General features: G+C 34.2%; 4 protein-coding genes across 9 annotated transcripts; 3 read left to right on the top strand and 1 right to left on the bottom strand.

Annotated features, from left to right (window-relative positions):
• Nucleotides 1-6,173: 6,173 nt before the first annotated feature.
• Nucleotides 6,174-9,127, top strand: LOC127871585 (uncharacterized). The gene is made up of 2 exons (XM_052414660.1): nucleotides 6,174-6,336; nucleotides 7,282-9,127. The coding sequence occupies exons 1-2, from the start codon at nucleotides 6,215-6,217 to the stop codon at nucleotides 8,249-8,251; spliced, it is 1,092 nt and encodes a 363-aa protein (XP_052270620.1). The 5' UTR covers nucleotides 6,174-6,214; the 3' UTR covers nucleotides 8,252-9,127.
• A 16,110-nt stretch (nucleotides 9,128-25,237) lies between these two features.
• On the bottom strand, nucleotides 25,238-29,063 carry LOC127873790 (uncharacterized). The gene is made up of 2 exons (XM_052417781.1): nucleotides 28,788-29,063; nucleotides 25,238-28,588 (listed from the first exon to the last, which is right to left on the bottom strand). The coding sequence occupies exons 1-2, from the start codon at nucleotides 28,907-28,909 to the stop codon at nucleotides 26,776-26,778; spliced, it is 1,935 nt and encodes a 644-aa protein (XP_052273741.1). The 5' UTR covers nucleotides 28,910-29,063; the 3' UTR covers nucleotides 25,238-26,775.
• Nucleotides 29,064-46,203: 17,140 nt separating this feature from the next.
• LOC127872617 (uncharacterized) lies at nucleotides 46,204-47,734 on the top strand. Its single transcript, XM_052415946.1, has 3 exons — nucleotides 46,204-46,261; nucleotides 46,917-47,174; nucleotides 47,430-47,734. The coding sequence occupies exons 1-3, from the start codon at nucleotides 46,204-46,206 to the stop codon at nucleotides 47,705-47,707; spliced, it is 594 nt and encodes a 197-aa protein (XP_052271906.1). The 3' UTR covers nucleotides 47,708-47,734.
• A 7,889-nt stretch (nucleotides 47,735-55,623) lies between these two features.
• On the top strand, nucleotides 55,624-61,773 carry LOC127871583 (uncharacterized). 6 transcript variants are annotated; one of them, XR_008045461.1, is made up of 2 exons: nucleotides 55,624-55,713; nucleotides 57,611-58,195. XR_008045461.1 is itself a non-coding variant. In XM_052414654.1 (2 exons), exons 1-2 carry the CDS (start codon nucleotides 55,782-55,784, stop codon nucleotides 61,541-61,543), a joined length of 477 nt encoding a protein of 158 aa, XP_052270614.1. In that variant the 5' UTR covers nucleotides 55,637-55,781; the 3' UTR covers nucleotides 61,544-61,773. The 6 variants fall into 6 exon arrangements, 5 of the variants coding, with proteins under 5 accessions (XP_052270614.1, XP_052270613.1, XP_052270617.1 ...); XM_052414654.1 differs by lacking the exon at nucleotides 57,611-58,195 and adding an exon at nucleotides 61,189-61,773 and having other exon boundaries at nucleotides 55,637-55,903; XM_052414653.1 differs by having other exon boundaries at nucleotides 55,649-55,903.
• Nucleotides 61,774-72,089: the final 10,316 nt, after the last annotated feature.

The following is a 72,089-nucleotide window of genomic DNA, read 5'->3' as shown; positions in this document are numbered from 1 at the left end:
TAATTGCTTGTATGAAACCATCTATTTATCAATTGTCTAAAAGATAATTAAATTATTTGTGTAACTCAATTTCTGGATCTACCTTTGGCGGCTGCCGTCATTGAATTTCATAATATCGATGCCGCAACTAATTAAAAACAGTTTTCACGCCTAACATAGGAACGTCGGCTAATTAAAGAATCAAATTATAAACCGAATTTAATTATTTGTGTAACTCAATTTCTGTGAACTTCCTTTGACGGCTGCCGTCATTGAATTTCATAATATCGATGCCGCAACTCATTAAAACAGTTGTTCACACCTTACTTAGGAACGTCGGCTAATTAGAGGATCAAATAAGCAACCGTATTACACGAAAGAAAGCCGTTACAGATGAAGAATTTTTTAACTTTTATGAGCTTAAACAAACGTATTACTGATTAAAAGCACTGAATGACAATTCTATACTTTATAAGCCGTTCGGCTAGACAATCTCCATAGGAAAGGCTATACGAACAGAGCCGTACGGCTAGCCTCTTGTCTACCCGTACGGGGCCGTACGGCTAGCCTCTTGTCTACCCGCACGGGGCCGTACGACTAGCCACTGCCTATTAAGTAACTATGGCCTTATTTTGTTTTCATGTTCTTATCATTTTCAATTCTCTTTTCAGCAATGAAAGTCAGTTTGGGTAGGCCGGTGAAGGTAAATAACTTCCTAACCACTCTAAACATAACGCTTATTGAAAATAGAAATCTTAAGAAGATGGAGGCTCGTGCTGGGGAGGCCATCAAGAAAAACTGCATCGTCTAACAAGGCTGCCATTGATGCTTATGAGAAAGAAATGGAGTAAGTGTAAAAACTTACTTTTAATACAATGTTATTGACTATTCTGGTGCCAAATTTTAGTATTTTTTCTAATCAACTGTCTTCTTATTTCCTATTCCGAATGAACATGAAACATATTAATAATAATTGTTTTATTAAAGGCACTGTGTTCATAGTTTGGTAAAATTACATTATTTTTTTTTAAAGATTTTTGGTTAGAACCCCAAGGCAGGCACATTATTAAAAATATTTGTGGTTGTTATTATAAATATTAAAAGCTATTCCAAATATTACAATTTTTTTAAATAGATTTATTACTTTTAGTAATAAATTTTATGAAGGAGCAGAGGTATATTAAAATTCTGAGCTATTCATATAAATGGTGAATTCTTTTCACAAGCGATAATTTGAGTTCAACAACTTGTCAATATGTAATGTGCTTGTTATGCTGAAAATTGATTTTTCTCATAGCCAACGATCATATAAGGCGTCAAAATATAACTTAAAGGGGAATTATAAAATTCATAAAATAAGCCTTGTGTGAATTTAATTTTGTATTTCAGTTTGAGGTACAGTTATGCCTGATATTACTAAGATTGCCGCTGTGCATTTGAAGACGGGTTTTACGTTCTCGACATATGTTAAGACAACAGTGCCAATTTCTTCCAAACCTCAGAAAGTGATTGGCATCTCTGTTGATGATCATGGCATAATGCGTGTAAATGGTGGAAGTGTTGATAGTGTATCAATTAAAACTTCTCTACATGATTGTATGATGTGGCTTGCAAAGTTTCCCAGAGCCATTTTTGTTGCTCATAATGGACGCAGGTTTGATTTTCCGGTTTTGGTTAGTGCATTGCTGAGCACACATTGTTTTGAAACGTTTTGTAATTGTGTAAGCAGTTTTGTTGACTCTTTGCCGGTTTTCAAAAATCGTATCCTGGACAGTCACACAAACAGGAAGATCTAGTGAACGTGTTCTCCAGGCAACCTGCAACACCCACAGTGCTCCTGATGATGTTGAAGCACTGGGATCTTTGCTTAAAACATGTAAAATTACTGACAATATGGCCCACATCTTTACTGTTTCTGCAATCCATAATTCAGTTTGTTTAAGTCATGAAAAGCCTTTAAGGCAAAGAACATTAGATTGTTAGACGTGCTGTTGCATAGAGGAACTCTAAAGCGACCAACAGCTGAAAACATTGCGGGATATGGACTGGTTTTGTGTCATTTGAAAGTCATATTTTCTAAATCCGGAGAGGATGACTTTAGAGATACTTTCATTGCTAAAAACAATGAGGGACTACCAAAAGTCACAAACGCAAAAAAATATTTTATCTGAAGTGGTCCCTATAATCGGTCAGTTTTTCAGTGACGAAAAGTGACGGAACGAGATAATATGGCTTTCAAATGACACGCGGCCAGTCAAAATCACGCAATGGCTGTATACTGATACTAAATTATGTACATCTAGTTGTCATTAATCTAGCTGTTTTTATTAAAATATCAGTTGTATATTATTGTGCTACATGTTTAAAGAAACATGATAACTTATGCATCTTTATGCTACGTAATATTGGGACAACTTTGACATTTTGTGGTGAACTGCGCTTGTATTCATATGCTGCCTTTTGACTTTAGGTGACCTTAAGATTGTATTAGCTCGGCTGTTTTCGGAGAAAACTCCGAGGTATTGTCATAGTCTCTTCGTCGTCCGCCGTCCGACGTCCGCCGTCGTGCTAAAACCTTTACATTGGCTCTAAAATTAAAGTGCTTCCACCTTCAACTTTGAAACTTCATATGTACATGCACCTTGATGAGTTCTACATGCCACACCCATTTATGGGTCACTAGGTCAAAGGTCAAGGTCACTGTGACCTCTAATATAAAACTTTAACTTTGCCTCTAACATCACAGTGCTTCCACCTACAACTTTGAAACTTCATGAGTACATGCACCTTGATGAGTTCTACACGCCACACCCATTTTTGGGTCACTAGGTCAAAGGTCAAGGTCACTGTGACCTCTAATATAAAACTTTAACTTTGCCTCTAACATCATAGTGATTCCACCTACAACTTTGAAACTTCATATGTACATGCACCTTGATGAGTTCTACACACCACACCCATTTTTTTGGTCACTAGGTCAAAGGTCAAGCTCACTGTGACCTCTAAAAAAAAATTTTTAATCTGACAAGCTTTCGAAGCCGAGCGTGGCACACGTTATGCGATGCTCTTGTTAATGTATTGTTATATCAATATTAATTCAAAGTTAGCTAAATTTCTTCACATGTCATGGTTTATAACTGTAGCTTTTAATAAGCAACTAGAAAACCCCCAAAAAGAAGTGATATAAAAATTTATACTTAAATTCATTGCGTGAAAATGAATTGGGGTAGGAAAACTCAAAGTAAAATTTCTTGAGATAGGAACGGTAAAACATATGCATTTCATCACACCTCAAGTGACATAAAACGTAATTAAAGTTTCTTGTCACTGAACCATTTCTTGTCGTTTTTCCCATTTTATCCAGATAAGTGCATATATTATTTGACATCAAAGGCACAATTCTCTTTCAATGACACTTTTTATACGCCCGTATAAAATACGGGACGTATTATGTGAAACCCCTTGGCGGGCGGGCGGGAGGCGGGCGGGCGGCGGGCGGCGGGCGGAAGGCATCACTTTGTCCGGACTCTAATTCAAATTGTATTCATCCGATCTTCACCAAACTTGGTCAGCAGTTGCATCTAGTTGATATCTAGGCCAAGTTCGAATATGGGTCATGCCGGGTCAAAAACTAGGTCATAGGGTCAATAAGTGCATTTTCAAAGGGGCCACTTTGTCCGGACTCTATTTCAAATTGTATTCATCCGATCTTCACCAAACTTGGTCAGCAGTTGCATCTAGTTGATATATAGGCCAAGTTCGAATATGGGTCATGCCGGGTCAAAAACTAGGTCATAGGGTCAATTAGTGCATTTTCAACGGCGCCACTTTGTCCGGACTCTAATTCAAAAAGTTTTCATCCGATCTTCACCAAACTTGCTCAGAAGTTGAGTCTAGACAATATCTAGGCCAAGTTGGAATATGGGTCATGCCGGGTCAAAAACTAGGTCATGGGGTCACTTAGTGCATTTCAAGGATTTCATGGTGTCCGCTCTCTAAATGAAGTAGTTTTCACCCGATCTTCACCAAATTTGGTCAAAAGTTGTGTCTATATGATATGTAGGTCAGGTTTAAATATGGGTCATGCCGGGTCAAAAACTAGGTCACGAGGTTACTTAGTGCATTTCAAGCATTTAGCATGGCGTCCGCTCTCTAATTGAAGTAGTTTTCATCTGATCTTCACCTAATTTGGTTACAAGTTGTGTCTAGATGATATGTAGGTCAAGTTCGAATATGGGTCATGCCCGGTCAAAAACGAGGTCACATGGTGCATTTAAAGCATTTAGCATGGTGTCCGCTCTCTAATTGAAGTAGTTTTCATCTGATCTTCACCAAATTTAGTCAGATGTTACATCTAAATGATATCTAGGTCAAGTTCAAATATGGGTCATGCCAAGTCAATAACTAGGTCTTGAGGTCACTTAGTGCATTTCAAGCATTGAGCATGGTGTCCAAAACCTTCGAACGGGCGTATCTTGTGACAGTTTGGCACTCTTGTTTAATTGTGTATCTACTAACAAAATCCAGTCGAGTACGTTTTTTAAGTTAATTGTCAAAATATATGTATATCCCATCACAAAAAACTATATATTTTGGATATAGGGTAAATCCATATAAAACGCCCAACCGAGTCAAGGGGTATGTGTATTCAACCAAGTATAAAAAGTTAACCGGCTGGTAAAAAGTTTTAAAATTTTGCAATTAGTTGTGATATACAATTTACTATGTGGAAATAATAACAAAGAGTGTTTCTGGAAAAGTACCCATTAGGCTCCCACTACCTTAACATCTTAGTTAGAAGGTAATTTTTCAAGCTGTTCCGTAGTGTAGTGGTTACACGCTCGCTTCACATGTGAGAGGTCCAAGGTTCGAGCCCCAGTAGAATCAAATTATTTTATTTGTGTTTTATTTTAACTTTTTGTTTTGATGTAGACATTTTAGTTTAAATAAATATGCTGTTTTATTGTAGCCATTTTTTTGTTTTTATTATGCCCATGAAATATATGTGTGAGAGGGTGGGGGGGGTTCGTAAACACATTAAAACCTTTACAGTGTTTTCATATCAATGAGTACTCAACCCCTATCGTAAATGAGCAACGTAAGAATAAGTTCAGAATCAGCTCCCCTTGAAGTTGAGAAAAATATAAAATTACGTTTACAAGATGAAGCAGATTTTTTAAAACATAATATGATTAGATATTAATCGAAAACCTTAGTTGTTACAACAATAGATTCTTTTTGCATGAATGTTTGAACATCAATTTAAACTATGCTTATAATTAACTTTGATTCCGTTGTTTACAACTTGACAGGTACCAATCTTCCATTAAAATACTATTAACTCTTTTATCAAATAGTCACAGTGATTTGTAGTTAGGACAGAAGTATTAAACTTTTAAATGGTTCATTTAATTGAACACTCAGTCATAATATATATGCAAATATATTCCTTTTTTGCGCAGTATATGAACTAATTATTGAGTAAGGCATGAGTTTGCGCTATTTATACGTGAGTGCACCTTCCATTGTCGATAAGCGTGTTATAAACTAAAAACGGCGAGTAACCGTTTAAGAAATAACACAAACTATATGTGTGAACTTGTTAAAGAGAGCATTGATGTTATCATACAATAGAGGTTACCCAAAACGTATTGTCCATTTTTTGATGGTTGATTGATTGAATGATTTTACTTAGTCATCATTAGTCATACGTATTAACATGACCTTGGAATCCCAAGAATGGCAAAACAAACAGTTGCATAACCAATAGCAACAGCATACCACAAATAAAACTTACATGTGGGGATATGACCCTCTGAAAGTCGAAACTAAGATTGTGTGGGGTGTTTTAATATGTAAGGTGGCGGATGCGTATGCTTGGCTGTAGCAACGCAGGCAGCATAATGCAAAAGACTCACTTCCGCATGACGCGGGTCTTTAACAATCTCATCGCGTCATGCAAATGACACATAAAAAAACAATAATTTCTGAATGAAAATTGAAGCGACACTAAGTTATTTATAAAAACATATTATTAATTGCAGTGCCAATTTACCTATTAGCTTAATACTTGGCAAAATTTTAAAATTAGATGTTTATATCATAAATCGTTTTCAGAAAATCTATTTTTACTACTTGAATCACACGGTCGAGTAAATAAGGAAGATTATGAATGTAGATTGGAGCATGTTAGGACGGGGTAAACTTGTATGGGCAGTAAATATTTAATTTCAAAATGGATCTTAAACCATCACACATTTTTTATTCGCAAGATTCTATCAATAATTTCTTTGGTAAGCGACCATCGCACAACAGAACAAAAAATGGAGAAACCTTGGATAACATCTGTGAAGGAAGGTTATTACGAGTGTTCATTCATATAATTGTTGCTTTTTGACATGATGCTGGAAGTTAAATTTGAAACTAAGAAGTATACTTTCTAATGTTATAGCTTACGTATTTGTTTTCATAATGAATGCATTTATTAAACTTATTTCTATTTATTGTTTTCATAAAAATGCGCTTCCAAAATATTACTTTGATCAAAGATTGTATTTGAAAAAGCTTAGGTACGCAAAAGACCAACATACATAGCTGGTAAATAAAAGACGCACATAATTTAATGTATAACGTGAAAAGTTCACTAACAGTTCCCCTTGCCATGTTAAAAAAGAACGGATTTTTGCCCGATATGACACGGTACGATTTTCACTGCTTATCGAAACTACACATTTCTATATAGGATCTTGCACGAATTGTCATATCATATATTATAAACACGAGTTCAGGAATTTTGTAAGTAAGCGAGACTTTGGCGAGCTTACTAACGAATTTCCTGGACGAATTTAATAACTTTATGGTATGAAATGACAACGAGTGTCAAATCTTTTTTATCACATGAGCAAATTAAATAAATATTTACGCAAACATAATGATAAATCCCGAATGTTGTTTACATTTCGTGGCGTCATTTGACGTTGCAACGTCATTTCAGCAAAATATCAAAAGGCGATTGGTGAATCGAACGAAAACTAAGCCAATGAAAACTCTTAAAAAGTATATTACAAAGGTGTAAGATAAAAATATTTGTAATGGTTATATAACATGGGAAACATGGTATGGCATGTGATAAAAATTGTCTATTTCACAGCCGGCTTCAGATTTTAGACTTTAATATACTGAACTCCTAATCTTTATCGTATATCTTAAAGTTTATTATAGTGTACTTTTCTATTTATTTATATTTGCATAGTTATAGAGGTGTATTATAAAACTAATTCGATAATAATTTCCAATTTTTAGATGTCATGTCTCGTCAATTCCAACCATAACGGTGGTAAAACGCGATAGAAAATGGGTTACCGCAGACAATCGACGCCTATGGGTTTTTCATCAGTTTGAAAGGCTTGAAAAATGCGACACAATACTGGTGCGCATTTCAACATATATACCCGCAGCAAAGCTGACATCGAATAACGGGCTGACGTCCGTTCGCGTTTGTGGACCTGCAGGAGGGTATTGGCATAACAAACCAAAACAACAAGAATATCCAGTTCAATCGACAATGCAAATAACAAACCAAGCCTCCGTGCATCTCTCGGGATACAAAGTAAATGAATCGATTGCAAGTCAAACTCTTTTCGCGTCCAACGCACCATCCGAATACAAGGCTACAAAACTAAAACCGCAATATGATATTCACATGAATTATTCGCCTCCGACTTGTTTTGGATATTCGTCTGTACCAACGCGGATGACATCTGCGCCGAAATCCATCGTTGATCATCCTTCTCTACTGACAAAATGTTCGACTTCAGAAAGTTTCCAAACCAACCCTATAAGAAGTGGTTTGCACTCGACCTACAAAGCCAAAGTCCCAGCTACTCCGATAAGGTATTCGTTATCCAAATACCCGACCTTTTCCGATATCAGTAAGGCACAAAATGATCATAGTCATCGATATACACGCACTTCAGTATCGCAAAACAGTGATCAGAGAAGTTATTCGAAGCAAGGTGGGCTTTCCGTATCGCAGGACCTTGATCAGCATGACAATTATTCAAAGCAAGGTGCTTGTTCAGTGTCACAATACCGTAATCATTTGAGTGCTTGTACAAAGCAAGGTAATTCTTCAATATCAACGGTCAAAGACTCTTCTGTTTACCACAGCTTCGTTCGTGCTACAGAACCTAACCCGTACGCATCAGAACCACACTACATCTTGCCAACAAGCCGGCATTATCCATTCACGACTGAGAATGATTATGATTGATTAATTTACAATGAAGATTATGATGATTTCAATGAAGAGGAACAATATAATAGTTTAACAATGAATGAAGATTGTGATCAATTAACGACTGAGGACGACAATGATCAAGTAACGGCTGAGGACCACTATGATAATTTTCCGACCGATTATGATCAATTTACCACTGACGACGATTTTGATCAATTTACGACTGAAGACGATTATGATCAATTTACGCCTGAGTACGATTATGATCAATATACCACTGAGGACGATTATGATTTATACACGTGTGAGGGTGACCAAATTGAATATGATTATTATGACTATGACCTTTGAATCAAATTCTTAATAAAAAAAGGTAACTGTGAATGTATTTCGATATTGCCGTACGAGATTTCAAAATATGTATGCATAAAAGTATGGAACATGCTAAAACACTTAATTAGATTCAGTGAATATAGTATTTTATAAAAAATAAAATGTATATATTAATTTTGATATAAGGTATTTTTAATAGTACAATATAAGGTATTAAATTTTTAAGTTCCTTAATACTGTATAAATACATTACATAATCTGTTTTAAAAGACCACTACCGATTAAGACATTCTGTTTTAAGAGTATTGCTTTTAATTGAAGTGGTTGTATAAAGCCTGTTACAGACATTTACATGTACTTTCATAACCCATACATCTTACATACATTGATATTAGCATGACAGAATAATAACTGAATTGCTACATTCATCAACTTTATTATATTAAATAGTTGCACAAATATTAATTTGGTCAGATTATCTTAAATTGCTTTTTAAAATTTAAACATAACATAACACCCCTTTTAATAGGGAAGTGGACAACGACAACGAGCGAGGCATGGTATAGGGGAGATAACCCTGGGTTATGTTTAGGGTTAGGGTTAAGGTTAGGGGTCGGGTTAGGGTTAAGGTTAGGGTTAGGCTAACCCTAACCCAAACCCGACCCATAACCCTACCCCTTACCTTAACCCTCTAACCTCCCCCCCCCCCCCCAATGCGCACTAAAATACCATGCCTCGCTCGTTGTCGTTGTCCTCTTCCCCTTTTAATATGCGTATCGCATACTTAGTCCCTGAAATTTGTACTTGTTGTATTATATCAATAACCATTCACGTTTCGATACAGCACACTTAATGCTTTGTCCTGCATGTCAACATTAAGTATTTTGAATAGCAGCTAAGCGTTTACAGAAAAATTAACATCATCATATACCGTAAATGGAAAGTGTTGTATTTATATTGCCGAATAAAATAGAAATGCTGTTTTCAGCCAATACTCTTCGTTTACAGACATTTGTTATCTTATTTTGACATCGATGTTCATCAAAATTTTGCAACAAAGATCGAAAAGTTAAGCATTTGGGAATCCATATATAAAACATATCACATTTGTGTTTTGAATATCAATTATGTAGTTTTCATGAAAATATTAATTCCAATGTGTTATCAGAAATTAGCAAGTACTTATCAGAAGCGAATTGCTACTTATAAGCAGGAAATATTTTGTTTTATTGATAGTAAATATCATACATTCAAATAATTTAGTATAAAAGTTGTCTTTCTGACACTTAACTAACGCCACGGTATAAATAAAGTTGCAGTTTTCAAAATATATATATTTCTAACGATAGAATCAATGATATCACACATTCGTTTTAGGAAGAGGAGATTATTTACTTTTTATTTGTAGCTCGATACACAGTACAAACTTACGGATGTTTAGTTGACACTGTTATATTTTTTCAAAATGTATATTTTGACAATTCGCAAACAAAACTGCTTACTATTTGTTTTTATATAATTTCAAAATTCACAACACCTGATACAATCTCATTTTACTAACTAATATTTAAAATCTTAAACATACTCAAAATCATTAGATTTTGTTAGCATTTATATCAAGTTAAGTATCATAATTCCTGCATAGTGTTTATTTATTCACTTGTTTACTTATTGAATACGTCAATATTAATACAATACAATTCAATTAGATAGACGTAGCAGGACGCTAATGATCTGCGCGGTTGACGAATACGGCGTTTGAACAAATCCCGAAACGTGCTAGATTGAGCGTTTTGAAAAACAGCAAAAAACAATAGACCAATTAGAAAACACGTTTCATTGTAGGCACTTTGTACGAGGGTTTTCGAAAGTTCTTTCATATATAATATACAATAAATTAAAATGGGAAGACGATCATTTAATTTTCTTAAGCTAATTATATTACAAAGATAAAATAGTGCATGAGTTTTCGAAATATTCCTGTGACTTTAAACCAATTTGTTGCAATGTAACTGTTCAAAGTGTTTTCGTTCGTGCGGACTCCAGGTAGAACATTTTCAGCATATCGACTGCCGTCCATGTCTAACAAAAGCAAAGGAAACATGGCGAAATCTAAAGCAGCGTGATTAAGGCTATATTTGTTGACGACAAAAAAAAACAAATCAAAATCCAAATCGTGTATTTAAGCAGGGTCTGTGCGCGCCTATTAGCAGGCGCGTTTTCCTGGTGGAAAAGGATCTTAGTCTGAGCTGTACCTCGCCCTATTAATTACAAGAATCAGATGGCAAGGTATTGACTACAACACATTCTATAAGCAACACAATGATATATTATGTTATTATTATATTATATGATTTTGTTATGTAATGGTATTATGTTAAAACATGGTATATAATGATAAGAAAACCTCTGTATGTAACGCTAAATAAAATATGCAGCTTAAATAACCAATGTTAACCATTTAAAGAGAATACCGGTAAATAACGTATAATTAACAATAATACTTATATAGAAGCGATATATATTACTCAAAATGTATAACAATATGCGTTCACGGGGCTATGATTGGTGATATGAATATGTCGACTTTATGTCGATATTGGCGTACAAACCACCGAAAAACGTTGACACGTGTCTCTTTATCATTGAAAAATGTAGAAATCGCAACAACCACCGTATAAACCGTAATTCATAATAATTCATTGACGATAAACGTATATTATAACGGTCGATAGTTTCTGTTTTTAATTGCCTACTTATTTTTCCTGCGCGTGTATCATTAATGCTACTTCGTTACCAAACACCGAAAAAACGCTTTCACATTTTTTCGTTTTCGTTTGTTTTTGTTAGCCGATTATACATGATACTATTGTACACCAAACGTGGTATCAAGATGTGTTTTGTTTTCTTAATTTACGATGACCATTTAAACATTGATGTTATCATGTTTATGTTTGATATCGTTCTCAATGTATCGCCGAGTATTGTGTAAGCAATCTTATACTTTCCTTTAATAATAGACCCGCGAGTGTTTCATTATTCTTATATATGAATGTGTTGATGGCTGAAATGTCCATTATAATGTCAATTATATATCTTATAATTACAAAAGGATTGAAAACTGAACAGCGATCACAACAATTAGATGAGACCTTTAAAAAAATCGATATAGTATATTCTATATGTTTTACGCAAGTATATCAACAAGCCTATTCCTTTTTAGGAAAATATAAGTATTTATGATATTGCAATAAAGTTTTTATTTTTATTTTATGGAAATGAAATGTATTACGTAAGAATGAACATTTATAAATCAATTAGATTAAAGGTTAGTTTCAAAACACATTGTTTTAAACACTTTTGCTATAAAATGTACTAAATATGAGACATCATTTCTCGACTTTAATGTCAACAGACAAATTTAACCCATATACATTAAAGGATATTTTATATGCGTGAACAAAGAACGTGAAACTTTGATTGGTCGGAATCAGTATAATTTTCCTGGGATTCCAAAGTATTTTACCTTAAAGTGTCGGATCATATGTTTGCACGTAATGTTACTAATTTAAAACAGGCTATGCATAAATATAAATAGCACTTGCATTATCGTATCGTTAAAGCCACGTAAACACTCAAAATCAACGAATATTTTGTAAAATATTTCGTAAAATATATTGTCACACACAAAATAAAAACGAGCATTTTGTATCTCGTTAAATCTATGTTAACAGACCACATCTAGCGTAGAAATGTTGGCTATTGCTATAAGGAACACTGATTTTTTATTGGTTAACTTAATTTTACAAAATATGTTACGAAATAGTCGTTGACTTTGAGAATTTATGTGGTTTAAAATATTAGAATACTGAAACGTTATGATACTTTCTTGTTAAAATCCAGTATCAGTTAATTTCATGCAACTGTCCGATTGTCTCTCGAATACATGGAAATACATACAACAAAACGTTATACGCATAGATTATTTAAATGGGGTCAACGCCTTTGAGCGGCGAATTGAAATTAATGAGGATTCAACCAGTTAAAAGAAAAAACAAACCTAACACTTAGCACGGAAGTTATCACTTAAAAGGAAATCTACACGCTTGACAACATACACATTACTCACCAGACACACACATATCAATATGATTAACTCGGAGGTCAAAGAATTGAAACAGCCAGTAAAACAAATAAGAGGCTTGAAACTGTTGAATGGGAGACATGAGTAACTATGCATTGACTAAATTGTACATAACACTTCGCTTCTAATTAAAAATCGAGCAACAAGAATATTAATTTGATTGAATTGCAATAGAATTACTCAATAGTTATGTTCACTGACAACAAAAATACAACTTTCTACGGTCAAATAAATTCTTGTTGCAACGATTTCATAACAATATATAATAGAAATTCAAATTCATCGTAATGAAGTTCCGGAAGAAGTTGTAATATACCGTTTTAAATATCTAATACGACAACTTTTATGTATTTGAAGACAAAGTTGAATGACTTCTTTTGGTTATTCCTCGTCGGCATATTTAGTGTCAAACACACAGGTTATTAGTTAAAGATTGAGGTTTGTTACGGTCATCAGGGTAAACAATATTGCATCCTTTTTGTAAATGGCTTCATAAACTTGGGCTGGAACAGGGCTGGAACAACTGACCCCAGGAGTCCTGGCGTAAAAAGTCTCCGACTTAGACCCCTCGACCATTCTTCCGCATACAATTCCAGGTGTATTTTATACTATATATAAGCAATCATCGCAGTTTCACAAAATATAGCGACAACAACAGAACTCTCAAAATTATTCAATCGTTTCGCGTTGCAACGCTTTATAATGTTCAGGTTTTTAAATCGTCAATAGATGCATATAATGGCTATATAAGAGCATGGTAAATGTTCAGTGTTACTGTTTCCTCACAAATATCATTAATAAATCGAAAATGTGCGAATCTGAAACAACTTTTTTAATTTTGTTAAGTTACCAAAACGTGAAAAAGGCCCCTTTAACAGAGAAAGCCTAAATGTTATATTTTTACACATGAAAAGCATCATTGTTCAAACAAAAAATATATTTTATATATTCGGTGACTTTGAAATAGAGGTAGAAACTTAAATTGAAAACAAAAGTTAAAGTATTGTTGTGTTTTTTTTTTCACTTTATAGTCTCATATCCACCGTATACAATGTTTGTTATGAGGTGAAAGTATATTTAACTACATTATTGTGTTCGAAAAAACAATGTTACTACATGTATGTGATATCACAACAAAAGGGTTCCCCTCATTACTTATAACGAATGTATTTCTTCGTCAGCGATAGGTTGATATTTGATTTTGACGCAGTTTTCTTTCCACATATTCAAATAACATTGTAACATCCGCGTCATACGAAAATTAGTCTCAAGGCATATGCGGCCAGATTAGCTCAAGCCCAGCCCTTCGCACTTGCGCAGTCTGATCATGGGCTGCGCTTTCCTATTATGTAAAAAAGCACGCAAGGTTTCGTGGTAGCCCCTAAGTATCCTTTTCAATATGCATACCCTGACAAGACTGCGCGGATGCTCAGGCTTGGCTATAGCTACGCTGGCAGCATATTGCATAAGACTCATTTCCGCATGACGTTGGTCTTTACAATCTCATTGCGTCTTGTAAATGGAACATCAGCAGAGGATAATTTCTTATTGAAAATTGAAGTAACACTGTGTTATTTATAAAAACCTAATATTAATTGCAGTGCCAATGTACCTATTAGCTTAATACTCGGCACAATTTTAAAGGGACTGTCAACCACTAATAACGAAAAAAGAAAAGTTCTTAAATACCGTATTTTTTTTACAATTGTTAGTTTATATTGATTAAAATATCACGACTGGTATATTATATTACATGAAAAAGTTCATATTTTCAGTTTATTCGGTAATAAAATTTCGCGATGTGGAATCGAAAGTACATCGCGAAAATAGGTTACATAACGATATACACACTATAAATAACGCAAGTAGATTGATCATTTTATATATAAAATATATACAATTCACTACGCGTGTACAATTTGCATTCCTGGGTTTACCACGTGACGATGATGACCAATCTACTGGCGTTATTTATAGTTAACTGGTAGTTACCTGGTAGACATACCCTGTAAAATTTATTACCAAATATACTGAAAATATGAAAACTTAACAACTTTTTTCAAGTAATGTAATATATCAGTCGTGATATTTTAATCAATATAAACTAATAATTGTAAAAAAATACGGTATTTTACAACATTTCTTTTCTTCGTCGTCGTGGTTGACAGTCCCTTTAAAAATTACATGTTTATATCGTATATCGTTTTCAGAAAATCTATTTTTACTACTTCAATCACACGGTCGAGTAAAAAAGGAAGATTATGAATGTAGATTGGAGCATGTAAGGATGGGTTAAACGTGTATGGGAAGTAAATAATAAATTTGAAAATGGATCTTAAACCATCACATATGTTTTATTCACAAGATTCTATCAATAATTTTTTTGATAAGCGATCATCGCACAACAGAACAAAACTTGGAGAAACCTTGGATAGCATCTGTGAAGGAAGGTAAGTCAAACATCAATTACGAATGTTTATTTATATAATTGTTGCTTTTTTCACATGATGGTCGAAGTAAAATTTGCAACTAAGAAGTATACTTTGAAATGTTAAATGTTACGTATTTGTTTTCATAATGACTGCATTTATTACAGTTATTTCTATTGATTGTTTTCATAAAAAATGAACCTCCAACATATTATTAAGATCAAAGATTGTATTTGAAAAAGCTTAGGGACGCAAAAGACAAACATAAATAGCTGGTAGGTAAAAGACGCACATAATTTAATGTATAACGTGAAAAGCTTACCAACAGTTTCCCTTGCCATGTTTAAAGAAGAACGGGGTTTAGCCCGATATGACACGGTACGATTTTCACTGCTATTCGAACATAAAATTGTCTGCTGCAAAGTCGGCTTCGGATTTTAGACTTTTATATACTGATCACCTATTCTTTTTCTTGTAACTTTAAGTTTCGTTTTGGGTGTTTTTCTAGTTATTTATATTTGCATAGTTATATAGGTGTATTATAAAAAAATAAGTCGATAATAATTTCCAATTTTCAGATGTCATGTATTGTCAATTCCAACCATAACGGTGGTAAAACTTGATGGAAAATGGGTTACCGCAGACAATCGACGCCTATGGATTTTTCATCAGCTGGAAAGGCTTGGAAAATGCGACACAATACCGGTACGCATTTCACCATATATACCCGCAGCAAAGCTGACATCGAATAACGGGGGGACGTCCGTTTGCGTTCGTGGACCTGCAGGAGGGTATTGGCATAACGCACCAACACCACCTACTGGTTTTGCATATACGTCTGTACCAACACGGATGACAACTGCACTGAAATCCAACGTTGAACATCCATCTCCACTTACAGATAGTTTGCAAACCAACCCTATAAGAAGTCGTTTGCACTCGACCTACAAAGCCCAAGTCCCAGCTACTCCAATAAGGTATCCGTTATCCAAATGGCCGACCTTTTCCGATATCAGTAAGGCACACGATGATCATAGTCATTGATAAACACGCACTTCCGTATCGCAAAACAGTGATCAGAGAAGTTATGAGAAGCAAGGTGGGCTTTCCGTATGAAAGGACCTTGATCAGCATGGCAATTATTCAAAGCAAGGCGCTTGTTCAGTGTCACAATACCGTAATCAGTTGAGTGCTTGTACAAAGCAAGGTAATCCTTCAATATCAACGAACAAAGACTCTTCAGTTTACCACAACGTCGCTCGTGCTGTAGAACCTAACCCGTACGCACCAGAACCACACTATATCTTGCCAACAAGCCGGAATTATGCATTCACGACTGAGGATGATTGTGATCGATTCATTTACGATGAAGATTATGATGATTTCAATGAAGAGGAACACTATGATGGATTTACAATGGAGGAAGAGTGTGATCAATTTACGACTGAGGAAGATTTTGATAGATTTACGGCTGAGGACGATTATTATCAAGTTCCGACTGAGGACGACTATGATCAAGTTACGGTTGAGGGTGACTATGATAATTTTCCGACCGATTGTGATCAATTTATGGCTGAGGACGATTGTGATCAATTTACGACTGAAAACGACTATGATCAATTTACGCCTGAGTACGATTATGATCATTCTACCACTGAGGAAGATTATGATTTATACACGTGTGAGGGTGACCAATATGAATATTATGACTATTAACTTTGAATCAAATTCTTAACAAAAATAGTAACTGTGAATGTATGTCATTATCGCTGTACGAGCGTTCAAAATATGTATGCAAAAATATATTGATCGTGATACAGCTCTTAATTTGTTTCAATGGATATTGTATTTCAATTAAAAATAAAACTGAATATATCAATTTTAATATAAGGTATTTTTACTTGTACAATATAAGGTATTTTATTTTCAAATTCGTTAATGCTTTATTAATAAATCACATAATCTATTTCAAAAGCCCAATACCCAATTAGACATTCTGATTTAAGGGCTCTGCTTTTAACTGAAGTATTTGTATACATAGCCTGTAAGAGACTGTAAGATACATTTACATGTACTACCATAACCCATTTATCGTACAAGCATGACTGAATAATAACTGAGTAGTTTCAAACATCGCATGTTATATTGAATACTAGTAGTTGCATAAAGAATAAGCTGGTCGGTTCATCTAAATGGGCTTTTTAAATCTAAACATTGCATAATATCTCTCTAAATATGCGAACCACTTACAAATTTATTGAAGACTGTACTTTATCAATTATTATTAATAACAATTCACTTTACGATACAGCACTCTAAATTCTTTCACTTGCATGTCAACGTTAACTATTTGAAGAGCAGCTTACCCAAAAATTATATCGTATTATACAGTTTACGGAAATTGTGTGGTAGCAATACGGCTGATTAAAATAGAAATGCTATTTTAAGACATACTATTGATACGGCTTTCGACTCATAGAGATGAAGCAAAAGTACATCGGTCGTTATGTTAAGAGATAAATATGAGGTGCCTTTATATCGATATAGACAAAGAAACTGCTGAGACACGTTGTCTCTTGATCTTTGACAAAATGCAGAAATCGAGATACCAACCCCATATACATTGTTTAATAATTCATTGACGATAAACATATATGATGACGGTCGACATCTTGTGTTCTTAATTATCGTACTTGTTTCTCCTACGGCGTATGTCGTAAGTTCAACTTCGTTACCAGACGCCGAAAACAACCTCTTCAAATTTATTCGTTTTGTAGTGTATAAGCAATTGTACACTTGCCTTAAATAAACGACTAGCGAGTTGTAATGAAAATTGTGCTCCTTATAATTATTATTCCCTGTCATTATTCCTATATATAAAAGGGTTGCTGGCAATTATATATCTTAACTATTAGACAAGCATCGAAAAATGAACAGCAAAATCACAAATTAGATGCGACATTCTTTAATACTTAATATATTCAATATAATATATTACAATTGATTTTACGCAATAATATTAACAACCTATAAGTTTTTTTAGCTAAATATAAGTATTAATGATATTGGAATAAACTTTTGCTTGATTTTATGGAAATGAAATGTATTGCGTGAGAATTAAATTTTATAAATAACTTAGGTTAATGGTTCGTTCCAAAACACATTGTTTTAAAATTTTGCATAATCAATGTACTGAAGATAATACATCATTGCTCCACTTTAATGTCAACAGAAAAAGTTAACCCATCTACATGAAAGGATACTTTATATGCGTGAACCAAGACCGTTAAACTTTGATTGGTCGAAATCTGTGTAATTTTCTTGGGGTTCCAATGTATTTCACCTTAAACTGTCAGATCACGTGTTTTGCACGTAATGTAACAAAACACGCTATGCATAAATTATAAATAGCACTGATATTATCGTACATGTACCGTTAAAGCCACGTAAATACTCAAAATCAACGAATATATTTCGTAACTATATTGTCGCACAGAAAATAAAAACCAGCATTTTAAATATCGTTCAATGTTTGCTAAGAGACCACATCTAGCGTTGAAATGTTGGCTTTTGCTATAAGGAACACTGATTTTTTATTGATTAACTTTATTTTACAAAATATTTTATCAAAAAGTCGTTGATTATGAGTATTTATGTGGCTTTAAATATAGGAATACTGAAACTTTAGGATACTTTTTTGTCATAATCCATTATAATTTTATTTACTGGAATTGTCCGATTGTCTCTTGAATGCATGGAAATACATACAACACAACGTTACACGTATAGATTATTTAAATGTGGTCAACGCCTTGGAGCAGCGAATAGAAATTAATTAGGATTCAACCAGTTAAAATTAAAAAAAACATACCTAACACTTAACACTGAAGTTATAACTTAAAAGGAAATCTAAACGCTTGACAACATACACATTATTCACCAGACACACACACATCAATATGATTAACTCGGGGGTCAACGAATTGAAACAGCCAGTTCAACACATAAGAGGCTTGAAACTGTTGAATGGGAGACATGTGTAGCTAAGCATTGACTATATAACACTTTACCTCCAATTAAAAATCGAGCAACGAGAATATTAATTTGATTGAATTGCAATTGAATTTCTCAAAACTTATGTTCATCTGACAACAGAAATACAACTTTCTACGGTCAGATAAATTCTTGTTGCCACGATTTCAGAACAAAACATCATAAATAGAAATTCAAATTCATCGTAATGAAGCTCAGGAAGTAGTTGTAATATACCGTTTTCAATACCTAATAAGACAACTTTTATGTATTTGAAGACAAAGTTAAATGACTTCTTGCGGTTATTCCTCGTCGGCATATGAAGTGTCAAACACACAGATTATTAGTAAAAGATTGAGATTTGCTACGGTCATTAGAGTATACAATGTTGCACCCCTTTTGTAAATGGCATCATAAAAGTTACTAGTGCTTCAACTTCTAAGAGTAATATGTTCATGAAGTAATATGTATGCTGTTGTTTTTTCTGTAGTTAAGGACAAAGAAATACGTGAACAATCACAAAACAGTTATACATTTTTCACAATATTTTTGTGTAACATTTACGTTATTGGACGATGTTGCGTCGGTTCAAGCACATCATACGTAACCATGCAATGTTTCACAAAACGGGGTAGCGATGAAGGTTACATTGTATCACTTTGAAATACCTTATCGTTATGTTTACACATTAGATGATTACAAAAAGTGTAATTTTGGCAATCAGATTGTCTCTAAACATGTATAACAGGCAACTGTGTTTGTTTAATATTTTGTGTAAGCAAAAAAGATTTACACATTTGCATTTTTAAAAACGTTTTATCTACGAAATATATATGAAATAACCGATTTAACAACTCGACTGTCTAGTTTAATATATCGGGTTACAAAACTTAATTGTCCGGTATTATAAGAAAAATATTTCATTTACAATTTAACGTTCATTTATTCGCATGACACATATATTGTTATACACGCTCTTTAAAGACTGTTTAAATTAAATAAAATGCAGATTAGGCCGTCGGAAATTCATTATTCGCAAAATTCGATAAGCAGTATGTTCGATTCTAAATCGAGTCATAGTAGAAGACTCATAGGGGAAACGTTGGACATAATTTGTGAGGGAATGTACGTGTTTGCTGATGACGTGTTCACGAAATGTGAATTACAATAGTTATTCCATAAAATCAAAAGCTTTTGACTTTTATTATGGGTAATCTATTCATCGCTCTTGCTTCCGACAAAACGTTATACTTATCCAGCTGCATATATTCGTATCATATTTAACTAAGCATAAAATATGTTGTTTTTGTCTGTGTTTTTTAAGCTGCAGCATCCAATCGATACCTTCTATAACCGTTGTCGTGCACGACGGCAATTGGATGACGGTGGACAATCGTCGCCTCTGGGTTTTCAAAGAGTTAGAACGGCTCGGAAAATGCGATCGTGTAGACGTTGAGGTCGCGTAGAGCATCCCATCTGCAAAACTGACAACGAAAAATGGTGGTGTCAAAATTGACGTCCGTGGCTCACCTGGCGGAACATGGTACGCTAAACCAGGGGGACATGCGTATACGGGAGCTTACCGCGTTTAAGTGAGAAAGTCAGAGCAAAACTTCAAAGATGGCGTCGTTTGTTGGATTTTTCTAAAGGAAGGGAGGATATTTTCAACCGGTAAGCCCGTTTGAATTTATAATTATTTTAAATGAATACGCCGTTTCGGCTCTCTGGTGTTTGAGCTTCCCTCGGTTTTTTGTTTCAAGATCGTAGACGTCGGGATAAAAAAGTTATTGAAGGAAAACCGTCCACAAATCTGTTGTCTCTTTACGTGACGTTCGAGAAATGTGATGTTCATTTTCTCTTATAATACACAGTATTGACGCACGTGTACGGTAAAATATAACTAAAACCATGATTATTTCATTTTCCCGACGCTGTTTTATCTCTTAAAACTAATTTATTGCCAAAAACTATTGGTTTAACCCCTCTTTTTGGAACTGACTTTATTTTAAGCACATTTTGGGACATGACTTCCAAATGACCAACACCGCTCATACCTATGTAAGAAAGTTATACACGAACTTTCTGTCGTGAATGAATTTACGACTGATATGCATGCTTTAAAGAACGTTTCCTCTGTTTAAATGTATACCTCTTTGATACTTTTTCAAAGATACGAAACCTCAAGCTGCATTACAAAAGATGAAACACTTGTATTGTTATAAACTGCGATTATACTGTGTTATAAAGTGGGGAGCTTCACTTTTTTGCAATATACATGTACTATTAAGCAGCATAGCGCCCTTTTTGGAAGGGATATTATGTTAGTTTAAACCTATTTATTTTAGCTCGATTGCATCGAAAGCCTAAGGTTTATATAAACGCTCTCGAGTCCTAGAACCAGTAGTTGGTGTCTTTGGGGGAGATCTAAAGAACGCTCCCACTATGGGGATCGAACCCTTGACCTCCCAGTCGCTAGGCGGACACCATATCCATAACACCACGGCGACCTACTAAAATAATATTATGTTCCGATGTTATGTAATCGACTTACCGGTTCGGAATCAATTTTAAACGAATTTTGGCGGGTACACACAGCAGCGGATAATAAGCCAGGTTAAAAATAGATTTTACAAGCGGTGATGTTGGTTTTGACACACGACGCATATACATTTATGAATGAAAGGCTTCATGAACGTTGACGTCGCTCTTGGTTACCAGAAAAATTCCAACGCACGGATTTCAACCGTCATTGTTTACAATCAATTAAGTGCACAAGTACTGGAATTGGTAGAGCGTTTTTAAAGGTGTATGTCCAGCGCGTGTGCCGGGAAAACAGGGCTTAATGTATTTTTTGTTCAGCTCCATAATATTTATTTAAAATCTGAATGAAAAAAATGTCCGTGAACATTAATCCGATGTTAATTTTTGAAAATATTGAGGCGTTCATTAATTTTTTATCTAAAACGAAGCATTAATACGCATATAAAAAACCGGCGTATTGCATGTCAGTGTCGGAGACATGAAATTATTTCGAAAGAAAGCAATAAGAGATTCAATATGAGCAAGTCTCGCTGCGCACGATTACGCTGTAAACATTGGATCGTAAAAGCTCCAGTAAAAAATCAAGAATAAAATTTAAAAAAAGGAAAAGAACATTGCCCGGAGCAGGTTTCGAACCAGTGACCCCTGGAGTCCTGCCAGAGTCCTGAAGTAAAAACGCTTTAGCTTACTGAACTATTCCGCCAAGTACACATACTTGACGTATTTTATACCTTATATAAGCAATCTTCGTAGTTTCACAAAATTTAACGACAAAAACAGAACTCTCCAAATTATTCAATCGTTTCGCGTTGCAACGCTTTATAATTTTTAGGTTTTAAAATCGTCAAAAGATGCATATAATGGCTATATTAGACCATGGTAAATGTTCAGTATTACTGTTTCCTTACAAATATCATAACTAAAACGAAAATTTGCGAATCTGAAACAACTTTTTTCAATTTTGTCAATTTACCAAAGCGTGAAAAGATCCCTTTAATATTTTGCTTTTGTCTTCAACTATGACAAACGCATGTGTATATGTGAATATGAAGTTTGTTTTTAAGAGTACAAAGTTGGATTTCGCACATATTTATTCTTGTTGTCGTTTTTATTATGTAATATATTGAACTATTGTTTTTTTTAAATGAGAAGATAAAACAATGTGTTTAAATAAATCGTAAAAACGTGGATGTTATGTTAACATCTAAAAGGCTTGTAGATAGAATCATGCAAAGTCAAGACACCTTAAGTTTGATTTATGTGTATAATGAGGTATGAAATATTAATCAAATCTTCAATATAAAAAGGGTAACAGTTCGCAGATAAATGTTTATTCGGTAGGATTAAGTGGTTAGAACGAACTGTTGGTTATCGTTATTCAAACAATTTAGATATTTATTTGATGAAAATCAATAACTGTGTGTATTATTTAATGATCAGAGAATAAACAAAATACGAAAACACTTCTGAATTTGTGTAGTTGCCAAACTTTTTCAGAAAATGGACATTGTAATCCCAAGAAAATGGAAATCCCGTGGTGTTACTATAATTAGAGCCTCATATTGTATTTAAGAAAAAAGCTATTTTTATAAGTTATGTGAAAGTTACAGCCAGTGTCATTATAATGAGACTTTTTTTTAGGTCATAGTGACTTTATCAAGAACGTGTATAATTTCACTGCTGGTGTATTTTCTGGGCTTCCAAATAGTGATGAATGTACACAACCACCAAACAGTCGCGTTTTGTTTTCAAGATGTTGATTTAAAATGAATTCTAAATTCTTAAGTATACCCGGAGTATGCTAATATATATAATTATAAGGAAATAGTTCATTTCCAGGTCCTTTTTGAGATGGGTGACCAAATGCCATACATTTAGCTACACTACAAGAACACATGACAAACACACACACGCGCTCGCGCGCACACGCGCACACGCGCACGCACGCAAGCTCACACACACACACACCCACACACCTATGAACAAAAATGGGATGACCGCCTTGGAACGGTCAATTCAAAGAACAGCTTTGGAGTTACCGCGAGGTTCAAAGGCGCCCCAACTTCAAAAAATGTTTTCAAACGGCTGTGTGAACATTCTTGTTAGATAATGGCTGTACTTAAACAGCAATGCACCACGAGACACACCTTTAAAACTGTACACACTAATAACGGTGATTTAAACAACTGATTTTACCTCAAAATCATGAAACCCCTTATAATTATTTTACCTTAACGCTGATTTAACCCCTGATGAAGATATAACCTCTTATTATTATTCAACCTCTTTTAATTATTTAACTCCTAACGATGATTCATCCCCGGTTGATGATTGACCACAAATTACTGATTTTGCCCCTATAGAAGATACAATACACGATTATGATTGAATAACTAATGATGACTTAACCCCTAATGATAATTATCCCTAATATTTGATAGTGATAATAACACCTAATGTGTGATAATGTGTTAAAGAATCAGTAGGTGACAAAACAGTTAAATAATCATGGGTTAAATCACCATCAGGGGTTAAACCATAATTATGGGATTAAACGATCATCAGGGGCTTAATCATAATAAGAGTTACAATCCCCAACAAGAGTAGATTCTCATCATTAGTTAATTCGTCGTGAGGGTAAAAATCATCAAAAGATATTAAATCATAATCTCTCATTAAACCATCATCAGGGGCTAAATAATCATCAGGGGTTAAAGGGACTGTCAACCACGAATGACCAAAAAAGAAAAGTTCTAAATAAATCGTATTTTTTTTACAATTATTAGTTTATATTGATTAAAATATTACGACTGGTATATAACATTACTTGAAAAAAGGTTGTTAAGTTTTCATATTTTCAGTATATTCGGTAATACATTTTACTGGGTATGTCTACCAGGTAACTACCAGTTAACTATAAATAACGTAAGTAGATTGATCATCATTGTCACGTGGTAAACCCAGGAATGCAAATTGTGCATGCTTGGTGAATTGTCAATATTTTATATAAATAAAATAATCAATCTACTTGCGTTATTTATAGTGTAAATATCGTTATGTCACCTATTTTCGCGATGTACTTTCGATTTCACATCGCAAAATTGTATTCCCGTATATACTGAAAATGAACTTTTTTCAAGTAATGTTATATACCAGTCGTGATATTTTAATCAATATAAACTAATAATTGTAAAAAAATAAATTATTTTAGAACTTTCCTTTTATGGTCATTCGTGGTTGACAGTCCCTTTAAGGCAGCATACGAGATACAATCGTAAACAAGTGTAAATTATATACATGGGTTTAATCATCGTCAGTGATTAAATCATCATCAGAGGTTAACTCATCATCCGAGGTGAAATTAGCATATGATGTTATAGTATCATCAGGGGTTAAATCATCATCAGTTGTCAAATCATAATCTGGGGTAATATCATCATCAGGGGTTAAATGATAATCAAGTGCTACATCATAATCAGGGGTATTATCATCAGTGTTAAATTAACATCAGGGTTAATATAATCATAAGATATTACATAATCAGGGATTATGTCACCATCAGGGGTTTATTTATGAGAGGCAAAATCATAATTAACGCTAACAATTCAGTAACAAAAGGAATAATGGTCATGTGTTGAACAATACCGATTCAAATTAATAACTTGAGTACACATGTCAAATTAAAATCTGGATAAATTTCCATTTACAATAATCATGTTAAACTGAAAAACTTAATATAATGGAGACACGTTGTAATGTCCATATTGCAATCAAACCACTTTTAATTGATAAAAAAAAATAAGAATACAAAATACTTTAGACTATACAGAAGGGTTTCACACACTCAGTGTACACAAAACTCTTTTTTTTCTTTTAAAGTGCTTTACACTTTTATTGTTTAATTGAAAATAAAATAACAATATCAATTTGTCATAAAAACACATTTAAAACCATTAAATTCACATATCTTTATATCAAGAAAGTTTCCAGTCCCATCATTTCAATATATACAATACACGTGTTAGAAGTGCTTATTTTCATCGAATTCATCATTATTTTTAAGCACTGTTTTATTTTCCGGCATTGCTATCTTGAACGTGCAGAGGACCGCTAACAAGCATGTTTGTATGCACTTTAGATATCTTAGTTTCTTGTTTTATCGATGATGTCATATGTTCATCGACCTTCGATCTTGCAGTGTTTTATAGCCCCTGCTTTGTTAACGTTAACGTGCACTTTATCCGAATCGCTGTCACAGTCGTCATCTAACTGGTTGTAAACAGTTTCAAACATACCAGCTATTGATTCATTCATCAATTCTTGCTCGTTGCTTTGCAACTGTCCCCACTTGTAGTCTACCCTCTGATTCTACAGGAACCTGTTTTGTTTTAATACGGTACTGTTTGTTCGTTAGCGAATTTCCATCACAGATGTTTACCATTTTTAAAGATGCATCTGCTTGTTCCATTATTATCAAATCAGTTTCTTTATGTATACATTTTGTTGCAGGGTCGTTACATCTTCTCCCACTTTTTAAAATGCTTCGTAATTGATGGTCATTAACTCCGGCATGATTCTTTATCGTTGTAAGAGACAGTTTCGCGACATATTCAAATGTTTTATGAATCTCTAATTGTTGTCAAGTTTTCGGATACAACCGAATTATTTAATTTCACACCCCTATGTGTGTCTCTGCTATGCGATTTGTTGGCCGTGTCTGTAAAGCATAGTTTTGATCTAGGTACCGATTCATCAGTTTTGTTTTCGCTATGACATTCAGGTCTAGATAATTTCGTCGGTTCTGGTTTCGATTTACGTACAATCAAATCCGATGGCAAATGTTGATCTTTACAACCTTTGGGTTCCATTTCTTTGCTTTGGTGGTATTTGGTGTATTCAATCGATGATTCTTTAATAGTGATTTTCACTGGTAACGCTCTATATCTTGCTTGTCCAGCAGCTTCAATATCGTTTACCTGATTCGATTGTTTTACAATCTTTTGTGTACGTTCCTTACTTAGTGTATTACCTGCGTTTTCACTGGTATCTGATAGAATATGCTGATTTGTAATTGAAGTTTATTTATGAGCCTTTTCTTGATATATGTTAATTGTCTGTGCACTTGTCAAACTGCCAGAAGTGTCTGCTTTATCGGGTATTGAATGTTTATGTTTTGATGCACTTATTGCTTTTCTTTCCTCCCGCGTTGCCGATGAGGTGATGTGTCTCGTTTCCGAGACGGCCATCTGTCCAACTCCTCTTAAATCGCGAAACTCTGCTGATTCAGTTCTTGCATTTGAGCCGGAGGCTATTGGCTTTGGAATGTTTTGTGTTAAAGATGTTGGACGTCGAAACACTGCTTCATCTCTAGCTGGATATTCTAGTATGTCGGTAGAATGTTTTTTGTCTATGTGTGAGCTACATGTAGATTTTGTTGTAAAACCAGCAGCCACTGAATCTTTCAAAACGGTCGGATATGGGGCTTTTAAATTTTTCCCCGATCTATTTCTCACTTTCTCTGTTGATGCCTTTAGAGGGATCTCATCAATTTGTTTGTTGGTGTTTGCTACAGTAGTTTCTTCAACATTTGCGGGAAACGGTCTTGCCGTTCTGATGTTTCCTTCCAGAGTTGACGTCATACGGGGCTTGCTTTCATATACTTGTTCCGCTTGTTCCGGTTTGTTCGTTACTGACTTATTTACATGTTCAAAATTAATATGTGTCGAATTATTTGAATTCGTTTTACCTTGAGTAGAAACATCTTTAAAGTCGCTTGTTTTAAGTAGTCGTGCACTTGATCTTTTTTCTGAATCAACTACAATGGTTTTAGCGTTACATGCGCGCGTATATACTGCAAAATCGGTAGGTTCCGTTGCAATATATTTTGCTTTCACGTTTGGCTTGTTGAGTGTGTTTCTTGGCCCCCTTGCCTGACTGCTAGCCGTATTTGTTGCTCTCAAATACTCAAATGTAGCATGCGAATTATTTTCAGACTTTGACGGATTGTTAATAATCGGTTTCTCTGGCGGAACAAAATCATTATCTGCCAGTATATCATGACATTGACCTTGTGTTTTCTTCGCAAGGTATTTTCTGTCAGGCTCATCATTATCGATATCAGTTTTGGTATTATGGAATGTCGCGGTTTTTGATGATTTTAATTCATGCGAGGACCTAGATGATATTTCTTTCTCAAAGGCAAAGTCGGTTTGCTTTCTTTCATAGTTAAATGTTATGCTCTGTTTTGCTTCCCTTACTATGCCAGCTTGCATTATACAGCTTCTATGTCCTTTTGTCTCATTGATTTCAAGATTGGTATTCTGCATGGCTAAAACGCTAGGTGAACGAGTATCATGCGCTCGATCTAAACCCCCGATCGCCTGTTGGCTTTCTGTGTTTAAAAAATCCGCATATTTAAATTTCACGTCTGACCTTTGACTTTCAGTTACGTTTGATTTAAAGTTTTCTTTTTCATACAATGAATTATCAGTTTTAAATTCGTTGCCAATCTGATAAGGTCTCGCAAGTTCAATGCCTGTATGATTTTCGCTTGGCTCGCTAACATTACAATTTGGTGCACGTAACTGCTTATCACTTGACTTTGTTGTACATAAAGTATCCTCAAGCGTTCTCGTTTGAAGATCGCTGGAGGGATATAAGCGCATATACCATTCTCCACCAGGCCCCAGACCACGTACTTGTATATCCACTCCTTCATTTTTTGTTGTAAACTTGTTGCGAGGTAAACGTCTACAACGTCGTGCTGGTATTTGTTCGCATTTCCCAAGCCGTTGAAGCTGTTTAAACACCCAGAGCCGACGGTTGTTTGAAGTGTACCATTTGCCACGCGTGTGTGTTACTTTAATGACTGGTATTTGGGAGACTTGGCATCTAAAATATCAATACAGTTTGTTTAATTTAAATTTAAGTAGAATTGTAAATACTCAAATTAAAATATTAAGAGTATTACACAATTATTGTGAATACTTTAAAAACCCTTATAGTTATAGGTTAGTCCTGTAACAGTTAATTTAGCATTGTGCATAAAATACATTCATAGTAATACTGATGTTAAAAAAGGGTTACATACTTTCCATTAATTATGTCGTCCAATGTTTCACCAATTCTCTTCCTGCTGTGAATTGTACTGTCCCCAAATGTGCTGCGAATACTATCCTGTGAATAATATATATCAGATGGTTTGAGCAACATTTCATTATAATTACTACACACTGATGAAGATAATTGTTGTTCAGCTTTTAAAATAAAGCCAAGCGAGTTTTTGAAAATAGTAGTTTATTTAAGTTCTGTTAACTGTAGATGTCAATTTTAAGAAATGTAACTTAAGCTGAACACATATTTAATGTACAGGTCAATTGATAAGCAAGGTTTAAAGATTGATCTAATTCAGGGTGCAGGATCACGTGACTGTGTTGGGTTCCCAATTAAACGTTAATGGAAATTAACACACCGGTATGGTTTTTCCAAATAACTTTTTAAAACAATTTGACTTAAGAATTTAAACTAGTGCATACAATATAGATTTAAATCTGCGTATATCAATGTGAAATACATCCGAATTACTTTATTTAATAAGCATGTGTTCTTGTTCAAATATTACATGAATACTGCACGAATATCCTTCACGCAACGTTAACTTTTGTCACCGATTTCAGACGTATTCAAGGATTTATTCTTATACCGGCACAAACTGCAAGAAAAACTGTCTTTTATGCATTAAAGATTTTTGCATATGTATTTCAATAACTTGACATATTTGCAAAAATAAAGTTCTTAACGGTGTGCTTAAATTCTGTCCAGCCCGTGTGTAAAAACCTGTAAACCCCGACGATTATGCACCCTGTCATTAACTGTGTACGTTTGGAAAGTTTACTTTAACTGTAAAGCAATGTCAATTTTAAGAAATTCAACCTAAGCTTAACACATATTTATTGTACAGGTCAATTGATAAGGATGGTTTAAAGATTGATCTTATTTACTGTGTACGTTTGGAGCGAATATTGTGCAAAAAATGAAATCGTTAACAAATCTTAAAGATATTTGCTGTATTTTCAAATGTATAACACTATTGTCCAATATTCGAGCTCGAAACGTACGTTTTCTTGCATACGCATCAAATTATGTATTGTCAACTTCTCAAAATATGGAGACAATTCTTCTAATTAAAGAACTTCAAAATCATTTTTTGCAGTTTTGCGTATTTGCCCAAAAATAATTATTATCCCCGAAAACTACATACATACATACAAGTATACATTTAATCAATTACAGAAGACTACGACCATGTTTCTTTGATTAAGCGAGTTAAAGGCATACGCTATTTCGCTGATTGCCATATAAGGATAACTTAACGAGAGTCTCCGATGTCTTCTTCCCGATTGTATTTTTCTTTTTTTGTGAAACGAAAATAATGTGTTTCTCAATAAAAAATGTTTCTCAATAACAATGATAATACGGCTTCCTAGAATACCAGCAATGTCAAACCCAAAGCAGGCTCCACTTGTCTTATATAAGATAACAAAAGACTCATAAACACCTGAGCTAGTGTCTTATCCGCTGTTACATACATCGCAAATATTCAAAGATCTGACGTTACCTTTCAAAAGCAGCATTTCCTCTCGAGCACTTGAGATGATAATTACGCGTGCAACACAATTAGGCCTACTAACTAGGTATAGATGTTATAACATCGACGTCAATCTCGTGTTTCAGCCGACAGTACTCTGCATTTACCTCAGCTATCTTTTCAAGTTTGCATCTTCATTATTCGCGATTGAGTTAAAGCAAATTAACCCTCTTCTGTATTCGAGTCTTACCATACTTATTCATATTATAAATATGGTTACCATGAACAGTTTTCTTCGGTTGTAAAAAAAAACTTTACTTCGAACAAATCTTTTTAAATATAAGCTGACCCATTTATTGAGATCCCAACGGAACTTCCGCGCCCAAGATTTGCGTCGAATACCAACAATATTAATTTCAGACCCAGTGTTCCCCAATGCGTCTCTAGGACTTTTAGTGGCTTTGTAATTAACGAAACCATCAATTGAAATTCCAAAATGCCAACACCCGTCAATACATTGTTGGCCGATAAAAACCCTAGATACTTCATATGCTTCTTAAGTGTAATGATATCATGTTATAATTATTCGCCCCGCTATTATCATATTGGAACAAAGAAGCGCCTCTTATAAACATACCCATTGTCCACGAATAATTGCAAAACAGAATTTGAATTCGAACAGATCTTAATTGATATATCAGTAATCAGGTCACACCTTTACCTTTACTACCATTCCATTTGCGAATGTTAACGGATTGATTATATTTCGACATTATACATTTTTGTTAGCAAATTCTCAATTCTTAGAAGATATAAAATATTGATTGTCCAATAATTGTTATAACGCGTAACAACATATTTGTGTCTAAGGAAGAACAGTTACGGTACCCTACATTTCCGACACACAATTATATATTTATTCGCACCAGCCAAGATCCAGAGATGGTAACCGTTTCTTAGCCAATCTGCTTGAGTTTCTACCTAATTACTATCTTTTAATTTAGAACCAACTAATACCAAATAACTGCGATACTGTGTATACAACCTTTTTGCCCTTTTTTCGGCTCCGCCGTAAGCGACCACAATCTTGCACTCGGACATTTAGTGCCCGAATTGCCCAAAACCGGAAACAGCGCTTCGGATGTCTGGTCGCAATCGTATGAATGCCCTGTGATGTAATCGTCGCTTGCGGAACCGATTCCTTAACAACGATCAAGTTAATGTGTTTTGAACGAGACGACGATCGTGAAACCGTTTCCCTTTTCCCAGCTTTCCGCCTTCGTCATCCTTTTTACCTGCTTGTTGATGTAACACATTTTGACCATGTAGTGAATTAGAAAGCTAACAAAGTAAATAGGTTAGCTGAACGCAATGTTGGACCATTTATGTAAATTCAACGTACACTTTTAGCCAGCGCGACCTATGCATCGGGCATATGGTTATTTACAGGTCATAGCATTTAATTACGATATTAATTATTCCCGAACTGCCTGAAAACAGGGTTGGGAGGCGAAATTAAGACAAATTAAACAAGATGATTTAAAGTTTTGTTTACAACTTCAACTAATATAGACCAATTTAACAAGATGATTAAAAGCTCTGTTTACTATCTAAAACCAGCTGTGCAATAGTCACTTTTTTGTCAAAGGTGATCCATCGGTATAAAAACCCGAACGAAATTTAACCCAGGGCGCCATTCTTTCGAGAAGACTGCTAGATATCCATGATAGCGTCAAGGGAGAGCAGTGATAAAATTGGATTTATACTATTTCGATTATCCGTAACACGTTTTGTTTCATTCTTTTATAAATGAATATATTGGACTTGTGCAAATAACTGTTATATATATATAAACTGTTTTACCAGTATACGATCGACAATGACATTTATTTCTGAAAATAGATTAACCGAAAAATATACATATTAATAATACAGGTATACTTGAAAGGAACGCCTTTGTTTATTTATCCCGTTTCAAGAGTTGTAAAACAACCTGAGCACCAGGAAACTTAAAGTCGTAGGGTAGCATTGACCTTGTTTTATTTTTCAATTTCCTTTTAGCAAAGTAAATAAGGGACGTTTATCTCCTAATTTTGTTAAATTGAAAATAACCGAAGTTAAGGGTGTTCTTGGTTTGTATGTCATAGTTTTCCTCTTAAACGTTTCCTATTCAGTGTGATGCTTATAATTGTCTCTAACTTCAAAATAATTTATATTTATATATTATATTAACAATTGGATGCATAAGCACGTGGAAATATTTGTAATCATCTGTTACTGAAATTTGACGCTTACGAAGTGGAAGAATGATGGAATGACTAAACACAAAACACATGACGAATCCCTCGTGCAATAAACGTACCTTTTAAACTCTTCTATTTGAAAGTTTTCAAATCTTGAAATTACTTGTTAGGCGTGAAAAAAATATAATAAAAACGACCCACACAAATTAAATGACTGTTAGCATTCAATGTTTAACGAAAGATTGAACACATGTAGAAAATCATCAGCGTGATTCTTTGGTTGTTGGAGCAGGAACTGAGGTCGCCTATCTTGGGAAGCTTGATGAGGTATCACAATTTCCACTCTGTTGGAATTACCCCCTGTTCCCATATCTTGCTTAATAGCGGGTAGTGAAGCTCCACACTGGTCTCGGCGTCAGCCTTAAGCGCTTCTGCCGCTATGCGGTCAGGTCCTGCAGATCTTCCGTCCTTCAATAGCTTGATGGCGTTTCTGATCTCTTCCTTTGTGGGAGCGCAGCACTTGATTGACAGATCGCTTGTAGCTGGCAGAATCTACGGTGGGTTTGCAGGGGCTTGCCTGTTAAGTAACTCCTGGTAGAACTAAATCTACCTCTTCTTCTGCTCTTCGTCGTCTGTTATTACTCCTCCAATTTCGTCCCTTACTGGCCTCTCTGGCTTTGCAAACTTTCCTGCTAGTGTCTTAGTGATGGAGTACAGATCATAAGTTCTGTTCTGGAAGGTTGCCTCTACCGCCTCTGTTGCAAGCATCTCGATGAAGTTCCGCTTGTCGGCTCTAATATTTCGATTGCCGCTACTACTTGCTTAGGTAAACTGTTCTTGTGCTTTCACTTTTGCGGCTCGTGTTCTGCTGTTATTTTCACTTACCTTCTTTTCTAATTTTTCTTTAACTGTCAGAAGCGTCTCTGCTGATATCCAATCCGTTTGAATGTACGATTTTGAGCCCAGTACTTCTTGGCATGTTGAGTTTATTGCTACGTTAACTGTCAGCCACTTTTGCTGTATTGGCTCTTCTTCGAGCAGCTCCTCTAGGACCTGGAACTTGTTGAAGAGAGTGATATTGAACTCTTCTTGCTTCCATGTATCTTTAAACGTACCAGTGTTGTTATGTGATTGTTGGCTGGCTCCGCTCTGTCCATTAAGTTTCAGTTTCCATCGGGCGACAAGGAGATGATGGTCCGAAGCTCCTCGCTTGACACGTACATCCTGAAGAGAGCGACAAATCTTTCTTGCGATGCACAGGTGTTTTATCTTGTTCTACGTTGACAGGTCTGATGACACCAAAGTTGCCTTGTGTATCCTTCTGTGATGAAAACACGTCCTCTGATGACCAGGATTCCTGTGGCGCACAGGTCGGCGAATCGCTCCCCGTTGTCGTTCGAATCGCCTTAACCCTGTTTCCACGTTATATTCTCATATCCTCGGTTGTCACTGCAGACTTTGGCGTTAAAGTCATCCATTAGAATGGTTGTGTTTCTCTTTGGTCTTTCTTATATGATGGTTGAGAGTCTTTCTCGTTCTTTATACTGTCGTTCGTCAGGGCGTAGCACTGGATTATGTCCACTTTGATCCTCTTCTTCTTTGTAAAGAAAGAGGACGTCATACATAGAGTATGACGAAGTATAAATATGTACCAGCCAAAACTATACATTTCGTGGCGAAAGTCCACCGTTACGCTGATCGGATAGTTGTGTGTTAACGCGCAATCAAGCATAGCCAGGACCTGAGCGCACTCCACCGGAACATCAGAATCTAACAAACCGTAACAAACAAACACCACTGGAGAGATGCAACAAGCAACATATCATTAGGCAGACTTAAAACGAGCCGCCTGATGAATACAAAACCACAGGCTTTAATGTACTATCCAACGGACTAAAAGGGCTCTTCCGGAAAATCCTCGAGTAGGACAATGAGAAGAATTAAATAATGTCATGGTATGTGAATGGACTGAGACGATTTACACGTTCTAAGCAAACAAGACAAAATAATACTTAATAAAAATTGAACATTTTTATTAATATGTATGCTTTTATATAAGGGATGCAACAGAATACAAAAAAAAACTGAAAAACCTTTAACTGTAACCGGTTATTAACCGGAAACTGAAGGTAAAACCTTTTAAAGTACACAAAATGTTAAATTAATACTATAAAAGTATACATTAAAAAATATCATATTGCTCGTACATGTACTCTCTATAGAAAAGAAAGTAATTTAAGATCGCTTGCGTTGATTACCTAACCGGCCATATTATATTCTTAATAAAAATCTAGTATAACATATCAATAATTATATAAACGGATGTAAGATTTTCTTCAGTGTAAATTCCTAATTTTCACGTGTCATTATTTCATTTTTGATTGGTACGCTTATGCTAGTTACATTGTTTAAACATACCGTAAACTGCAACTTCGAAAGCGATTACATAAATACTAAAGGTTATTATTTTATTTGTTTAATAACTGTTTGATTGTTGTTTTGTAATTACAAATTGTTTAATAATTTGCTTTTTTACTTGCCTTAGACGGTGGTGACGGCATCGTTCATTGCGTAAATAACTGGTAATACTGAGAATTATGATAATACAATCAATGTTAACTGGTTATGATTTTAACAACAAATGCGAATCTTGATAAAAAAATTACTAACACACTTTATTTTTGCGAGCAATCAGTGTTTGATATTGGTTAACACAACATCATAACAAGCCGTCCAACGCCTCAACATATTTGTATCGCGAGTTAGATAACGTGTCAATTACGTCTACGATAATAACCCCACTTCCCGCAGTTCGCAAGTTATATTTTCGCCAATAAAACAAGACAAAAGTGCCGATTATCAAAATTTACCCTATGTTTGTAACAACAAAGGTAATGATTTAATGCTTTATTACTGTACTTGTTGACACGTTCTTTATTACCTTCGTCGGTGTGGCATATTGTTCTAACTAGACGTCAGCGTAAGGGGGGAGTATGTCGAACGCAAAAGTAAAATCGTACGATTTAGTTAATGAAAAAAGTAGATTAACTTTTTTCAAAACATGTCACCGGTTAACTGATCGTTTTTGTAGTTTAGCCGATGTTACAAAAGTCTCTTATATATAACATTGGTCGAAATTGTACCTATCGCCACACAATTTAAGAAGTGCTGCTAAAATATAACCACGGCGACAATAAACAAGAGGGCCATGATGGCCCTGTATCGCTTCACTGTTTTTTTATGCGAAAAAAACGACAAATTGAAGTCTTGGTTTCCCAATTTAGGTCTATACATTTAATTGAATGCCTGGTTTTGTTAAATAAAAAAAGTTGTATTTGTTTTGAAACAGATTTACAAGACCCATAGGAATCAAAATGCCTTAACCCTTTACCAAACGACACATTTTGGACTGTCCCAATTTGAAAGAGGTTGCAGACGACAATTAAATTGTAATGGAATATGAAGGAAATGATCAGGTAGGGTAGAACTAATTGTGATAAAAGGAGAAATTGCTCATCTTAAAAAGAAAAAGTTAACGCACGCTCGCACCCACGACGGACACATGACCATGACATAAGCCCCGCTTGCCTCTGACCAGTGGAGCTAAAAAGCTAATCTCTCTCTCAAACATTTTATGCAACAAATCTGCAAACCATGAAATATCGATAAAAACTATATGTACAACCGCTTCAATAATTTATGTCATACACAATTTGCAATCACATAGGGAACACATAGCGCCATTGAGAACCCAATCACAGTATTAGAAATAAAAAATGAAGTCTCCAATCAGCAAATTGAAAACAATGGATTTGATAAATTACGCGCTGAAATGATCCACACTGCATACAATTTTATAATACTTCGCATTATAATCAAACACGTAGATTTAACAGAATATTTGAAACCGGTCAAAAGATGGATAATATGACATATATCACCAATACATACAAGTGGCGCCCCTAATCAATCACAAAATTATCGACAAAAACCACCACTACACTGCTAAACAAGTTTTAAAATAGCGGCATTTTTTCAATATTTGATGGTTGGGACATGTTTATAAAAAACGAACAACACATTTGTCGACGACAAGTTAGTTGTAATTTTAAAAGCTTACATTTTAACTAAGCTGTAATTATTATTCCGGAAGGAGAAAAGCTAATCTTGAGAAACCACTGATTATAGAGCTGAATAAATTTTGAAATAAAAACAAACTTAAAATAGATCGAACACACTGAATGGTTATTATAAATTGTAATAAACGTATACATTTCGCGTTACACTTTGTTATACATTGCATTAATCAAACCTTTTAAGAAAGTTATTCCGCTATATCATAATATAAAGAACAATGATATTAAGTGTATAATGGGCACAACTTATAAATTTCGTGTTACATTTTGTTTTCGCTCGTCGTTGTTAACGCGTAAAATTCTTGCATAAAATCTTCAACAATATCGTAATCCTCATCTGTATCGTCACAGCCAGGCAATTTCGATCTCGATTGTACGATATTGAAATGGCTGCTGCCAGAATTCGGTTTCTTGTACCATTCGCCCCCTTTGTGGATAATAAATATCGGTTGGCCGAAGATTCATCTTTGGATAAAGTCTAGAAATCTAATAAAAATAAAAAAAAAGCGTACGCTTTTGCTTCCAAGCAATAACTTGTTAGTGTTTCATAAATAAAGAATTATATATTGACCATTTGTCAGCCATATATAATTAATCATTTGATAAATGCGGTAATTATTTATAGAAAACTACCTTCACTCGTACTTGCAAGAATAAATTGGGTAATTCATTATGCATGTGCATGAATTAAAAAAAAATTCCTAATACTCATGCTGATAGCGCTAAAAAGCTACTTGCCAAAGAAAATGCCGTCATTGTTTTTTTAAGATTTATAAACTTCCCAATCAGTATTACATTGCGTACAAATACATGTAATCTTATCTTGCAAGTATTGACGAACGCCCACGATTGCTATCACAAGTTTGTTTACAAGATTATATATTTGTAAAGCTACCACTATGCATATTGCAGGTTCAATAAAATATAATCCGGCTAGATAGATTGTAATTATTGTCATGTAGCATAAGTTCATTATTTGCTTGCTGTTTACTTAATTATTATATTCATCAAATCTCCGATCTAGAAGTAAATATGTTGACATTCAAATTATAATGCATTTTTTATACTATACCAATAACTATTGACATACAATATCGACATTTGTTTGTGAAGAACGACACTTTTTAGATTTGTCTTATATCGCTTACAACATACCAATAGGCCCATCATCTCTTACAAACATATCGACCAAAACTTAGACTATTGTATCGATATGTGTAGATAAATCGCAACATATCTGTCGACTGACCTTCTAACCAACCAATAACATGACTGACTGACCGGTCGGACCGATCAGCCGGGCAACAGAACAACAGCGTTTGCGGGACTATAATAATTAATACTTAAAGCAACTGGATCTATATTAATCAAATGTATGTGGTTGAAAAGAATTTCTAACCCGATACCTTTGGAATTATTTATACACGGTGTTTAGCGGCTCAGTGCCCTATTTGTTATTTATGACCCAGTACGCATACTCTCCGTTACGGTACTGTTCACTCATCAAATTTAAAATAAAGCTGCGTAACCATTTGGCTTGTTTTTGTACACTTGCAAAAAAGGACCGCAAATGAAAGGAAACTATTTCAGACAGTATTCGATCGCTCATAAGTACATATGAAAAATGTATCAATATAGGTAATAGTATTTGGTAATAATTGTTTAGATCTTTTTCTGATCGAAACTCTGTAAGTAAAAGTAACAAATGTTGAAAATGCTGTCTTAAGTTTTACACAATTACTAAACTGAACATTGCACTGCTATCCGAACATTATCCGTTAGTTTGATTTATGTCGTACTTGTCTCCTTTCCGTTGCATTTGTAAACTCTGTGGTATAGTAATATAACAAGAGTTCACATTAATACGACTGGAAATGTGAAATAGTTATTTTTATAAATATTAAGCCAGTCATGTGTCTTTGACTCGGTTAAATAAATTTAGTTTCGACACTAAACACTGGGTTATAGTTAAATACGTTTTTTTATGTTATTTATGTTAAAATTGTATCTAAAAGATTTATGTTGGCAGTACACTGGAAGAACGGTGGAAGAACTAGCTTCTGTAGCAACTAACTATTTGCTCAAACATGTCAAGCTTTTTATAAATAACAACATCTAAAACACGTCCTTGAAGTATCAGGGCAATATTTTAAGGCAAATACGGGCTGGTGCGATCCTTTTTAATTGTCAATATACAGTTAAGAATAACTTTATTTCCATGATAGTTTGATTATATAAGTCATAGTATAGGTGGTGAATACTGCTTATTTACAGTTGTTAATCACCCACGATAACATGACTAAATGCTTTCAGTATTTTAACAGCGTGCCATGTCAACACAATATGCCATTTTTAATAAACACTAAATGATCTAAAACGAATCTATAGGCATGGAAAACATGTTGTATTTAGGATGCCAAAATGCGATCAATTTTGGCCTACACACGAAAAAGTTTTAATGTGGTACAGTTTTTATATAACACGTTATTTTTGATGCAAATGACACTTGCACGTTGTATTGCGTTAAATTTAAATCATTGACTCGCTTATCGTTAAGTTTGTTCGTCCGAGCGGTATTCGTTTCCTCTCTTTTAATGTTAATCCCCTATATGGATTTAAATATAAGTTTGGAGTTTGATGAAAACGAGTCATCTTAGTCTGAACCAGAGGTACAGAATCCGACATCCGGTTAGGAAACGTGTACATGAGATAGGGACTGGTAGACAAGTGAAGATGCTTGCGAAGTTCGATGATACTAAGTGTAATTCGGTCACATAAGTGTTTGTGTAAATAAAATCAAAATTCAAAAACAATTATTTTAATGAAAGTCAGTAAAATAAATGTAATTTAAGTCAATTTATCAAAGTAAGTTAAGATCAGTGTAATGCTCGTAAATTGTTTCTAGTGCATTATAGTGCTCACTGAAGAGTAAGGAAGAAGAGCGTGATTCAGAAATAAGAAGGTACAATTCAAGAGGAATGCAGAAAGACAGTGCCATGAACAGAGAATAAAGTCGAAATATGTTTCAAGAATTATTTTTATCTTAAGTTTAGAAAATTGTCACAAGAAGTTATCAAGTTACATGTCCAATTTAAAAGTTTCAATGAGCAATTGTATTCGTACACTGTGAGACAGACGTTTAACTATTTAGTACAAAGTTAAAATGATCGATCTTATAGAAGGTCGACAACCTGAAAATTCTTATAGAAACTTAAAACTATGCCAAATTGATCAAGTTTTGGATCAGTAAGCAATATATGTTTGTATGTAAGAACAGTCTTGAAATGTGACTGGTGACCAGTCTATATATTTGCAGAACATTAATGTCCCTAGGATACTTTCCTTGTAAATGTATCCATTTATTAATGGAATATATCGTGGTAAGCGAAGGATCGTCTGAAACAATAATATTGTATAATTTGTTTCTCTCTTACAAATTGACAATCTCTGACAAAAGTGATTAAACAGTTCAATTTTTGGCGGTTAATCGTCATTCGACTTTATTCATTATTTGCAAGCAAACAACTAATATTACTAGTAGTAATATTAGAATATTACTAGTAGTAATATTAGAGTTCTTCAAACGTTTTATACCAATCATCATCTGATAATACAACTTATTTTCATGCGGTAGTAAGTTATTATGATGCGTTGACGATGAGACGTCCAACTTGATTCCATGAATGTTCTGCGTGTATATACGTTGACTAAGATTGAACGTCAGTTTCCGGAATATAAGCCGGTGAACGTTTTGCTGGATCTTCTTCCATTTTAAAGATAAAAATAGTGACATCCGCTTTGTGAATCTTAAAGGTGAACGTTTGTTAGTTGAACATCGTCCATGTAATGTGGTTCAATGTTCTATGATGTTGCCGTCCTTCTGCCCTTATTAATACAGTATGACACTCAAACTGAGCAATAGTCAATTCAGTTATTCTAATATTTAATGCGCGGGATATGTTGTTTTTTTAATTTGGACTGATGACATAAAAAGCTTATTCAATCTGTTAAAAGCATATAACTACAGGGATGTTTCCATTTTCAAACCTTTCTTAAATTGTCAACAAGTGCGCGAAGTACTAGGACATTCTCCTTCGCAATTTACAATACATATTATTTTGCATAAGAAATAGTCCAGAGTGAAAAAACAATACGGCGAGTGTGACAAAATTTTAAAAAAAAAGTTTAAATATGTGAGCAGTTACTACTCGTAAAAATAAAAAAAGTTGAGTACAAAACACTAAACATATGCAACAACGAGCACAGATACAATACCAGATGTTTCTTTTATATATAGGTTTATCTTCACTACATGCATGTATAATTTATTATACATTGGTACAGTTCGTAAACCAGTTTCGAACCAGGACCAATTCCGGCACATTTCGGAATTTTAAGGCTGGTAGGAAGAGAGTGTTTTGTTGTTTTTTTAACTTTATTTTTGTATGTTGTGTCATGTTAAGTAATGATATCTTCGTCAAACAAATGCAACTTAACAAAAAAGGGTTGACTCTTGGTCGTCAAGCGCATAGTTGCAATAGTGGCATACAGAGTCTTCAAAACTAGAAATCGTGCACGTTTTTTTTTTGGAAAGCTGAAAGGTTGGAGGTATTTTTTTTGGGAGGCGGAAAACTACAACGGGCGAGGCATGGTATGGTATTGCGCAAGGGGGGGGGGTAGAGGGTTAGGGTTAGGGTTTGGGTTAGTGTTAGGGGTCGGGTTAGGGTTGGGGTAAGCCTAAACCCAACCCTAACCCTAACCCGACCCTTAATCCTAACCCTTACCCTAACCCTTTTTTGGGGTTATCACCCCTGACCATGCCTCGCCCGTTGTAGTTTTCCGCCTCCCTATTTATTTTGTTGTTCTGTGGTACCATGTCATTTGAAACAGTCATCATTAGGACTTTACACTCTCATGTATGGAAGAAAAATGGGATTTTATAAAAGGCACTAGCTGACCATTACCGGTTGATTCATAACTCTGGGGCCGTATAAAAATTACCTTAAATTCGACGCATGTATTACATGCATATTTTGCAGATGTTCTCTGTAACATGCACAGCATATATTGTAATTAAATATATTCACAATATTGTCCCCAGCTATGAATGTAAATAAATTAACTGACCGAGGAATGACAAACTGGGCTCATTTTGACTTATCTGTTCTGTGGACTCCTTCGCTTGCTTTGCATCCGAGCCTGATGATGTGTTTATTTAAATGAGCCATGGATCTCATCAATATTCTTCGTTTGACTACCCCTGAGCTGTACTTAATGCTGTCTGGGAACATATTTATCGAATATAAATCCCTAATGAAACTATTAGTAGTTGCTCAGAACAGTTTTGTTTCTGTTAGTTTTCTAAGACGTTGTCCGTTGATTAAGTGGCTCTGGACAGCACAAATGGTCCACCGCCTGTTTTAGCGAATCATAAGAGGTTGGCATGACAACATGGCTTCAAGAATTGTCTCTTGCATGTTTCTTATTATCTAGTGTGTGCGGGTTAGCTCTTTTATGATGTGCAGTAGGCTCTTTTGTGATATTCGACGAGGTTAAAAAGCATTGTATCTAGCAATTAATGTCTCGTTTTGTCACAAGGATTTAGGGAATTCATCTGCTACAAAATTCAAGCTGGAGTCTGGTTAGAGTTAAGTGCATCTGCATCATTTTATTCTATGTAGAGGTTCTGCTGTTCTGTGAATTATGTTTACATTCTATTTTATATTATTATCTCTTTTGCACCATTTAATTCATATTCAGAGGAACTGCTGTTTTAAGATTATATTTACACTTTATTTCATATTATATTTTTGCACCATTGTATTCTTATGCAGAGGTAGTGCTTTGTGCTTTTGTGTTCATATTATTTACATCAAACTTTATTTCTTCTTTAACATATGTGATAATATGATGAACATGTTGTTTTTTTCATGAAGGGAGATTATACGATTTTGTCAAGTTTATGAATTTATATGAAATGTGTTAACAAAACTTATTATACAGATATTTTAATATAAATTAAAGTAAAAGTTAAGGAGAACATTTGTCGAAAAATGCGAAATAAGCAAGATATTTAATTCTGAAATCGAAAATGTCTGTTCAGTCGATTTCGACAGCATGTATATCATGCATGTACGATGTGAATCTAAATTTAGTTTTACGGATCATTTTAATTTTCTGCAACGATATCTATTCATACGACACACAAACACTAACTCTGATCCTAATAAAAAGACGAATGCTTCGGTTATTGTAGGGAAATATGAACGAAATATCTTTGTCACAATCGGCTCGGGGCGCTATTTGTCTTTGCTGCATTTTATGAAATTCTTCTTCAATGTATAATTGTTCATGCCTATTTTGTGTTATTGTAACACATTTCTATCAATATATTACAATTTAACACATATAAAAATCGTATTATCTCCCTTTAACTTTACAAATTGTATTCTGTTGTTGTTTTATAAACCTTTCAATGCTGCATTTTAATTTGTGGATTATTGTGTCTATTGACCGGACTTAAGAAAAACTACGCATCATTTAAGTTGTATGTCAACAGGCAGTTGACATGTTAGAAATATAACTCTACCATTATAACTTTATCATGTTTTATTTGCACCCCACATCCTGTAACAATGACTTAATACCTATGTATCTTCTCTGTACACAAACTGTCAAAAGTGACAGTCAAAACCCCCTTTAAGAAGACCACTGATTGCACACATCTATAAATAGATATGCGTGTCGGAACTGCTCGACTTGGATCGGAATTAGATACGTTAAGTGCGGTGTTTACATGCGAAATTTACAAACTTATACGTGCTTGATTTCCTTCAAATAGGACTTTAATTGTGAATTTAAAAATTTTCTTTCATCCCACAAATATAGAGACATAGGTCTAACACAGGTGTGAAATTTGCAGCGAAAATGCAAAAGGTGGACCGGACCTGATCCACAGACTGTATACATTTAAAAAAGTTAGTAAATCCAATACGTATTGTGTAAAGGCTAAAGTAGGATTGATGTGTATTTTGTCATTTGTAAAAATTGGCTAAAATATGACCAATTGATCTATTTTTCTTTAACTACTTAAATTATGCAGGCTAGTTGATGCGATTCTACAATATTATGCCACCGAGAATGTTGGTGTTTTAATTGTTACTTGCATAAAAAGGTAAACATAATTGTAAAATGACAACTATAATGTTTGGAACAAGCAAAATTGTTTTTTCAAATGAGAATATCACATTCGCATTCTAGAAGAACTTAAGAATCAGGTACACTATTAAACTATTCGGATATGTACGATTATTGTATTACAATTGTAAGAATTCAGCAAATAAACCAGCATAACTATCCATTTTCTGAACGAGCATTCACAGCTGAATGCATGTAGGCAATAAAAAGGGTATGTCACCAAAAATGTAAGAACGAACTCGAGAAATAGCAAACACAATTAACAATTGCTCCTACCAGTTGTTAATTAGTGTAACCCGCCCTTACGCAAGTTTTCCGCCGCTTTGTCACATCTTAAAATAACACAGTTATTTCTTAATGAACATCAATGATTCCCTTCACACAGGTTGACAAAAATATCGTGACCATGGTATTTCACGGAGAGCATGTCTTTCAGTATGTTTGTATAGAGATTTAGCCAGTTTGAGTAAGTTTGTAACTCAACCTGGAATAATCATTGTTTAGGGTTAGCACAAAAAAAATAACATCTGTCGCATTGGTGGAGTTTTACATTCGATCATGTTCGCCTATTGAAGGATTACGCTCTCGACCATTATTGCTTCATTCTATATTATTCACTATTTAACGTAGTAAATACTATTAATATACGACATTATGGATACATGTTTGTAAAGCAACCTATACAAACGTTTGAATGTGGTAAGTAAACCGGGTGTATTCCAGCGGAGGAGACGTTGTTAAACATACTTTTTCACAGTAAGGTCAGATGACGATTGACAAAATAATATTAATAGAATCTAATATTTACTCATTACGCTTAAACAAGCACAATAAGACTACTGGCTAAAAAAAGTTGAAAATATTGGTTAATAAGTGGGTAAATATAATTCGAAAATATTAATACTAATTGCGTTTGTAGCGCTTTCTATCGCTTATTTGGAAAATACGTTGCGTATAAACATAAGGTTAATATTTCACTGAAAATCACTGCCCACTTCTAGAGGTTCCTGGTTTGAATCCTTTTGAAGGCAATAATTATAATTCAAATTGTTCTCTTGCTATTATTATTAAAAAGACTATTCAAAACATTATATATTTGTTAGAAGACATATTTAATGCCATTTAAACGATTATGTGAACGAGTCTCTTAAATTGTAGTATCCACTTACACATTACGTGCTTAAAATAGCTACTCTATTATGATAACATAAAAACATAAGGATAGGCATCGAATGTCCCTTGAAAGTCGGCTCCGTTTTTCATCTGTTGAAATGAAACCCGCATTTATTAACAATGCACGAGGACACACCACATGGTTGTTTTCCATTTCTTCTTACCTGAAATTCTGACTTCACCATCTTCATACTTCTGCCGACGAGTCTAATGTTGTTTATAAAGATACTGCATCCGATCTGAGCTTGTGTCAATTAAAACAGGTTTTTGATACGGGTAACTAAACATCATTCTAAAATCATAAATAAAGTGTTCACATACAACACTGTATCGGCTGATGTTTTCAATCATAAACATGTTTTATTTGTTTTGTTTTTGTACAATTTAAACAATTGTGCATATCATTTGAACATGGTTCGTTCTAGCAGATATTCGATGACTTAAATGAATGTATGTTAAAGTTGTTAGTTCTTTTATGACCTGTTATGAACTGTACATGTTATGATTACTTTATAGTATTTCGAATTTTGGGGTGGAAATAAATTAATGTTTTATGCAGACTCTGACTAAGGTTGATGTTCAGACATAATTGTTTTTAAGGTTATCATGTGGTTTCACAACACGTTAAATCAAAATCGTCCACCTAGAAATTTACAAATTACACCCGTGCACATTGTTACTGGTCATTATATTATAGGATTTCAATTTTCGGTAATATAATCTGACAATAAGTTATTGTGTTCGTTATTGAAGCTGTACTCTAAATGTGATCAGGCATCTGTTAACAAATAACAAATACCGTACTTGTTCCGGAGAAGGACCAACCTGAAGTCACAAGGCCACAAACAGAAGGCCATATTCCTCTCCGCCCTATCTCCAGGTGTGAATTATTTGGATGTTCCTGTGTTAGATTTATCGACACTCACATAATGGCATGTCTGTGACAACGGTCACTTGAATGCCTCTTTCTGTTAACAAAATAGTTTGTATTCGTTTTGAATGGGTCTAACCACAGAAAAATACATGAAATATGGTAATACATAGCATTTTACTTGCTTTAAGTCAATAAAGTGATTTATTTCGAAACTAAAACTTGTTGCAGACACAGTCACGGGTTTAATATAAAATAAATTAAAAAACATATAATCAAATGCACAGCGTTTTAAAGCCATGCTTTATAACAAATTAAACGTGATTGGGACAGTGATTTTGCTGACATCGTGTTCAGGTAAGTTGTGTTTTGGCGAAATGTTTCTCTTTTACTCTCACTGACACGTGCTGTTATCAAATCAGGGTTTTGATTGTTTACATTTTTTACCAATTCACGTTAATATCGCAATATAATAGACGCATAGTTTTCATGCATACGGCAAATCAAGCTTTCAAACAAAAGGCACATATTAAATGTATCTACCTGTCCATATCTATTTTAATTCTCACAGTAAACATCATATGTTAGGTACCAGTTGCCGCCATTGACATTCCTTGTCAGCTACTATATATAGCTGCGCCAGTACTGACCGCCGGCTATTTCAGAATCCCAAAACGGTCTTGAATTTCACATCTCTTTGTGTTGGTATTAATAAAGATCCTTCGGAAAAAAATAATTAACCATTTCTTTAAAACATTAATTGCTTTTCTCTAGCTTTTTCGTTATAATGCTGTATTTAATTAAATGACCCTAAGCATGTAAATGCTGCTAAAATGGTTAATAGTGTATTATCATTTTTGTATAATATTTCGTCTTTAAATTTCATTTGAAATATTTACTTAATTATAACTTAATTTCATATTTCCCTTAGACGCTATTTTAAATGCTGTCCCTGTCCTAAATAGCAGTGCTGTTCTCCAGATAAAACCGTGAGTCCATATATTTTATTTAGACTGCGTGTATGGGGGAGACAGCTGCTACACGAGTTATCTGAAGACTTCGTATTGCACGTATGGCTGCTGCTATAGTTCATACTCGACCTATGCGAGCTGCTGTACCCACACACTGTCAGTCGGGTCTTGGGTTGGCATCGGCGTCGGCACAGCAGTCGTGATCGGTGTGTGTGTACTGGTGTATTACCTGTGGAAACGGCGAGTGGCTGCGCGTAGAGCCGCTACAGTAGCAATCCTTGCACAGGGCGCACAAGCACGTAGGTCAAACTTGGCATGCAGGCTGATTACATTTCAAGATGTCACAATTGAGCTTTGAAAATGCGGTCTTTACGTATACTGTTGCATGATATAAAATGCATATATGTACCCGTTTCGCTGAATAAGCGAAAAACCGATCCTTGAAACAAACCTGATATATTTGGCCAACATATGTAGACATAAATCCCAAAGCTACATAGCACACTGTACTGGTTTGTTTCTCTGAGTTTTACGAGCGTGTCCCTTTTTTCCAGCCTACCCGCAATGGCAGCTAACAACAGTGCCTTCTCCAGTGGGAAATTTGCCGCCTCAATATAACCTCTACCCGAACGTACCGACAGTTAGTCCTAACCTCTACCCGAACGTACCGACAGTTAGTCCTAACATCTACCCGAACGTACCGACAGTTAGTCCAGGCTATTTGCCGTTTGAGCCACCTATGCCACAGTCTCCGGCACAGAATGATCCCAAGGCGAGCCGCAAGAGGAGACGCATTCTGAAAGGCATTGTAACTGCCTTGACATGGATTTAGTATCGTTCTCCGAGTAATATTAATATACCAAACTAATTTTAATGATGTTTTTTTCGTTTATACGTGACAATTAATCATTGTAATGTATGAACACTGGTATGTGTATCAGCTGCATAAATGTGTAAACTGTTTAAACATAAATTACCTATTGGTCTTTCAAGATCTAATGTTACACAACAGGAAACAGATACTTATTGACAGGTGTTGATACTTTTGAAAAACAAAACCGTAGAATGTTATTGATGCAAACCGTATCCATCATTTGTATTTGCTATAAACTAACCAAAGCGTACAATCGATAATAATGTGTTGTATTTATAATATTATATCAATTGTAATCTACTAAATAAACATTGAAAAAGAATTAAACGCATTATTCACTCATAAATAATTAATTTGCTGATAAACAACGATACAAGGGTTGTGTTATTTGGTTGCGCATCTGCGTCATCTTATTTGTTTGTTTTTCTCTGCTGAGTCAAGTTGTTGCGAAGCTCAATTATTAATGCGTTGTTGCGCAGAATAATTATTAATTCGTTGTCGCGCAGCTCAATTATTAATGAGTTGTTGCGCAGCTTTACTATTAATGCGTTATTTCGCAGCTTAATTATTAATGCGTTTTTGCGCAGCTCAATTGTTAATGCATTGTTGCGCAGCACAATTATGAATGCGTTGCTGCGCAGCACAATTATTAATGCGTTGATGCGCAGCACAATTATTAATGCGTTGTTGCGCAGCTCAATTATTAATGCTTGGGTATGTTTTTCGTTTTGTTTCTTCTTTCCCACGCTATGAAATCTGGTTATGCCCAGTATGTGTGTCTTCCGAAAACGGCTATTGTATCGATCACATTGCAGTACGTATAGTTTCGGTCATTGGGTGTCTTCGTCGTAGTGCACTGTTAATATATTTGCCGCTGTCTAATATTACTAGTTGTATACCGTTTTTTTTCATTTGAATTTGTTCAGCGATTTTGTTTTTACTTTCAACGTGGTGATTGGTTTTATTTTGCGTTGACAACAATTAATATGTGTTGGCAACCTGTAGCGTAGCATTAAAATATATCCTTGTTCTCTCAAGTGGGATACCAATAATTATTAATGACACAGTGACAACGCATTTGTTTGTAAACGTTATCTGTAAACAACAATACAAGTGTAACGCACCATTATGATTTTATAATCGCAATATAATTTATTCATCGAGTACCATGCAGGTCAGATCATATAAATTAAAACTAATACGCATAGAAACGACATAAACAGTGTCTTTTAGATTTTCAATACAACTTACGCGTATTTGGTTACCATGTATAATAGTTCGAATTATTCTATATACAATTAAAAACACATTTAACCGCTTTCGCAAAGTTCAATGTAGCCAAATTTTCTTACTGTAGTAATATGAACGTTCCCTTCCCGACCCATGCAAGAAATTGATTGTTAGAAAGATATTTTTTTTACCATTAAAATTGTGTAATAATGTCTTGAAGATTCGCTAAATAGAAATATCGGTACATTTGTGTAAGATTCATTCAAAGCTATTTACATACACTACACACTATATTTAACATGGGCAAGATTGTTTAAGATATCACTCAAGAATTATGACATATCAGAATGAACATATAACTATACTTTTCATGAATGAACTAACTATCTTTGTATAATGTTTTGCGCTGTATTGTATAGCTGTTGTTTTTCGCAAATAATCCCCTTAACGATATCCCCCCATATCAAATTAATGCTTACTTGCATAATGTTTGAAACAGTGTCGAATCGGATGATAAATATTTTTTAACTCATAAACCAAATATAAAATATGCCCGACGAGTTTTAAATTTACGACGAGAAGAGCTAAAATACTGTTGAGTATGCTCGAAATGCTGTTGAAAACAGCATATACTACACCTAAACAAAACACACGTAGGCATCACACTAGTTGTTTATCGACTGAACAACTGTAACTGGATAAGTAATGCTAATTTAATTTGTTAATTGTTTCGGTCGTATCCGTGGTAACACAACACTGGAGGTAGAACCCAGGGGCAGCAGGTTCGATCCCCCGCTCAACCATGGCCTACTGACTCTTTTCGCAGGAGAAATTAAACTAATAAGCATTGTAAATGTGCTAGGCGCTACACAATAGAAACAAGTCCCAAGATGGTCTCAAGTATTACGCACTATCTAATAGTACCTAACAAGTAGTTCAGGGGCGAAGAATCGCAGAGAGTCAATTACAAAATACATCTAGGGAATAAGCTATCACAAGTCAAACAATCAGAAGCTGTAATCAACCTGTTCTGCGGTAAGGATGTGATATACAGACACTCTAGCAGCTATTCTTTGAGCATCATACGCAGTGGGCATGTCGCGTGTTTGTTTATATGATTATTATTATTTAATGTTAAACCCTATCGAACACATAGTGCACCGTTATGCATTAAGCTACTTGAAAGCACTGCTCAATATGGTGGTGATCACCATTTTCGTATTTGAATACCTGGCGAACACCTGGTGAAGAGCTCTTCATTTTATTTTAAACCCTATCGAACACCCAGTGCACAGCTATGCGTTACGCTACTTGAAAGCACTGCTCAATTACGGCGGTAATCACCATTTTCTTATTTGAATAGCTGGCGAACACCTGGTGAACAGCTCTTTATTGTAATTTAAAAACGTATTGAACAACTTGTGCATAGCTATGCATCGTAATGCTTAAAAGTCCGTCTCTATACGGCCGAAAACGACATTTCATTATTCGAATACCTGGCGAAGATCTGTGGAAGAGCTCTTCATTTTAATTTCAAAACCTGTTGAACACCCAGTGCACAGCTATTCGTAACGCTACTTAAAAGCACTGCTCAATACGGCGGTAATAACCATTTTCTTATTTGAATGCATGGCGAAGACCCGGTGAAGAGCTCTTCATTTTTATTTTAAACCCTATCGAACGCCCAGTGCACAGCTATGCATTAAGCTACTTGAAAGCACTGCTCAATACGGCAGTAATCACCATTTTCTTATTTGAATACCTGGCGAACACCTGGTGAAGAGCTCTTCATTTTATTTTAAACCCTATCGAACACTATTTTAAACCCTATCGAACGTCCAGTGCACAGCTATGCGTTACGCTACTTGAAAACACTGCTCAAAGACGGCGGTAATCACCATTTTGTATTTGAATACCTGGTGAACAACTGGTTAACAGCTCTTCAATGTAATTTCAAAACATATCAAACACCTAGTGCATAGCTATGCATTATGATTTTTGAAAGCCCGGCTCAAGTTGATGGCATACACTAATTTTCATTTGAATACCTGACGAAGACCTGGTGAACAGCTGTTCATTTTTATTTGAAAACCTGTCGAATACCCAATGCATAGCTATTCGTTATGTCGTGAAAAGCTGGTGAAGATCTGGAGCATAGCTGTGTTTTGCTTTTTAACATCTGACGCAAACCCAATGCATAGCTATGCATTTCTATTTTAAACAGCTGATGAAGAGCTAAAATCTAACAGCCAACTTCACATACCTACTATTTGGGTTTATTGAAAAAATGGCTGGTTTCGTGAAAATTATGGTCAGATTATTTGAGGAAAAAAAACGTTGATTTTTTTGCACTTGGAAAGCAGCCGAAAAATCATTGAATGCAAATAATATGTTGTTAATGATTAAAATCGTATTTTCAGGTTATGCTGATGTTGTTTTTTAACTTATGTTCATTACTGTCGTCATAATGTTCCTAAGATGGTAAGCATATCGGTATTTTTACAAGTGAAAAACAACGCAGGCATTCGTGCGTTTATCTATTTCGTTTGAAAAAATGAGCGTTTCGTTCAGAACTCCAGAGAGCTTTATGAGGAAATTTTATCGGCGTTATAAGAAGTATACTTCTGCAAAGAATGTTTAATTTGTTTATACGAGAACTGTTCCATATTTAATTATCATAATGTTAATCCAATTTCCATTTTGAAACCTCTCAACGGTGTTATTTATATTAATGGAAGGGCCATCCTGACACAGGCACATACGACGATGGATACCTATACGTTTTACCGTATCTAAGGGAGAGGTTCAATATAATACTGAATCTTTCCTCATGGTACTGGCTGTTTTTAAACACAGAAACTAATATAACAAGCAAATTCGTTGAATTAATATCCCCCGCCAAACTAGAGCTTTGTCACAGATATAAGCATTTTTTCAATATACAAAGGGCCATAACTCTGTTATTAACGGATGGTGTACAATGCCATTTGGCGTGCATCATCGTCTTATCCATATATATACTCATACCAAGTTTCAATGATATCGGACATAGCCCTTCCAAGATATGGCTCCGGACACAAAAGTTCCGGCCCGACGGACGGATGGAAGGACGGACGGACGGAAAGACGGAGGGACGGACGGACAACGCCAAAACTATAGCCCTCCGCCTTTGGCGAAGGATAATAATAAAAGCGCATAGTATTATTGACGGGAGACAACTCTAACAGAGGTTCGATAGTTTCTTTTATAGTAATTAAACCATGAAGTCAATGAAACAACTTGTATATTAATGGACAGACGGGGGAATGGACATATGGACAGTCATTTGGGTTTTGCATGATACTCTTGTGCATGTGTACACAAGTATGATGAGTTTGAATACGTGTATTTTGAAACCAGACTAAATCGTGTCCGACCACCTTAAACTAATTTGTTTTCGTTTGGAGACGCATAAGGACACATTGTAGTGCGATGGATGATCATCTATTTTCACAAAATATCATCGTATCTTTACTATGCATCTAGGGTTTAGTTGGAACTTCCTCCATTACTTTTTTAAGTCATTAATTATATACGCATGTGTCATGCGAGGCATATTTTTCCACCAGTTATATATGTACTTCACCCATTCGATTGAAACTTTGTTTAATGGCGATGAAGCTTTATACTTTCAAACCAATTCGAAAACAGTAAAAGATCTTCATTAAAGTATTAAAAGTAAATTATTAATTGTATAGATTTGCTCCTGGTTGTGTGCCATACTTTACGTCAAAACATAGATTCTTTCGATTGCCCTTCTTAACTGTAAGCGTGTAGATGCGAATAGTTTTCAAAACAGATAAAACGATGTTGAATACAAACTCGAGGATATAATTTAATAAGTATTACCAGAAATAACCGAAAGAAAAGATTTATTCAAATGCACTTTTTCGGATGTACAATAGAAAACTCCGTCATGTACACCATACGTGTACAGTGGTGTGAAATCCCCGTTAGTTTGTGCTTATCTTTGCAGATTCGTTCATGAATTTAAGCAGCGTTTTGACTTTTGAAACGAATTTTAGAACTAGAAAACACGTCGCGCAAATGATCCCTATTAAATTCTTAGAACTCAATAAAAAAAATATAACAAACAGCAAGGTCGTTAAGAGCAGCCTTACACGAGACCACAAGGTTTAAGTGTAATGGATATGGTGTCCGCCTAGCGACCGGGAGGTCACGGGTTCGATCCCCACCGTGTGAGCGTTCTTTAGATCTCCCACAAAGACACCAAGTACTGGTTCTAGGCCCAGGAAACGGCCTCGAGAGCGTTTATATAAGCCTTAGGCTTTCGATGCAATCGAGCTAAAATAAATAGGTTTAAACTAAACTAAGGTTTAAGTTATTCGCGCGAATAGATTAACCCACGGTGGTAGGGCGATTACCACAACTATTCCGCTCACCGTCGAAATTTTATACTTTTGACAAAGAGCTCCGTATCCTTCTGTCAAAAACATTGCCGCAAACTTTTTGGCAAGTCCAGAAATCAATGAAAAAACCGAGAAAAGAAGGTAAGTTGGTAATAAAATGATATTCCATCGAACGAAGTATATATTTTACATCTAATTGCGTTTACCCGCATCAAAATTTAGTCGCTATTAACTTCAAAATAGTGAAAACAGTTTGAGCATGTCGTGAAAGAAGTGACTTTCATGACGCGATACATCATATTTTTGCAGATTTTAAACCCTTTAAATGAAATATTTTTTTGTTAAACGGTATTTTATGAAAGAAGAATCAATTTACAACACATTGCGGCATGCTTTTTTGATATAACTGTGATTTTTACATGTACACGTGTTAGCAAGTATGCACCGCTCAACACTTACATTATAGAAATATGAACACCGCTGAACAATGTCCGTAAAAGCACCGCATCTTTATGATTTTTTGGCACTGCTTTATTCTGATCTTAGTTTCTTTACGAAGGAAGAGACGTTCAAATTTATCTTTGAACAAGCCTAAGAACAAGAAAAGGAGACTTTTTCCTCCCGGTGCTGAAGATGATACCAGCAAATCTCCAGGCGACCGTCAACCGGCATGTACCAGTTCGATGTCTGTCATAGAGACACCAAATGATCAGTGCCGCCAAGCCTTTCATGACAATCTTGTAAATGCTCCACAGAAACGAAAAACCAAAAACGCAAGGTCATCAAGAAAGAAATTATTTTAAAATAGCAGTTTTCTTCTAATATTGATACGGATTATGAATCTGAAATCAATAAATAATAATTATCAATAATGATTGTATTTTACCACAACAATAGATAAATTGAAACATGAGACTCAAACATGTGCCCTCCACGTACTGGAAAGCAAGACAATCAATCCCGGTTCCTTTTTGGTGCAAGCATGCCATCATTTTCAATATAAATTCTGGGGCGTGTAACTTTGATAAATGGAAGATTATCGTAAATAAATTCTGCGATGGCTTGTTCTAGCACATCATTTAAAACCATGTGCAGAAGTTGGCGGTGCCACGAATTTCAGTGACACGGAATATAAATACGGTGTTTATAATCAGTGTTGCGCGGTGCATCGATATTTATGTAAGTGATGTATGTTTTCAACAAAAAATTAGGCCTTTAACAGATATTGAAACAAACATGTTCGTATGGCATGTTCTTTATATATATATATACAATGATTTAAGTCTGTCACATCAGGTCTGACACATCGACAATTATCTGATTATTACATTTTTCTCACAAGTACGAATGGTGTCGAGCGTGACACGACATTTTGTAAACACTATTTCAAAGTCATGCTAAATATTTCACGACTGGTAAACTTCGCAAGTGGCAATCATTTTGCAGTGTCTTATAATAAAATATTTTGTCACCCGCTTACCTGATTTTGCTTCGTCCGCCATGTTTCTTTTCGTCAGAAGGATACGGAGCTTTTGTCAAAAGTATAAAATTTCGACGGCGAGCGGAATAGTTGTGGTAATCGCCCTATCATCTTGTAATCGCAATCTAATCGATTGAATAATTAAAGCCATGTTGTTGGTGATCAGTCTCAATTAAGAACAATAATTTATCAATTCTATCAATTTTAATAAAAAATATCATAAGAGTTGATAGAGTTAATGTGTCTAAACAAACAATTATTCACTTTCAGTTAATGAGTACTCAAAGATACCCACAGTGAAACACAAAATCAATTCAATCCGCAAATCAGTACCAATAAAATTTGAAAAAGATATGTATAAAATAAACATCTATTTAATACCAGAATATGGCAATCGTATTTAAATGAAATGTTCCTTAACTCGACGCAATAATTTCTGTTAAACATTAACGAAATTTAGCACGTTTCATATTTCACCAATGCAGACTGCTTTTAATTGGAGACTTTTTAGAGCACACACTACATAATACTTAAATGATTGACTGAAGAGCATTGTCACATTAACATATGTTCTAACTAAGAACACGTAACGAGAGACACTGTATTTACCAAACGCTCATGTAGAAAAATAGATCCAACTTACATTCGAAGCTACTAGAGCATAACAGGTCGAACCTGGTAAGTACATGCATCGTTTTAAATTAAAACTTCGGGTTAAACCTGCACTATTTATACGTTATCGGAGCATTCGTTTTCTGAAAACGAAAAAGTGTATTATACTTGCACTACACATGCATGCATTATTTTTTGAAAATGAATTCACCAACAACGGCTAACTAACCAGTGTAAGATACGATTTAAATCACTGCTAAGGTTAATAGTGTTATTTGCTGTCTCTATTTTGTTGTTTAAAATGCAACTCAAACCGTCGGAAATATTGTATTCACAGGATTCGATCAATATTTACTTCGATTCGAGATCTAGCAATGCTAATCACAAACTTGGAGAAACCCTGGACGATATATGCGAGGGAAAGTATGCTTTATAACTTATTTTACATACATGCCAATTCGGCATCTTACTTATATGTATTCGTTCAAAGCTTTGAAGTATTTCAAATTACCTTATAATTATCGTTTCATTCACTTCATTATCAGATTAAACTTGCGTATCATCACATGCATTTTAATTTAAAATAGGCTTATATTATTTCAAGCTAATATGTGAACATAATGTGGTTTTTAAAGGTTTAGTGCACGTTGTGGGATGGAAATTGCTTTTCTAAAATGCACTGATAAAATAAGAACATTTTAACTTCCATTTCAAAAATTCCCACTTGGTGTTTCTTTTGCAAACACAAATTTAGTATGCTTCAAGGCGAGAATATACGATTTCAATGTCAACATTTTTAGCTCGCAAACAAACAAACGAATATACCCGGGGTATGTTATATATGGTTTTCAAAATTACTCAACCATCGTAATATGACAACAACTACAAAATTTCTTCAATGAAATTTATAACTAACACGTTTACGCCTATATCAACAAGGTAACTGGTAGTTTTGTAGGACAAAAATGTGTCGAAGTGTCGAAATAACGAATCTGCACAGTTAAATAGGTATTGTGAACATTTGGTACTTTTCTTTTGAACACCAGTAAAGTATTTTCAATTTAATAAATAAAATTCTGCTTTCGTTTATTTTCTGGTACTACCACTTAATTACTGGTGTTCTATAAAAAAAAATCTCATTTATTTCTCACATTTCTTTACAATGTAGTTTACATCGATAATAACCAGAAAACGGAATACAGAAGAAAGTATTTATAAAATGTACCTTTTTGTACTTTAACATGTCAAATATTTAGCGTATGCGTGAATACATCGTAAACAATGTTAACAGTGTCAATGTCATAATAAAGAACTTTGTGATTTATCGCAAAACATAAAATTAATAATTTATTTTTACGAAACATAGGAGGTTTTTTATCTAGAAAAATAAAAGTGTTCTATATTTTTTATTTATCACATGCAATACCCTATTTCCCATGTAATATAACCATTACGTATTTTTTTTATTACACATGTGTAATACACCATTTGTAAGCGTTTTCATTGGCTTAGTTTTCGTTTATTGACCAATCGCATTTTGTTATTTTGTTGAAATGACGTTGCAACGTCAAATGACGTCACGAAATGTAAACAACATTCGGGATTTATCATCATGTTTGCGTAAATATTTATTTAATTTGCTCATTTAAAAGCTTGTGATAAAAAAGATCTGACTCTTGTTGTCATATCAAACCATATTTTATTAAACTCGTCCAGGATATTCCTGAACGAGTTTAATAAAATATGGTATGATATGACAACTCGTGCCAGATCCTATATTTATCAGCGTTATACATGTTTTTAAAGACATGAAGTTAGAGACTGTGTAGAGACAATTTCAGGTATTTGTAAACCATTATAATGATATAAAAGGTAAAGGTCTTTTTTATTATAGTGTCACCCCTATTGAAAGGGCCAGTCAATCTGACTTATGAGACACTTTTTGCGTGTATACCATGTACCTCCCAACTCCTATCACTATGCCAGACGCCAGGCGGATAGAAGTCGGTAACCATTCATGTTTAACGCTCGCGGCTCACGACTGCGATTCAAATTCATTATATTTTTCTAATGATTGTTATTTACATTCTTGTTGTACGAGAACACATTAAATATGAAATATATTTGCAGGTGCAGCATCGAATCAATACCTGCAATTACCGTAGTAAACCAAGATGGGAAGTGGATGACAACGGACAACCGACGTCTCTGGGTCTTTAAGGAGCTCGAATTGCTCGGGAAGTGTGTCAATATACAGGTCAATGTCGGGCAAAGTATTCCGGAAGCGAAGCGTACTACGAAAAACAACGGGGTGTCGATCATTATCCGTGGATACCCAGGGGGCGATTGGTACCAGAAACATGAAAACAGGGACCATTACCAGATTGTTCCGAATTCAAGAAGTTATGATATCAGCGATTCGGATGACAACTCCACACATAGTGATAACTCCGACAACTATGACAGCGACAGTGATGGATGGTGATTTGAACTGTCTAACAAATGAATAAAACGTGCCATATCAAGTGAAATTGCACTGTTTTTATCAAATTAATTTGCGAAAAAACAACAAATTTCAGACTTAAAGATTCTTGTCGATCGTCTGTGATACATCGTCATCTGTGATATTGTTATTTATAGTTACAGGGGATTGATTGTACTGTTTTCATGTCACTTTAATACACATATTTATTGAATACAAATTCCAAAAGCGTTTTCTTTAGTTTTATATTTGTTTTATCATACATATGGAGTAAGACCAGACTTCTTCGTTCTTATGAAAAAAGTAGCGGTTCAAATACAAATTGAGTTACTCATAGACAACCGAACATAGTTGAGCAAAACAATCGCTAATGAATAAAAAAAGATGACAGAAGAAGATTACACTCCACAAAATTGTGTTTTTCATTTAATGTTTTTTTTAGACCACAAACATACATGGTGCTTTAAAAAACGCAAGGTAGACAACTGAGTTATTTTGAAGACTTTAAGTTTGACAATCCTTGAGGCGCAGGAAGGCGGGAACCAACACGGGTTGGTTGTTTTTTTTTAAAGATCTTTCGCTAATTCCACACAATGTCATATTCTTATGTAGATCATGTTGATTGATCGTCGCATATCGAATTGCTGCTGTTGTCTGATTCACTGTGACCCCACCCCTATTATATAAAATAGGTTTATCTTAAATTATGTTCGCAATCGAGTAACTTAAACAGAGCTTCTGCTTAATTGGCACTGTCGCTCTTAAACATTCATATCATATCTATATAATGACAAGAAACTTATAAAAAAATGTTAAATACAACTGTTTCAACTGGAATGTTTAAATAATGCAAGGTTCATACCTAGAAGACGAGTTTGCTGCAAATGTAATAAACGGTTATTTTAATATACATTATCATTTATTGGTTTGGTAAACTTTACCTTATACTAAGACTTTGTTATAATGTAAATAGTATCTATATAGAACGTGTTTTCTGAAAATTAAACCCAACGAATACATATACGTATCGGGTGCGTGTATTATTGATTACATGTAAACAGTCGTGCTGCGAAAATTATGAATAGATCCGTTCAGTGATATTTAATGTGAAAGCAAAGCTGTCGTAATTTAAAAAAAATCCATAGTGAAGATTAACAATTGGATTGAAGGGTTAAATTTATATTTAGTCGACACTATTAAGTTCCATTCCTCACTTCTTCCTTGCTTTATATGATACAAGTAACCTGACTCGTGGCAATTTCGCCCGCTACCGTAATGTAATACGCTATGACGTAAAAATACGGCTACGAAACTTTGAGAAAATGAATTATGTGACAAATTTCTTCCATTCTGCTAAATAAAATACTGTACATCATTAGCACGAATCATATTATTTATCGGGGATCCTTTAGACTTTAAATATAATATTTCTTCATATAGAAATGTGTCATTCAAAATTATAATATATACGCGTGTACTTATTTTTGCTTTAATAGTTTATATATTGCCCAATTTTCTAATAGTTTTACACTTGGCCAAATTGTAAACAGTACCTAATCTTTAGCAATCGACTACACGTTTATGTCAATTTGAGTTTTCAAAAAATCTATTTTCACTATGAATGTTACACAATAGAGAATATTGTATAGATTGTGATTCAAGTTTGGTGACTATTAGGACGAGTTAACTTGTAGTGGAAAGTTGTTATTTAATTAAATAATGGATCTTAAACCATCATACATATTTTATTCGCAAGATTCTGTCTTTGATAAGCGGACATCACACAATAGAACTAGAATTGGAGAAACCTTGGGTGATGTCTGTGAAGGAAGGTATGATAATTCATAAATCACAAGTGTTTATTACTACAATCGTTTATTTTTATATGAGTGAAATTTGAAAGAAAGTAATGTTCGTTGTACTGCTATAGTTAATGTATTTGTTTCGATAATATATGCATTTATAGCACTTATTCAAATTTATCGTTTTTGGAAATGCGGTCCAAAAAATTGACATAACGAGAATGAGCTTCGAAAATATTCATTTGCTCAAAGATTTTGTTTTACATAGATAAGTTAGCGCAAAAGAAAAACAAACAGGTCAAAAGCGCTCAAAACTGCAGGTATTACGTACATATTTCACGACCATCGTAATATGACAACAACTACAAAATTTCTTCAATTAAATTTATAACTAACACGTTTACGCCAATATCAACAAGGTAACTGGTAGTTTTGTAGGACAAAAATGTGTCGAAGTGTCGAAATAACGAATTTGCATAGTTAAATAGGTATTGTGTACATTTGGTACTTCTCTGTTGAACACCAGTAAAGTATTTTCAATTTAATAAATAAAATTCTGCTTTCGTTTATTTTCTGGTACTATCACTTAATTACTGGTGTTCTATAAAAAAAATCTCATTTATTTCTCACATTTCTTTACAATGTAGTATACATCGATAATAACCAGAAAACGGAATACATAAGAAAGTATTTATAAAATGTACCTTTTTGTACTTTAACATGTCAAATATTTAGCGTGAATACATCGTAAACAATGTTAACAGTGTCAATGTCATAATAAAGAACTTTGTGATGTATCGCAAAACATAAAATTTATAATTTATTTTTACGAAACATAGGAGGTTTTTTATCTAGAAAAATAAAAGTGTTCTATATTTTTTTATTTATCACATGCAATACCCTGTTTCCCATGTAATATAACCATTACGTATTTTTTATATTACACATGTGTAATACACCATTTTTAAGCGTTTTCATTGGCTTAGTTTTCGTTTATTGACCAATCGCATTTTGTTATTTTGTTGAAATGACGTTGCAACGTCAAATGACGTCACAAAATGTAAACAACATTCGGGATTTATCATCATGTTTGCGTAAATATTTATTTAATTTGCTCATTTAAAAGCATGTTATAAAAAAGATCTGACTCTCGTTGTCATATCATACTATATTTTATTAAACTCGTCCAGGAAATTCGTTATTAAGCTCGCCCTTTACAACTCGTGCCAGATCCTATATTTATCAGCGTTATACATGTTTTTAAAGACATGAAGTTAGAGACTGTGTAAAGACGATTTCAGGTATTCGTAAACCATTATAATGATATATTATATGACTGCGATTCAAAATCATATTTTTTTCTAATGATTGTTATTTACATTCTTCTTGTACGAGAACACATTAAATATGAAATATATTTGCAGGTGCAGCATCGAATCAATACCTGCAATTACCGTAGTAAACCAAGATGGGAAGTGGATGACAACGGACAACCGACGTCTCTGGGTCTTTAAGGAGCTCGAATTGCTCGGGAAGTGTGTCAATATACAGGTCAATGTCGGGCAAAGTATTCCGGAAGCGAAGCGTACTACGAAAAACAACTGGGTGTCGATCATTATCCGTGGATACCCAGGGGGCGATTGGTACCAGAAACATGAAAACAGGGACCATTACCAGATTGTTCCGAATTCAACAAGGTATGATGACAACGATTCGGATGACAACTTCACACATAGTGATAACTCCGACAACTATGACAGCGACAGTGATGGATGGTGATTTGAACTGTCTAACAAATGAATAAAACGTGCCATATCAAGTGAAATTGCACTGTTTTTATCAAATTAATTTGCGAAAAAACAACAAATTTCAGACTTAAAGATTCTTGTCGATCGTCTGTGATACATCGTCATCTGTGATGTTGTTATTTATAGTTACAGGGGATTGATTGTACTGTTTTCATGTCACTTTAATACACATATTTATTGAATACAAATTCCAAAAGCGTTTTCTTTAGTTTTATATTTGTTTTATCATACATATGGAGTAAGACCAGACTTCTTCGTTCTTATGAAAAAAGTAGCGGTTCAAATACAAATTGAGTTACTCATAGACAACCGAACATAGTTGAGCAAAACAATCGCTAATGAATAAAAAAAGATGACAGAAGAAGATTACACTCCACAAAATTGTGTTTTTCATTTAATGTTTTTTTTAGACCACAAACATACATGGTGCTTTAAAAAACGCAAGGTAGACAACTGAGTTATTTTGAAGACTTTAAGTTTGACAATCCTTGAGGCGCAGGAAGGCGGGAACCAACACGGGTTGGTTGTTTTTTTTAAAAGATCTTTCGCTAATTCCACACAATGTCATATTCTTATGTAGATCATGTTGATTGATCGTCGCATATCGAATTGCTGCTGTTGTCTGATTCACTGTGACCCCACCCCTATTATATAAAATAGGTTTATCTTAAATTATGTTCGCAATCGAGTAACTTAAACAGAGCTTCTGCTTAATTGGCACTGTCGCTCTTAAACATTCATATCATATCTATATAATGACAAGAAACTTATAAAAAAAATGTTAAATACAACTGTTTCAACTGGAATGTTTAAATAATGCAAGGTTTCTACCTAGAAGACGAGTTTGCTGCAAATGTAATAAACGGTTATTTTAATATACATTATCATTTATTGGTTTGGTAAACTTTACCTTATACTAAGACTTTGTTATAATGTAAATAGTATCTATATAGAACGTGTTTTCTGAAAATTAAACCCAACGAATACATATACGTATCGGGTGCGTGTATTATTGATTACATGTAAACAGTCGTGCTGCGAAAATTATGAATAGATCCGTTCAGTGATATTTAATGTGAAAGCAAAGCTGTCGTAATTTAAAAAAAATCCATAGTGAAGATTAACAATTGGATTGAAGGGTTAAATTTATATTTAGTCGACACTATTAAGTTCCATTCCTCACTTCTTCCTTGCTTTATATGATACAAGTAACCTGACTCGTGGCAATTTCGCCCGCTACCGTAATGTAATACGCTATGACGTAAAAATACGGCTACGAAACTTTGAGAAAATGAATTATGTGACAAATTTCTTCCATTCTGCTAAATAAAATACTGTACATCATTAGCACGAATCATATTATTTATCGGGGATCCTTTAGACTTTAAATATAATATTTCTTCATATAGAAATGTGTCATTCAAAATTATAATATATACGCGTGTACTTATTTTTGCTTTAATAGATTATATATTGCCCAATTTTCTAATAGTTTTACACTTGGCCAAATTGTAAACAGTACCTAATCTTTAGCAATCGACTACACGTTTATGTCAATTTGAGTTTTCAAAAAATCTATTTTCACTATGAATGTTACACAATAGAGAATATTGTATAGATTGTGATTCAAGTTTGGTGACTATTAGGACGAGTTAACTTGTAGTGGAAAGTTGTTATTTAATTAAATAATGGATCTTAAACCATCATACATATTTTATTCGCATGATTCTGTCTTTGATAAGCGGACATCACACAATAGAACTAGAATTGGAGAAACCTTGGGTGATGTCTGTGAAGGAAGGTATGATAATTCATAAATCACAAGTGTTTATTACTACAATCGTTTATTTTTATATGAGTGAAATTTGAAAGAAAGTAATGTTCGTTGTACTGCTATAGTTAATGTATTTGTTTCGATAATATATGCATTTATAGCACTTATTCAAATTTATCGTTTTTGGAAATGCGGTCCAAAAAATTGACATAACGAGAATGAGCTTCGAAAATATTCATTTGCTCAAAGATTTTGTTTTACATAGATAAGTTAGCGCAAAAGAAAAACAAACAGGTCAAAAGCGCTCAAAACTGCAGGTATTACGTACATATTTCACGACCAGTTTCACTCGACATGTTATAAAAAATGAACGAGAGTTTACCAATATGGCACGGTGCGATTTAAACTGCTTATAGAACTTGAATTTAACTGTATCCACAGCCGTGCTGACGTCTGCGGACCTAAGACTAAGAAATACAGATGTCCTATTTTATATCCTTTACGTTTTACTGTTTTAGTTAACATTTTTAATTACTTTTATTTTAATAGTTTTATAGAAAGCTAATTAAAAATCTGTTCAATAATCATATAAAATGTGTAGATGTCAATTATCTTCAATTCCAACAATAACGGTGGTAAAACGCGATGGAAAATGGGTTACCGCAGACAATCGACGCTTATGGGTTTTTCGTGAGCTGGAACGGCTCGGAAAATGCGACACAATACCGGTACGTATATCTACATATATACCCGAGGCAAAGCTGACATCATATAACGGTGGGACGTCCGTTCGCGTTCGTGGACCTGCAGGAGGGTATTGGCATAACAAACCAACACCATATAAGTCGACGGTTCAATCGACATTGCAAATATCCAACAAAGCATCTGCGTATCAATCGGGATACAAAGTGAAAGATTTAAGCGAACGTCCAGCTCTTTTCTCCTACCAAGCCCCATCAGTATATAGGCACCAACGACGAAACCACAATCGTCTATACCAACACACATGACAACTGCAACAAAATCCAACGTTGCGATGACTGCTAAAACCAGCCCTGAACATTCACCTAAACTTACGATACGTTCGACTTCAGACAGTTTCCGAACCAAACCTTTAAGTAGTGGTTTGCAATCGACCTACAAAACCCCGGTCAAAATAACTCCGATGAGCTATTCGTCATCCAAATATCCGAGCTTTTCTGACATCGGTAAGGCAAATGATGATTATAGTCAGCGACACACCCACTCTTCACTATCCCCAAACCGTGATCACAGCAGCTGTTCAAAGCAAGTCGGTAGTTCAGGGTCGCATTACCGGGATCAGAACAGTTATTCGAAGGAAAGTGGTCTTTCCGTATTGCAAGACCGTGTTCCGCATAGCAATTATTCAACAGAGACGCTAGTTCAGGATCGCAATACCGTAATCAGTTGAGTAATTATTTAAAGCAAGGAAGTCCATCAAGACCCACGGTCTCTAGGTCTGACTCTTTAGTTGATCACAGCTCCGTTCGTGCTACAGAACATGCATCGAATGCATCAGAACCACGTTATGTCATGCCATCATACCGAGAAGGCAGCAGGCCAAACAGTGGCGATTCGAACAAATCTTGCTGTGGATGTACAATTCTATAAATGGTAGATCTTTGAACATTTTTTGCGTTTTGCAAAATGTTTTTGGGTTGTGTTGGCAAGATGTTTTAAAGATTTTCACTAACACCAATTATACCTTGGTACAGTCAACTAAAAACAATGAATATTATTAAGTACAGAAGAGTGTTTTATGTTTATGTACGTGCTGGTTTTCCCTATCTGACCAACTTTTGTCGAATATCGAGATTGTTGAATGCATTAACTGTAAATACTGCTTAATAAATTTGTTATATTTGCGTTTCGCACGAAATATGCTTAGGCGTTTTGGCAATCACATAGATTTAAATGGACCACTGACCAACGCTTAACAACAATCATCACAAAGTAAAACTTTAACTATGTACGCAGCAATGTTTGTTAGTTTTCTATTATTCTATTATTAAAATTATTCGAAATACACATTCTTCCACAGCCATGGTATGAGTAAGCATGCATACAATTGTTTTCGTTCAATGCGAGGTTTAACCATATAAAAATATAATTTAAATATAATCAATATATAATAATATTACCTTCACAACTTAAAAAATCATTTCAAATGCATCCTTTTCAGATGCGTTCAGAAAGGAAGTTAGGCAAACGACGTTAAAGATATGAATCTCCTTTATATTTACAAACTTGCTTTTTTCATCATGTTGTTGATGCATCGGTTATGCAAACGTAACATATTTTTAAATATGAAATACTTAATGGTTTATAAGAATATATTGAATTTCAAATAATATCCACAATTCATAATCAACCGTCTGGTATACATTATTTTGACGATGTCTGATTCATTGGTCCTCCGTTAGATTAAATAGATAACGTTTAAATTGCGTTCGCAGTCGAATTACATAAAGATAGCCTTTACTTAATTTGCCCTTTAACATGCATATCTTATCTATATAATCACATGCTATTTATCAAAACGTTTAATACAGTAAAAACAGTTTCAAATGGAACGTTTACAGATTTTAATGTTAATACTAAGAAGAAGTTTGTGATACACATAATATTATGTTGTTTGTTTTGAAAAAATACACGATCATATATTGCTTGCGGTAAACCGACTTTACAATCGTCAGCATAGCCATAGATTTATAAAAAGCGTGTTTTCTGAAAATAAATTCCCAAAGAATACCCACACGAATCAGATACGTTTATTTATTCATGAAACATAATCCGTCGTGTGCAGTAAGTGAAGATTCGATATTAAATTTCATTCTTTACTTCCTCATAACGGTTTTTATGCATATCGACTGATAACTGTCTCAAGGCAATATCGGCATATTCTGCAATGAAACTGTTAGGAATTGCAATTATTCCTTTGATTCTGCAAACAAATAGATCTACATGTTTTCACTGTTTTGAGGACCATAGTGCTAGGGTGCTACAGAAGAGATAATAACATAAATCGGCGAGTTTAAGCACGTACGGGGATAAGACATACTGTATTTCGTATGAAAACGCTTAAAGGTGTGAATGATCTATTTCGGTATCATAAAATAAAAAAAAAATATTTTGAAAATGTGCTAAATATTTGAAGGAAATAAAGGGGACATTGAATAGCTAGGCATGTTCATCTACCAACATGTTGAGGAAGAGGATAGAATGTTCCTGGGTTATAATAGATAATATAGGTTCTAACTTCGCGCTTGTACAATTACGCACGGTGACCATGATTCGGATGATTCCATAAATAACGACAACTTACAATCAATTTATCTTGCCATTCGATTGGTCTGGCCATTCAATAAAATTGAATTCTTTGAAACAAAATGCCATTGAAGACCGATATTAATTGTGTTGTTCATATTAATTTAACATTAGAATGTTTAATGCATAACATAAAATAGTGGGGTAATACCTTTGAGTTAAATTCTAGTTTTATATATTATAGAATGTTTTTGCGATGATAGTTTTGAAATAATTCAAATTATATTCATACCGTGTGTACAATGTGATTTTTGCATAGTTACTTACAAAACTTAAGAGAGTTAAATCTTAGATAATATTTTAACAGGTAATTATGCATTCTTTTTAATGAAGCGTTGTGACCATATTTATTTCTAGCAATCAAATTCCACATGCCCACCAAACCAGCCCTTAATATTGTAACTTGTAAAGTGATTATACAGTTTTTGACCTTGTCTCTGTTTAGTGTTTTCCATACAAATTATACTATCGAGTAGTGTTGACACATTCACATCTATAGATTGGTATTATTTTGGTATGTCGAAATATTTTCTTTAAGTTATAATTGATACTCATAATACGATTCTGTAAGATCTATGTTTGAGGAATGATTATTAACTTGGTTAAATCTGTTTTCAATACACGATCGTTCATTATTTTTTGAAAATCGAACAGTATGGATAGACGCCTCTAAACATGTATACATGATAGCGTGTATATTACACCTGTTATGCTTTAAATACAAATGTATTCTTCGTCCAGCAATGAGGGAAAACAACAGTTAAATAAATATGAAATATAGTGTTAACAAGAAGAGATAGTATTTAGTATATTGTTAAACTTTTGAAGCTTGTCATTGATTTCTAACATGCAATTTCGCTGATATAGCCTATAATGTCTTATCATATGGTCATTTCGATTTGTTAACATACTTTTCATTTTCACGTATTTTGAAATTAAACGTAGGACATAAAAACATACCACGATCAATGTAAGATTTATATATTCATGACATTTTCAAGCAATCAGAATGTATCAATAAAATACACGAACCCAACACTGAAAATGAATAACATAAATTCTAATATGAAACATACATCAAACTATGACTTTTTAAAAATCACATCGTAACAAATGTTAATGTTTGGACAAAACCACGGGAATTACTAAGCGCTCGATTCTAACCACACACCTTTTATGTGTTGCGGTAATGATAATGTTTCATTGATATACCTGTATGGTCAGTTTTGTCAACAATTCTGCAAATATATTTAAAGGCTACGTGAAAGTAGTTTGTTTTAGTCCAATCTTGATGTTGACGCCTACAAATGCCATATTCCTCCGGGAGATCCACGAACCTGGATTGACTCACCGCCGTTTTTCATTGTAAGCTTGAATTGCCAAACACTAGACACTATCAAAACTTCTACAGTTTTACATTTACCCAATCGCTCCAGCTGCTTAAACACCCACAGGCGTCGGTTGTCATTTGTTACCCATTTGTCATCATGCTTTGCAACCTCTATCTGCGGAAGGTCTTTAATAGTAATCCTTAAATATAAAAATCTGATGCATTATCCAAACATAATATTGACACATTTATAACACGTACAAGCAGTTATAAGATACAAACAATAATATATAATGAATTAGTTAACTATTTCCTTTTTATCAAATGAAATATAGTTGTACAGTTATGCCTTTATATAAATGCCTATATGCATTACAATGTTAACATTTGCTCAATTTGACAAATTTTAGACACTGACCTTCCTTCGCATATGTCATCTAACGTCTCTCCGATCATTTTGCTTTCATGATGCCTAAAATAATTGTGAATCGAATCTTGAGAATACTATATTTCCGATGGTCGCAAATTTATTGAATTTAACTCTATCTTGTACAATATTATAAAATCATTTAATTCAATGCAACTTGTAATGTTAAGATAATGCGTTTTGAATAAAAAATGATCCGTTTAGAAGCACTTGTCAATTTTCGAAAATGTAAAACGCTTTTTGTTAGCAAATCCTGAATAGTAATTGCACATAATCCGTACAAAAGCTGATAAGATAAACAACTTATAATAGATTGTTATGGGATTCCAACACAATATAGACTTCTAACTTACCTTTACAATGTAAGTGTTTGTTATAAAATACGAGTTTAACTTCGAGTCCTACGCGGTACTTCAATGGAGAGAATCTACTGATTCAAAGTTACGTATTCAATTGCCAAGACGACAATGAGATATGTGTAAATGTCATATATACAATGTTCATTAAATCATTAATAGTAACTGCTAATGAATCAAAGACAAAGAAAATGTAACATGCAGCCGTGTTACTTAACACACCCCTGTGACTTAAAGGGACATTTCACGTTTCGGTAAATTGACAAAATTGAAAAAAGTTGTTTCGGATTCAAAAATTTTCGTTTTAGTTATGATATTTGTGAGGAAACAGTTAAACTGAACATTTACCATGCTCTACAATAGCCATTATTATATGCATCTTTAGACGATTTAAAAACCTGAAGCATTGAAACGCGAAACGATTGAATAATTGGAGAGTTCCGTTGTTGTCGTTATATTTTGTGATTCTATGAAGATTGCTTTTATAAAGTATAAAATAATCCTTCAGTGTATGAGGAAGAATGGCCGAGTGGTCTAATTGGTTTACCTTTTACTCTTGGACTCCAGGGATCAGTGGTTCGAGTCCTGCTGAGGGTAACTTTTTCTTCTTTTTTAAATTTTATACTTGATTTTTTTACTGGAGCTTTTTAGATCCAATATTTACTGACAAACTTCAAAACATGCCAAAATCTTAGAAAAGGCACCTTTTATTTGGACCAACCTACCCAGACAATCTTTAAATAGTGACACACTTCATCATTAGTTCCCTTCTGAACCTAGAGGTAAATGCTGTTTTATTCTTGTTTCGTTTAAGTGTTTACGCGAATGTTAAACACCAATGTGCTATAAACCATTTTGAAATAATATTGTGAAGATTGATTATCAATTTTCCATTACAACAAAGTTTTATTAATAAAACATATCATTGTGTGTAATTTAAAACGAGATAGCTTAATTATGTGAACAATTTGTGGTAACCCAATGGTAATTGTTTCTTTCTTTGCATCCTGATTGGTAGTAGATAAATCTGTGTTCGACAATTAACTTCTGTGGGATTCAAAATATACATACATTCACATATTTCTATAGATTTCCAATCATAATAGTATAAAACATGTACACTCCGATTGAGATTTAGTATCATATAGATCTATCTTAATAAAGTTAACAAACCAACTAATGTCATCAGAAATGAGGCACATAAAGTAACATCATACTATATATTTAACAACAGTGTGCATTAAAGTATATACCTGTTTAAAGGGATCTTTTCACGGTTTGGTAAATTGACAAAATTGAAAAAAGTTGTTTCAGATTCGCAAATTTTCGATTTAGTTATGATATTTGTGAGGAAACAGTATCACTGAACATTTACCATAGTCCAATATAGCCATTATATGTATCCTTTGACGATTTGAAAACCTAAAAATTATAAAGCGTTGCAACGCGAAACGATTGAATAATTTAGAGAGTTCTGTTGTTGTCGTTTAAATTTACGAAACGACGAAGATTAATTATATAAGGTATAAAATACTTATTATGTGTATACTCGGCGGAATAGCCGAGAGGGCTAAAGCGTTTTTACTTCAGACTAACTCCAGGACTCCGGGGGTCACTGGTTCGAGCCCTGGTACCGGTTACTTTTTTTTCCTTGTTTTAATTTTATTCTTGATTTTTTACTGGAACTTTTAAAGTCAAATGTTTACATTTATCAATATAAAGCATTTAATGACAAACTTCAAAATATGCCAAAATCTGTGAAAAGGCCCCTTTACGGTTATTATGACTTAGCTACAAATACAAACAGTGACGCTAACCAGAAGCTGTCCAGAAGTTTTTTTTGTTATAGTCGGATATCCGTGTGTGCTATCGAGTCCTCCTCACACATTTAAGCATGTATTGAAATTTATCATTATAACCACTGATTCGTGGAGTAAAAGTTTAGCACTTAACCTAGTCGGCCATCCGTGCTCATATGATGAGCGGTGTATTAATACTTTATATAAGCAACCCTCGTAATATCACACAATATAACGATAACAACACAGAACTCTCCAAATTATTTAATCGTTTTGCGTTTGTAACACTTTAAAATTTTAGGTTTTTAAATCGTAAAAAGTTGCATATAATGGATATTTTAGAGTGTAGAAAGCGTTCAGTATTTATGTTTCCTCGCAACTATCATCGAAAATAAGCAAATCTGAAACATTTTTTTTCTACTTCTTTCAATTTACCAAAACCTGAAAAGGTACCCTCAATAATTTGTACGATAATATTACAATGGCAAATCACCACTAGAAGAATATAAAGAAATAAAAATTGTAAGAAAAATACTTTACAATGTTTTTAACTACTTTGGTCAATATATTTTTCAAAAGTTTATATTTATTATTGTTCAATCAAAAAGTTAAAAAAAAAAACAGTAAATAAAATAAATATCAAGACAACTTCCGAATGATCAACACTTAAAAATAAAGAAATTCTGTTAATCATATGTTTGCCTTTTGTTGCAGGCGATTTGCTGTTTTCTAACCCAAACACAGACAATCAAGTGGAAAAATCGTATTGTTTAACACTTAAACCAGAGCAGCACACATAAAACTTTCTGACAAACGATGAAATTGAACATTCAAATGGGCATCTATTAATGTGATCTTTCATTGTTTAAAAAACACCCCATATTAACAAAGCATGTTAACCAGCCTTAAACGACTTTTAAATCATTAAAAACCATTGTATATAAAGTGTTACTGTAACAGTTTAATCTTTAAAACACGGAGTTTATTAAAGGGATCTTTTCACGCTTTGGTAAATTGACAAAATTGAAAAAAGTTGTTTCAGATTCGCAAATTTTCGTTTTTGTTATGATATTTGTAAGGAAACAGTAAAACTGAACATTTACCATGGTCTAATATAGCCATTATATGCATCTTTTGACGATTTGAAAACCTAAAAATTATAAAGCGTTGCAACGCGAAACGATTGAATAATTTGGAGAGTTCTGTTTTTGTCGTTAAATTTTGTGAAACTACGAAGATTGCTTATATAATGTATAAAATACGTCCAGTTTATGTACTCGGCGGAATAGCTCAGTAGGCTAAAGCGTTTTTACTTCAGGACTCTGGCAGGACTCCAGGGGTCACTGGTTCGAAACCTGGTCCGGGCAATGTTCTTTTCCTTTTTTAAATTTTATTCTTGATTTTTTACTGGAGCTTTTACGATCCAATGTTTACATTTATCGATATAAAGCATTTAATGAATAAGTTAAAAAATGCCAAAATC

This window comes from Dreissena polymorpha, chromosome 3 (assembly GCF_020536995.1).
Source record: "Dreissena polymorpha isolate Duluth1 chromosome 3, UMN_Dpol_1.0, whole genome shotgun sequence".
NCBI lineage: Eukaryota > Metazoa > Mollusca > Bivalvia > Myida > Dreissenidae > Dreissena > Dreissena polymorpha.
The sequence above is the reverse complement of the archived record's forward strand: the minus strand, read 5'-3'. Positions and strand labels throughout refer to the sequence as shown.

Coding starts and splice junctions, on each gene's coding strand:
- LOC127871585 (XM_052414660.1), top strand. CDS start 6,215: ATGGATCTTAAACCATCACACATTTTTTATTCGCAAGATTCTATCAAT. Junction 6,337..7,281: donor GATAACATCTGTGAAGGAAG/GTTATTACGAGT, acceptor TCCAATTTTTAG/ATGTCATGTCTCGTCAATTC.
- LOC127873790 (XM_052417781.1), bottom strand. CDS start 28,909: ATGTTGCTCAAACCATCTGATATATATTATTCACAGGATAGTATTCGC. Junction 28,589..28,787: donor GACGACATAATTAATGGAAA/GTATGTAACCCT, acceptor TTGATATTTTAG/ATGCCAAGTCTCCCAAATAC.
- LOC127872617 (XM_052415946.1), top strand. CDS start 46,204: ATGCTTTATAACAAATTAAACGTGATTGGGACAGTGATTTTGCTGACA. Junction 46,262..46,916: donor TTTGCTGACATCGTGTTCAG/GTAAGTTGTGTT, acceptor TATTTTATTTAG/ACTGCGTGTATGGGGGAGAC. Junction 47,175..47,429: donor TGCACAGGGCGCACAAGCAC/GTAGGTCAAACT, acceptor CCTTTTTTCCAG/CCTACCCGCAATGGCAGCTA.
- LOC127871583 (XM_052414654.1), top strand. CDS start 55,782: ATGCAACTCAAACCGTCGGAAATATTGTATTCACAGGATTCGATCAAT. Junction 55,904..61,188: donor GACGATATATGCGAGGGAAA/GTATGCTTTATA, acceptor ATATATTTGCAG/GTGCAGCATCGAATCAATAC.